Source organism: Ixodes scapularis, unplaced genomic scaffold (assembly GCF_016920785.2).
Source record: "Ixodes scapularis isolate PalLabHiFi unplaced genomic scaffold, ASM1692078v2 PGA_scaffold3__209_contigs__length_174095766, whole genome shotgun sequence".
In the NCBI taxonomy this organism is placed as follows: Eukaryota; Metazoa; Arthropoda; class Arachnida; order Ixodida; family Ixodidae; genus Ixodes; species Ixodes scapularis.
Window position 1 is genome coordinate 73,838,783 of NW_024609868.1, and position 72,089 is coordinate 73,910,871.

The 72,089-nt window shown below is 45.5% G+C and overlaps 1 protein-coding gene and 1 pseudogene across 1 annotated transcript; both read left to right on the top strand.

Moving 5' to 3' along the window:
- Window positions 1-378: 378 nt before the first annotated feature.
- Window positions 379-6,172, top strand: LOC115318921 (annotated as a pseudogene).
- Window positions 6,173-6,681: 509 nt separating this feature from the next.
- Window positions 6,682-48,645, top strand: LOC8034515 (cholesterol 7-desaturase nvd-like). Its single transcript, XM_040505121.1, has 5 exons — window positions 6,682-6,732; window positions 11,604-11,727; window positions 33,416-33,604; window positions 35,056-35,651; window positions 48,481-48,645. Exons 1-5 carry the CDS (start codon window positions 6,682-6,684, stop codon window positions 48,643-48,645), a joined length of 1,125 nt encoding a protein of 374 aa, XP_040361055.1.
- Window positions 48,646-72,089: the final 23,444 nt, after the last annotated feature.

A 72,089-nucleotide genomic window follows, 5' to 3' on the forward strand; every position in this document is an offset into this window, starting at 1 on the left:
ATAAGGTTTATCGCACGCGAGAAAGCTGAAATAGCTTTTATTACTACTAATATTCCAACTTGCTCTTACAGTCCTCTGTACTGCACAAGCAACAAGGCTGGCTTTTAATAGCGATAAATTGCAGAGACATCGTACTGCGCAAAGAGGCAGGTTCTTGTTGTCCGTCTGCTTTCTTCTTTTAGGTCCAAACGTGCTTTTTGAATCGTTCTACCGTTACTTTAAATAGTTTTAAAAGTTTCGTTCTCTCAGCGTGATTACCCAAGTTACGTGCGCAGGAGCGTAATGTCAGAGTGATATAGGAACAGTCATATTCGTGAGGTTGGACGCTGCTGCATCCGACGGGCTCAGCGTCCTTCGTGACAATGAGCTCAACACGTTATGCAACCAGGCGTTGCTCCGTTGAAGAATGCCGAAGTGACAACCGTACGGCTGGCGTCGCGCTGCACCGGTTTCCTGTCGACACTCGAAGGTGAGATTTCGTTCCTGTCAGTGAGGTGCCTGCTGTGTTGTTTTCGGTAATGCCATGGCCCCCTTGTAAAGTGTTCTCTTAACTTTTGTTAGTTTTCGCTGACTTTGCAGCGTTGTTTGCGCTCATCACGAAAGCGCAATTTACCTGAACCGGTTTGGCCCTCAGGAGTCAGGAGTATGGGGTCATAATCAACGACGCTCTAATCAAGGATGCCGCACGATACAGATACATTTAAAAGCTTCTGCCCTAAAAACTCATGCTTATCTTTTTGGGGTTCACACAGAGTTTCGCTCACTGTCTGTGAATGTCCTCACTCCGATTTGCTTTAGTGTGTGGACATATTGGCTACATTTGCTCTTTGCAAGTACGCAAGACACTTAGATAGCACTGCGCTTCATCCGCAGGCGTGAAGCATGGGTTCGGTTCTGCAACAACTGGGGCCTACGGAGGAAGACACCATGACAGTTACGAAACATGGTTGTTTGCTCTTTACATTTCAAGGAGCCAGCTTTCATGCGGCCTGGATACCTACGCCACAATGCATTGCCGACTGTGCTTGCCCCTGAAGGTTGCCAGACCACTAGACCTTCCGACGCGATTTGAGAATAACCATGGCAAGGCCCATTAATTAGGGAAATAGTTAGCACATGGGGCCGAAAAATTGCTTTTGCGGACTTATAACATGTTTATACGATTTCACAGAAACGACACGTGGCGAAGTTTTAAGCAAGAGCCCTACAGTTTCTGCAGTGGCAAATGGTGAGCTCTTTCGCTGTACTTATCATAAAGAGGCAACAAATGCCATCACCACTGTGTTAGTTCATGTTTTTCATCACTGGAGCATTTTGCTATAGAATAAAGTGTGCTTGGACAAATGTGGGGAATCAGGTAGGAGCCATTGATTGAGTTTCATTCCCGGCCCCATTTACTACATTTTTAACTTCAGGAGAAGTAAGTGACTCGAATATGGGCCCACAGACCTGCATTGTCCACGTTCACAAGCAGCTTTCGGAAATGAAGCTGTCCTTGAAAGAAGGTTATTTTCCTTTTCCGATGTTAAAATATAAGCGAATCGGGGAGAAATTCAACCACTACTGTTTCACTAATTTCACATTAAATTTGCAGGAAGAGGTTCTCCAGCTTCACCGACCTACCGATACCCGGGCCGTTCGGACTCTTGGAGTTTCTGTGGCAATCCTGACGACCAGCCTTCCGAAATGGAACTGTCCTTAAGATAAGGTGATTTTTATTTTCAAATGTCAAAATAGGAGAATCATCCAAGAATTTAACCGCTAGTCTTTCAATAACTTTGTGCTAAATATGCAGGGAGGAGTTCTCCAACTTCATCGACCTGCACATACTCCAGCCGCCCAGACTCGCGGAGTTCCTGTGGCATTTCTGACGTGCGGTCTTCCGAAATCGAGCTTTCACTGGAAGAAGGTGATTTTTTTTTTTAAATAGGAGAATCAACTAGGAATTTAACCGCTATGCCTTCAATAACTTGATGTTAAATCTGCAGGGAGGAGTTCTCCAACTTCTTCATCGACCTGGACATACTCCAACTGCCCAGACTCGCGGAGTTCCTGTGGCAGTTCTGACTCCCAGTCTTCCGAAATCGGGCTGTCGCTGAAAGGTGATTTTTTTTTATTTTGAGATGTTAAAAAAGTAGAATAAATCAGAAATTCAACCACTAATGAACTTTTTTCACATTACCTTTGCAGAGGGATGTTCGTCAGCTTGATGGGACCACACATATTCCTGTCTCCCACTAGAGAACAGTCCACTGGAGGCGCATAGTAAGTGATGGGAGAGCAGGGCGTTTCTGCGCGCCTTGTTGCACTGACTTTTTATACTTATTGCTCTTACTACAGTTATTGTAACAGCACTTTCAATTTTTCTACTTATTTTGAAGTTGATCAAAGCTACACCCTTCCTCAAAATGCTGTTCCTGCTCACGAGTCCAGCGGAGACATCGCTGACATGGCGCCGTCGATTTATGGACCGTCACCTGAGGACTCTGTCTCTCTCTAGCAGTGCTGGTGTACTTTCTCACACAGGTAAGTGCTCTTTCGTGATGAAAAAAATTTACCTCTTGCGCGTTTTTCGTTTTGTTTTGTTAAAGTGTACAAATTAGCAGTCTTAGGTAGTAACGCGTTACTAGTAACGCGTTACTGTAACTTTGTTACTTTTTTGGTAACTTGTAACTGTAACGAGTTACTTTTTACAAATGTAACTTGTAACTACAGTTCTATTACTTTTTCTGAGGTAACGATGAAAGTAACGAAGTTACTTTTGTCGTTACTTTTCAGTTTTTTTATGCATAATATATCATTGAACGAGTACAATCTAGCTATTCCTTACACCTTCCAAATTGTCTGTTCCGACATTTCGAGTGTCCAGTTGGCCTTGCACAAACGTTTGAATACGTTCTTTCTCGCGAGACACGACCCGAATATAGCCACATATAGATTTGATGAAGAAAAACAAAATCGAATTATCTTTACGTACTCGCTTCTTATTTGTGCTGCGGTTTTTCTTTTTTTTTTTTTTGCGCAGACGCTTTTTGATCGGGTGAATCAACCATGAAACAACCATACACGCGGAGGGCACTGCGCATGTTTTTGTATTTTCATTTGCGCCACTACTCCGGCGTGGTGTCAACAGTCAAGACAAAATTTACAGATGTTTGCGCGGGGTTTGTTTCTGGCTTGCCGGGTACGAGCTGAAATATGTCCAGGGACTCTATGAACCCAGCGCAACCGTCAACGACCCAGCAATGTGCTTGTGCTACCAAGAATAGGGATGTTGATGAGAACAAAAAAGGGCATGCGTTTTAATTTCATGCAGTAAAACTTTGTGAAAGACGTTTTCTAGTTTTTCCTAAATTTCTATGTGTTAAAGAAAAGTAACTGAAAAGTAACGTCGTTACTTTTTAAAAATATCTTTAACTGTAACGAGTTACTTTTTTGTTGCGGTAACTGTAACGGTAACTTCACTACTTTTTTTCTGAAAGTAACTGTAACTGTAACAAATTACTTTTTAAAAGTAACTTACCCAAGACTGCAAATTAGTCACCGAACATGAACAACCAAGGCTAGTTATAGGTATCAGGTGACTTAAAGATACTAAAATTTATTCTGAGAGTTGGCGGTACATATAGCACTATGTCACATAACACAAGGCCGGATGGCTGCCAGCTACAAACTGGAGTCAGTTGAAACTCCATCATTTATTTGTGCTTCACATTATTATATTTAAAGCAATGTATACAAAGGGTTCATAAAGTTTCACAGACGAACCACCAAAACAGCTGGATGGGTTTCACTGAATAGTAACGCAATAATCTTTTCGCAAAGCCTCATGTAAGGCAGCATTTTTTATAGCTAGCTAGAAACTGCCTGGGCCATACGTGCATGATGATCACCTTATTTAAACTTGAATTGCATGTATGTAGTACGTTATCAAACTTTTTACTGTACATGGTTTAAAAAGATTTTGCAACTTGACAAGGAATGCAAGTTCTTATTGGCCTCCATTTACATATATATGAACATTCTTAGAGTTTACTGATCTGGGTGATTTGTTACCTTGCAGCATCAAGCAAGGCAGGCTGCATTGACAAGAGAAAGGACACTGAGGGCCAAGGTACGACAGGTCTGAGAGCAAAACAAGAGGCTCCAAAGAAGGCTGCAACGACAGCGTCAGATAACGACTGTTGCTGAAGTTGTTGAGAGTGTCCGCAGTCACGTTTTTCCAGCCGTCGCTGCACTCGTTGAGGCCCAGCTTAGGGTAAGGGTTGTGTGCCGGTTTGGTCGACGATGGTGCAGCCAGAACATGGCTTTGGGCCTCTCCTTTCATAGCCTAAAAGGCTATGAGTATTGTAGGCGACTGCTTAGGTTACTATCAGTCCGATCACTGCAGCTGTGGCTTCAGCGTGTTCCACAGAGAGTTGGATTTTACCCCGAAATTTTTGAGCTGGTAAAGAAGCGAGCGACTTCTTTTAGACGAGCGGATCGAGCCTGCAGCATAGTGTTTGATGAGATGCACATTAAAAAAGAGCTCTCATACAACCCCTCATCTGACAGGTTCGAAGGACTTGAAGGGCATAGTAGTGGTGTGCAAGGTGCGAACCTATCAAACAAAGCTCTCGTGTTTATGGCAAAAGGAATTTGAACATCATGGAAGCAGCCACTTGGCTACTTTTCCGCTCATACAAGTACCCCTACCAATGTCCTACAGGATCTTCTTTTCCAGTGCTACAGCCTCCTTGTAGATGCTGGCCTGGAGCCAGTAGCTGTGGTATGTGATCAGGGGAGCCAGAACGTCTCTCTTTTTTCAAGCCTTATAACCAGCGAGAAGCTTACATAGATGTCAATGGCAAACCTCTTTTTTTCCTTTTTGATGCTCCGCACCTGCTGAAGTGCCTCGGAAACATGCTATTTAAATATGACTTCAAGGTTTGCGATCAAGTAGTAAAAGGCTCGTACATAAAGGAAGCCTATGAAACGGACCGGAAGCTTGAGATCCGTTCTATGCCCAAGCTGAACGCAAAGCATTTTAATTTGACGTTCTGCTCAAAGATGTCGGTGAAACTAGCGGCCCAAGTATTTAGCAACTATTGTGCTACTGCAATGTATGCCTTCGTAGCGTTCCAGCAATAGCCTGCTGCAGCTATTCACACAGCAAGATTCGTTGAAAGAATCGACCGTCTCTTTGACAGCCTAAATAGCTCCCACAAATTTGCCAAAACGCCCTTTTTCTCTGCGATGCATAATGGCTCTGTCCATGAAGAGTTTTTCAAAGAGTGCATTGAAGTTCTTGAAACCCTGCAAGTCCTCGGATGTAGAAGGCAGCCAAGCTGCATTCGTGGCTTTTGCTTGACAATGAGGTCTCTGATGATGCTCTGCAATCACCTCACAGTTAATTTTGGTTTTACCTGCATTTTAACCCCTCACTTGAACCAGGATACGCTTGAAAACACCTTTGTTATTATACGTTCGAAAAGTGGAGCAAACGCAAACTCTACTTCTCGTCAGTTTCAGGCAGCGTTCAGACATTTTTTGGTAAGGAACTTATTCAAGCTGACTGAAAAATCAAACTGTGTTGAGGACATGATTCCTCTCTTCCGGTAGGCCTATCGGCACCCTCTGCTTCTCTATTCTTGGGAAGCTCAGTTTTCCTCAGCGCAGCAGACAATTCACCCTTAAACTACCCTTCGGCCACGGTAGCGAACAACATGGTTTATTTTGCTGGGTGGCTTGCGACAAGATTTTTGAAGGGTCATTCCTGTGTCTTTACATCTCAGAGATGTGAGCTGAAGAGAGAAAATGCATGTTTTCTTGAAGGAAACCAAGTGCTACTGTACTTGAGTGTAAAAGGCACTGCTGACTCGGACTTTGGAAACCTGACAGTTCCATCCCCTTCTTTCACATCATTCGTTGAGGCATGTAAGCGTGTTTTCGAGGCGAGGATCAACAACCTCATTTCAAAGGAGGGCATAGGGCGTACTCTGTGTATTTTCCATCAGGAGGTCCAAAAGTCTCTTGTTGTGTGTAACCACGATGTGTATGACGATTTTTTTGTCTGTTTGCAAGAGTCAGGCTATACTGGTTTGCAAAAAAAAAAACACAAAAAAACACTGAACTTGTTGATGCATCAGCAAGGTGTAAAGCTAAGCAGCACGTGGAAAGGCAAAGCTCGTGAGACTTCACGGCATACATTTTCAAAGTAGTATATGTGCTTTTCTAGCCTTTCGTATGGTATAAAATACTATTTTCCTGGGCTCGACATTTTCCAACGTGTCTCCAAAAAATCTGGCGGGCGCAAAATTTCGCGATCTAGAACGATAATTAATGCTTTCATATCCATGAACTGAGTCATCTTTCGCGATGTTTATCAAATTGTGAAATTATCAAAAATTAGGTCATCGCGAAAGTTAAGGTGCTTACAGTGCTTTGGGTTACCGACTGCTCATGTGGTTTTGTCACTGAACCAAACCTGTGGTTTTAAGGTCCGACGAAACACTGGCCTGCAGCGTACTGAAGGGCACCGAAATAATTTACGCGCACAAGGAAGGTTACGGAGTAGGCAGCATCACGATACTCAAGATAAAAAGTTTTCTGGATTATGGTACATTGCCCAAGAGCGGCAAAATCAGCTGTTATTTTTGTTGATCACAACTTTTTTTGAAACACTGAAATTTTTTTATATTGATGACTCTCTATAAACTGACAATGCTCACACAGCAGGCAACCGATCGTACAGTGAGTTACGTGTTATTCTGTCATAATGTGCCTTGTGTATTGATCTAGTTTTCTTCCACCTTAAAACTATATACTGATTGTATGCTTTTGATGAGCGTTCTGCTTGAGTGATTGTAAGCAGTTTTAAGTGAATAAAATGTTAGTGCAACATTGGACTTGCATAAGAGTTACTGTTGTGTATCTTTAACGCTAACACACTCGAGCAACGTTATTGTTATTCACCTTGTTTGTGAGGTCAATCACCTTAAAGCCACTCCCAAATTTCTGAAAAGCTGATGAAAAAAGTAAAAGTAGTTCTGTGGGATGAAAAAAAATTATTTTGGTAGCGAGCTGCCTAAAAAAGGCGGCCGCAAACAAAAATTAAACGATTTTCGCGCAGAATTAAGAGTTCAAACGGGGTGATGTAAATTCAACATAAAAAGAAAAACTGAGACTGCAGGCAAGAAGGACAACACACTAAAAAAAGTCAGACATAGCTTGGCACAGCTTTGTTTGAAATTTTTTAGCACTAGAAAGCTTTATTTGAGACTTTTTAGAAATCGGATTTGCAGGCAAAAAGGACGACCGTCCTTTTTGCCTGCAGTCTCGGTTTCTTGTTATATTTAAGTTTCGCGCCAAACAACACATTAAAATGACGTCACGTTTTTTTCCGGAAGTGACGTCACTTTCTCTTTATTTCTCTTCCGCCGGAAATGCTATCACGACACATAGATGGCGCTAGCGAAGCCCCATGAGCCGCCATTTTTTCGACACGTGGACTTCTATGGAAGCTTTGTTACCATATGTACATATACGTTGTCTTCACTGTCTTTACCTTTTCACTTCGCGCACTCCTCCGGAGCAGGCTCCTAGGTCGTTCCTCCGAAGTCAACACGACTGTCATAGTTGGTAAAAAACAGTCCGTACCAGTCGTCTGCAAAGCGACGTCGATGGAAACAAATCGCCGTGGCGTTTTTCGCGGCCTTCGGAGATGCAGGAGTGAGCCGATGTTAAAGAAAAAAAAAAGACGTTTCAATTACGAAATTAACGAGTGTGTCAGCAAAAGCCACGTAAATACCTGTGCGCACTTGAAGCGGACGCGCGCGTTTGATCAAAGTTCTTCGGGACCGTTTTTTCTGCGATTACCACTCGATACTGACGTGACACTCGGCAAAGAAAGGTGGAACCGGCGTTGCGTAGCTCCTACGAACTGTTATAGCTTGGCAGTGGCGTACAGTCGTCAGAATAAAAATGCATACTAATAAAAAAGTGTACGTGTACATACCGCGTTGCGAAGGTAACCCATACGACGTTTATTTGAGCTTCTTATCACACAAAACGAGGAGATAGAATCGATGAGAGTCTCTTTTCGACGACAACGTTCGTCACCGCTGCCTCGGAAAACAAGGAGATGACAAGGGGAAGAGAATTGACCTCTTAATCTAAAATTGAGGTCAGCGATCAAACTATAATACGGGAAGGGTCCACAAGGGTCACGCGGGCGCGTATTTCATTCAGCAAGCCAGCCGGTAGTGGGCAGACGGTCTTGGCCAAGGACCGTCGAACAGCGCAGGCGCTGGTCGGAGCAACGCTGCGCAGAGTCTGAGTGCCTGCTAGGCCTAAATTCTGTCGAGCTCGCTCAGTCGGTGTCATCGTTGCCGTTGTAGCTTTTCTCGGGTGTTTGTGGATCCAGCGTTCGTGTTCGTCGTGGTCGGTTTCGAGTACTTCCTTCCTTTTTCTTGCTGCTTGAAATCGCGAAGAGCAAATAGAAAAATAAATGTCCGTTGGTCGTCGCTACCAAGTAACAGTGACGTTGTGGGTCATGTTGATTTGATCGTGGAAAGACGGCTCCGGAGCTGTTGTCGCACGTACATTTTAGCGTAAAGTAAAAATACATATATATATATTTATATATATAAACGACTATATTTTTGCTTGTTTGTACGTTTCTGGCAGGGGCGTCACGGACGTTACTGCCCCGTAGCAACCTCCGAAAAAGGCGTACCGGGACCCACTGATCTATTCGCAACTCCAGCGCGCCGCTCGCCCTCCCGCGGACGAGCGGAGAACTAGAGGAACGGGGACGGCAGCGGCGGCGGCGGCGCGGAAATGGTGGCAGGGGCTGTCGGCCTTAATGTGTGAAGTCGTTGTAACGAAAAAAGTGAGCGCGTTAAGATTGGGATTCTGGTGCTCCACCTCGCCATGCGTTGACGAAGGACCGGGATGTCTAATTTCATTAGGGACTTTTCATATATCGCATACGCTGTGGATTGCTGGTCTTGTGCATGACCGCCAGCTCGACCTGTGCTCAACGTGACAACAAGCGCTCCCGCTAATAATGTAGAGCTCTAGCGTTTGGTCTATGAAAAGTTTATTATTTGCCCTAAGTAGGAGAAAACTGGTCGTGCAAGGATATGTCGAGCAATACACGTCGGGAATGGGTTTGCGTTTTAGGGCCGTAGGAGCATGACCATTTACTCCAAGCACTTTTAAAAAATATAATACGCGTACTTGCTTTCAGGCAATTATAAAATCAATAAATGAATGCCCGAAGCATTTTAAGCACGTCTGCGTTAGTCAGCCGTTCATGACGAGAGCTTAGAACGGGCAGTTTTGGCGAGAGAGGACACAACTTTGCAAATAACACGGTACAAAAAAGAAAAGAAAGTACGGTATATTAAAAATGCATCTCTGGTAGAACAATAAATCAAACTCCTAAACATGCCGATTATGGTAATAGGCAGTTTTAACATAGCGTTACCGCAGGACCGCAGGCTACCGTTGGCTACTATGAGCACGGCAACGCTCCTGGCACGCGCTGAGAATTGTGCTTCAAAGGCGCAGCGCAAACCTCTGGTTGTAATGCTACACCGCACAGTAGCCTGCGGTAACAAACTTCCCATCAATAACCATAGATCAGTTTGATCACGTGTTGCAATACACGAAAACTGAGACGGTGAGCATCGAGTTGCGAGCCTGTGACACGAAGGCGTCAATACTGTAAACGCTGCTCTTCTGAAGCTTGACGGTCACCGTGCGCTGCTCACATTTTAGAGCTCTAATGGCCAGGCAAAGTGCCAACACGATATCTTCATCACCCTCAAAAATATTCTGCCACAAACAGTGACGTGGCCGGTGCGTAAAACGCGCTCGCCCACCACAAAGCTTCGCAAGTCGAGGTTTCTGCAACTTTTAAATATCAGCATGCTCATTTAGCTAACGGGCATCAATATCTCCGTCACCTGTAATATGATCCTGCCCTAACCACTTCGCGTTTGCAGACAAATAAATTATTTTTTAACGCACTGACCAGCGTCAGCAAAGAGGCGCACGGGAAACCCTGGAGAATTTATCCCCGTCTCTTCCGCCATCTTGGAACTGGACTTGCGAATATGACAATTGCTGGATCGCGCTTCCCCGCTTGTTCGCTGCAGTGCGAGTGAATCCACCGGACGGCCATCTTGCTTGCAGACGATTTGCCGTTGTGCTAGCGTTGCAGAAGCTGGCGGCAGCGTGCTATAAACACATTTTCTGCTCGTTTGTCGCCATTTGCCAAAGAAGCTTTTTAAGACCCTGTGAAACCGTTGAGACCTGACGTTGTAAACTCCTGAAAAAAATTTTACGGAAGTTCAGTGCCGTAGGAAAAAGGCACAACTTGTCGAAAGGAAGTTTCGCCGGTCTCGCGACGGGATCAAAGCTTCCTTGGAACGCCAAAGTGCTGCGTCTCCGTGCCTTCGCACTCTTGGATGCCGATCAAGATTCGTTTCGGCGACATGTGGATGTGTTTTGCGAGTGCAATGCGCGTGAAGCTGTATGTACCTCAAGGCAGCGTTCTACTTGTACTCTGACTATTGTATTTGTATTTTTGTAACTTGCAGCACTCACGGTCCAGAAACGAGCTTGATCGAGTGTTCAGTGGTGACAAAAGAAGGGTAGAGGGGAGGGGAAAGGGGCGGCATCAGCTGCGCTTTTGTGTTTTGTTTTGTTTGCTAGACGTTTATGGTAATCAAATAAGTAGTACAAAATCTTTATTTATGTTGTGTCTATTTACTGCTGCACTGCGCTTTTGTAAGAAATTCCGCTTTCTCAACGGCAAGTCTCAATCCTTATACGGGATTTTAAAACTCTTCTTGGACGAATGACGACGAACGAGTAAAAAACGAGTCTTCGTCACGCTGCCGCCAGCCTCTGTAACGCTAGCATAATCGCAAATCGTCTACGAGCAAGGTGGCCGTAGACGCGTGGCTTCACTCGCTTCCGCGAGTGGCTTCACTCACGGGAGCGGGAAGCGCGATCCAGCAATTGTCATTGAGATCAGTTTCAAGACATACGCGGAATCACGGAGAGCGCCATTTTCGACGTTATGGAAATCGCAGAAACTGCGTCTAAGACAGGCAGGTTTTGCTGCCGACTGCCTGGGTACCTTCTGTGCTGAGTTCGGTTCTGTTTCCGATGCCGAGTGCCAACCGGCATCGGAAACAGAACCGAACTATAGTGAAAAAAGCCCGATGACTCGCGCTTTTTATGCAGCAAGCTTGATTGGCCCCATTAGCTCGTAGCATCGGCTGAGCCGGGATTTAAGCAGAAACGAAGTATAGGAGCATTCATGTTTCCACATAAAATGTTCCTTGTCATCCGCCTTTGTTGGCGGCCGCTATTTGAACAGGGGGTGAACATTGTCACAGAATTGCGTTATTTGTGTGTCTATGCATGTGTATAGGGGGGGGGGGGGACCTTGAATTTGTACAATCTACTAATTTAAAACTTTACACCCACGTATTTAGCCGAAAGCTAGGAATTTGGGGCATCTGCACTGAAGGAAACTATATTTGGCGCAATGGCGCTTGAATCGACAGAGTAATTTTAGAGTAGATATTGTCTTCTCGACGTAGGACAGATGCTGGCGGCCTCCTCGCACCTTGAAGTCCATGCCTCCCGTATTTCCAAATGGATGGATACCCGTGCTGGAATCCCATCAACTGTGTACTGGTCAAGTCAAGAGCCTGGATGTTCTCGGTATTTATTTATATCAACTGATTCCTTCCCCGCGAATGTTTATATCTATTTACTCACGGTCGTGCTGTCTTCTGCGTTCCATACCACTCGAAACCTCCTCGGTGTTAGAAAAAAAAACAAAAAAAACAGACATGTACGTAGTTCAACTGCTCTACTTAAGTTATTGTAGTTCAACTACTTTTCTGAGTAGTTTAGTAACTTTCAATAACATTGTTATTTCGGTAATCAGTAGTTTACTTTAATTGCGTTTTTTGAGTAACTTCTAGGTAGATTACAAATTACTTTCCAATTTTAGTGGCAGGTTTGCCTATCAAGAGACATTTCTGCACAAAAAGACTTAAGATCTTGGAAGATGAGCTGATATTTGAAAAGAGGGGGAAGCATGTGGGCGGAGGGGGGGGGGGGGGATAGCTTGGAGGGCCCGAAACCTCCGAAAATTCTCACAAGCCCGCCCCCTCCCTCCCCCCCCCCCCCCCCTCCAACAATCCTGCTGCGTGGCGCGAGGAGCCGACAGACATGTCGCAAGTGAGGCCGAGTAACTGTGGGATTAACGCCGAAAGCTGGTGTTTCTTTGTGACCCGAAGCTGAATGAGACTTGACGCATCCGAAGAAAGGGCTTGTCTCCGCTTCTCAACAAAGTAGGAACTCTCGCTCACTACAGGAAGTGCAGATATGCATCCTCACTCAGAAGAGGCAACAAAATGCAGGTACCGCTCTGAAGCTCACCTGGTGCTTCTGTAGTTTGTGTTGTACTTTTAGAATCACGTGCTAAAGGTAGACGTAAAGGTAACCTCTTTGCGTTGCCTTTCCTCCCAAAACTCAAACGATCCTTCGAGAAATCTTAATAATTCTCACGCCCTTTTTTAAACAAACACAAATAAATAAACATGTAATGTTGCAAAGTACTACTTCAAGTAGTTTTAGAAAACTTGTACTTTACTTGAAGTATATATATTCTCTGAGCATGTACTTGTACTTTACTAAAGTATTTTTTTCTGGTACTCTTGGGGGACCGTTCAACTCTCGACTTAGGAGTACATTCCCCAAATTTAAGAAGAAGAAATAGCGTGTCATCATGTAAAAACGCGGTACCGTCTTTCGAGGCGTCATCTGCTAATTTTGCTGAGTGAAATAATGGCGGCGGCTGCAAGACAGATAGAAGTGCCTTATAAGTTGATTTTGTTAAATAGTTCGTCAGCGAGAGTAAAACAACCAATCTGTGGCGACCTGACTCATCTAATATTTGCCACCATTTCCCTCAAAAAACGGATTCACCTCCGATTACCCCAGGAGCAATGGATACCACTTAAAAACAAAACAAAAAACCTGTAGAGAAGATGAAAGGGAATCATGACAAATTGTGTTAGAATCAGTGTGTCGAACCGAAAAAAATACGGGTTCGGTTACGGTTCAGGTTCAGGTAAATTTATTTGGTTCCGGTTCAGTTCCGGTTCGACTAATTCAATCCGCGAACCGGTTCGCGAACCGGTTCGGAAATTATAAATGACAAATTGCAACATCAAAATAATTTACAAATAAAACATCTGAAATCAGCACATACGAAACGGGATACATCGTAGTGTAAGGCTCAGGGATTTCGACCAGGAACGGTTCCTTTATATGCACTCAAATGTTACCTCACCGACGTTTACGCATTCGGACTTCATCCAATTGGGTCTGATGCAGTAGCTGTAAAATCCGCGACCTCCTTACAAACCCACTTACAAGTAGAACTCGCTAACTATCCCGCCACCTCGGCGTGTAAGCAATTGAAGGAACAGTGGGGAGAAAATACAGTTTTCTTTATTTGAACTAGCCTTCGGTAACTCAAATTAGACCCTTTAAGAAGTTTTCATTAAACAAGATACGGAATATGAAAAACACTTCACCGAACGCAACGCCAGAAGGACGTAATAGGATAAATATTAAAATAGAAGAGTTCGCTGTCTCACAAATATGTTAGCTTCTAAGTGCCTATACGAAACCGGATGCATTATTATCAAACTCCACAGCCTTTTCTTTTCTCATTTCGATGGTAGCAAGCTTCAAGAACTCGCGCGTTCTAGAAACGTGTTATGAAGTGAGCGCACAGCAGCATTTAGGATTTACGAAATTGTAGGAAAATGAAATCCTGTGACGCGATTTTTTGTTTTTTTGCACAGCCTTCCAATTCTCTTTTTTCCGTGCAAGCCGCGACCAGCGCAATACTCGTTCCTATGTCAAGATTCATGGATGCAGCGTTTGTCAAGATTCATGGATGCAGCGTTTATATTCCTAAGACTGAGTGGAGAAGAAAAATATGTAAGCGAGGTGTGTGTCAGTTGACGGCACTTAAAAAACAAATGGCATTGATAGCATATTCATTGTCAACAGCGCGTGGCCGAACCGTTTTGACATGAGCCGGTAACCGTTATTTTTTTTCCGGTTCAGTTCCGGTTCGGGTTCATCGCGATAACAATATAACGGTTCGGGTTCGGGTTCAGTTCCGGAAAAAATACCGGTTCGGTTCCGGTCTTCGGTTCGGTTCGGTTCCGGTTCGACACCCTGGTTAGAATGTAGTTTTAGTTTACACTGAAAGCACATTTTATTTATAAAACTTTACTTCAAGGACATTGAATTAAGTGTACTTACTACTTTGCTTTACTTTGTACTTAACATCAACTACTTGTTAGATGTACTTATCACTACCCCTCGTCTAGTTCACTGCCACCCAAGTCAGGACCAGGGACGTCATAAAGGAGGTTATTATTATTTTTTTTGTAATCTTAATTTTCCTATAACTTTTAAAATAAAGCGAAATTCGAGAAAAGAAATTGCTCGCTAAGTTACTACGTTCAGTGCGCTCAAGTTCGGTGCCAATTCAAAAACCAGCGAATTCAGCCTTTCCACTCTGGTGAAGAAGGAAGACCAGCGACGCTGTACTATGGTGGCTTCTGTTCCCGGCGGCGTTCCAGGCGAGGCATCTGCTCTTTCGCAAGGGATTCGTAACCACTCGACGCAGTGGAAATCGAGGCGATAGCGGCTTCGCGGCATTTGCGCAGCTATTCGCGCTGGTGCGCACGTCGCCGCTCCTTCCGCTCCCGCTCTTCCTCCGAACGAACAGCACGCGGCCGACCCATTGTGAGTGCAAAGGACAACTGATACGTGGACGCTGGGGAAGAAGGGTTGGGCAGGAGACGCCAAGGAACAGAATGGGCGACTGTCCTCGCGAGTGAGGGTCATGGTAAACTGGCTCGAGTGCTCATAGATGGCGGTAGCTGTCTGGAGTTTTGTGTCGACACGCCGCTTGTCCGCGGACACAATAGTGGGAGAACTAGCCGTTAACAGCTTCGCTGTAGAAGTCGTTGCAGGGCACCTTTAACTGATTTTCTACGCGACTCACTGTAAACGACGAGAATTGGCATGAACACCCCACTACACAGACGAATAAATGCATATAAGTACATAGAAATAACTACGAATACGAATAAATACATACGAATCAATAGGTAATAGATACAGTAGGCGTCCGTTGTTTTATAAGGACGGCAGAGGAGTAGATGGAGACCGGTGAGGCAGCGTGGTAGTGGCGCTTCTTGAGCATGTGAAGAGCACAGCATTTTCACGCCGCCCCACAACCACAAGTTTGCGACACAATTTGAAGAACAAAGAAGCGGAGCTGATAAACCCTTCTCCGGTCTCGACAGGAACTTCGTCTAGATGCTCGGCTCGACCAAGCGCGGAAATGTTAAACAGTCGTCAACGGAAGAACAGGATAATTCTCACATTATCATGCCGAAAGTACACCGCGCACAAACACGAATACCGACATAAATTTGCGACGAGAAAGACGTGACCCGGCGCGGACAAATTACCGCGTAAAGCCGACAGCAGTGCACACGGCCAACTCCATGCTCGGCGACACCGGGGAATCGGTGGCCGAGTGATCAAACAGACCCCTTAATTGTTTCATCTTTCACAGGAGGAAGATGTCTAAACCAGTGGCTCGATGGCGTGCTCGAGGAACACGCAGTGTACTCCCGATCGCGCATTTTGAGGTTCTTTAGAGAAATAGCAGCGACTAAGGAGTTTTTTGAAGCCCACTTTTTCCAGGAGTATCTAAAGAAAGCTAAAAAAAAAAAAAAAAAAAAACTGCACTGGGATACACTTGACTTAACGCCGCCTCCAATGTGTCGTGTTTTTGCTAGGAGTGCCGTTGGCTCTGATGTATTTCAGCGTTTGGAGAAGATATGTGGTTAGAAGGGCGATCAAAAATGTTTTTGTTCCCTTTCACCTTGAAGTGCTCCCTGTTATGCCATGTCGCTTTAACACGGGGTTTTACGAGCCATGGTGGACAAACGGTGTGCTATGTCTGACACCCTGAAACGCGACAGCACGTTTTTTTTTTATAATGCACAAATGCTGAACCTCTCTGGAAAAGTGCGAAGTTTTGAAGATTGGGAAGCATTCTGACAGCAGATCATGGGAGGTGTTGGTCCTTCTCGGCCTTTATGCTATATGGCGATCCAGGACCGAGCACGTCGAAGTGTTTGAAGGATCGAAACCTGCATGGTAGCACTTTGTTGACGGGTTCATCTTCGTGAGCTCGCTTATCGAGGCGACGGAGCAGCAAGGGTTGGAATATTGGGCAACTCTGGGAACGCGGTTGCAAAGGCTGCATTCCGGCGAAGGTGAATTATCAGGTCACGGTAAAATTGGGCTTTTTTCAGAGCAGAAATTCTGAGAGCCTCGCTAACCAGTCGCAGCTGGGCCTCATTAGTGAAACCGGTTGTGTTGTGTTTGTTGGTCCTACGCTTTCCTGGGCAGTGTTTAAAAACTTCATGTTCTATAAAACCAATATTTTTTTTAACCCTCGTTCATAAAAATAATTCTAAATAAAAAAAAAATTGCTGTAAAACAAAGGAAAAAAAAAAAAAAAAGATTGGTGGCGGAGTGAGCCAGTGGACACCAGCTCGGGGCACGTGGAGCGAAAGCTCGCACTCCAGAACCCAGGATCCTGGGTTCAATCCCCACCCCTGCCCGTTTCGATCTGGATGAGCATCGTACCGGCGTGCGGGCGTTTATACTGCGCGATGCCCGTTAAGACCCCAGGCTAGCGGTTGTACTGAACTGGCTAAATTTCTCATCTATACTCCATTTCACCTTATGATGTACCGCAGGGAAGGCTACAAGCGCAAGCTCCCTGCTCTTGGGCACGTCTTAGCGGCACAAGCTCTCGCGCACTGAGGGCTGCTGTCAACGCTATGAGTTCGCGCCTCTAGCCTTGGCTGCGGTTCGAGATAAGGCGAAACGGAGTATGAGAGTGACTCATGTCAACTTTGAAATGGCTGACCAACTACACGCTGTCTAAATATCAAGACAACCCCAATTATTATTATTATTCGACGACACCGACGTTGCCGCGGCGTCGGAGACAGCGTTCGTTCGTCAAGGAGGCAAAGAGCACGTGACCAACACCGGGAAGGAAGCGCTCTCAATGATTTGCCACTTCCTCAATACAGGCGCCTACTTCGCAATACGGGCAAGCTGAAAGGCAGAAATATTTTAACCTCAAATACTTTTTGCTTTTTAATCAGCCAATAAGAGCTAGGTGTTCTGACATCATCGCAACCCCTGTGCAAGAAGCAGGCGAACTTTCTCTCAGCATAACCTCCATAGATCTGAGCTTCCCGAGCGGCGTGCTTAACCTTAAAAGCTCCTTTAGCGAGAGGATCCTTTATGCGGCATATGATGCGAGGCAGGTCTCCGGTTTATTAGAAAAACCTTCACTAAAGCTGCCATTAGACCGTCGTATGAGAAAGGTTTTTGTAAGACGATATATCGACTACAATCTACAAATGAACTCCTCTCTTCGTTGCAAATGTTCAAGTCCAGGAAATTCCGAACAAACAATGCGACGTCTTGCAACTTCGTTTCCTTAACGACGACAAAATATATTACGGCCATGGTTTTAGTAATAGAGAAAAGTTGGTGTATATCTTAAAAACTTAAGAGGAAAGTAGGTGTATATCCTGAAATCTTATTTTCCATTAAATTCTCTCTCTAGAATAAGAATAAAGTTGTTGTTGTTTTTTTACCGGGAAAAAGTTTCTTATCTTGTGCTTTACGAGCGTGTTCATGTGCGTCATTCAAGGGCTGCACAGCTCGTAACCTTGACGTAAAACGTTCAGATCGTGCTCACATTCTTTCCCTCACTGCACTTCGAGGCAAAAACGAAATATACACCACAAGCTATAAGATGATAATCGTAAGACTAGATTTTTATGTTACTTTCATGATTTATGCTCACCATTTAAATTCACCACACACGGCAATCCAAGCACGCTCATGGGAGTAAGTACATGGTTTTACATTGTTTTCTTTTAATGTTTTATAGGTTCTTTTCACGTTAAAAAAAAATCGTCGTTAACGAGCGTCACACACGAGCGACACGCTATAAGCGTCGTAACGAAAAAAAAAACAAAAACAAAAAAGAAATAAAAGAAGAAAAAGAAATAGAAAAAAAGATTAAGTATGTGTGTGGTTTGCCCGGAACACATTTTGTGCTTCCCGGTTTTTGCCGGCGTGGTCAAGCATGTGTAATTTTCTTACGCAAAAGCTCTTGCAAAAAAAAAAAAAAAAAAAAAAAAAAACTATTGGCACGCATATGTTTTTGATTATGGTGGGAGATGAAATGGAGCCGTGGCTGCTCTGAAATTTCGTATTGGGTCTTCGCTGTGCACGGGCAATTTGGGAAGTGCATCAACGCATCACTACTGCTGACCTTAGGCCGTTAAGTTTGTTGTCCCACGGCGGCCAGCCGAAGATTGTAAGTGCGCAGATGAGCTGGTGGTAGCTAATCATATGTCATTTAACATCTGTCGAATAGAAGTTTTTTTCTTTTCTGCACCACAGTCTCAGATGTCAAACGATATCGTGATCAAACTAAAGACCCATCTGCGAAGCAGCCATGATCAAACCGGGTTAGATAAGTCGAAATGTATTCACCTGCCTTCTTTCTATCCCTTATATTAGAGAATAAAAATAAAATTAATAATATACACCCCCATTAAACATTTTAAGGTATTCAATATTTCCTAATGTTATATTGGAGAGCAATTAATTGTCTGGAAACATCGTTTCAATCTTCTACAGTGCTCTCTTCCATGAGACGGGATCGCGATAGCTCAGCCGGCAGTCATACATAAAAGCAGAAAAAAATGTGTGCAAATTTCATGTTCATTATTTTATCTGTTTTAAGACCGATGATCTCGGCAACTAATTCGTTTTGTTCTGATCTGTCCTTCTTCTGGCCATCACCCCCTGTGTCACTTTTTTCCTAGTGCGGCTGCTTAAACCAGCAGAAAACTTGTGTGTAAGTGTGTGCATGTGTGTGTGTGTCTGTGTGTTTGTGTGTGTGTGTGTGTGTGCGTGTTTTAATGCGTGAGCATTAAAACGCTCGCTTTGACGAAAACCCGGCGGTGTCTTTCGTTTGTCAGCGCCGGAAAGAGAGGGAGGGGATGACGCGTACGACGCCCCCATAGGTCCCAAGCGCTGATGACAGCACGCGTCAACCCCTCCCTCTCTCCCCGGTGCTAACAAACTGATAGACACCTCGGCATTTTCATCCAAACGAGCCCTTTTGTTTTCGTCAAGGTCACGCTCACAGCTGACGCGGAGCCAGAGAGGGGGACGCAACGCGGCGCGGTGGAGTGCGGGCTTGCTCAGTTGCCGCCCTGATGTCGCCGGTTGTTCTTCACTCCGAGTTTCCGTGGTAGTGGTCCATGTGTGTGTGTAGTTAAAAGGATGGATGCGGTTCCCTCCATGAGTGAAATGGATGCGGTTCCTTCCACGAGTGGTATGGATGTGGTTCTTTTCACGAGTGATATGGATGACCGTATCCAAGGGCGTCGACGTACTCTGACAGGCAGGGTACGGAAAAGCGGTGAAAAAAAAAACAGGAATATCCAATGGTGGATTCCTGGGAAATGCGTTAGCATGACTCTTTGGAAACGCCGCACGCGTCTTCTTTTGGGAAACGCCAACACTGGCTCCTTAACGAGGCCAAAAAAGGCAGCCAAAAAATAAAGAAAGCACAAGAGAAAGCTAAAAGATGAAAGTGAAGGTGTCAGCGTTAGCAATTCCCAAAGGGGAACGTGTGGTGTCTCCCAAGGGTGATGACGCATCCGCTAAGAATCCAGCAATGGATCTTCGTGTATTTTTTTTTTTTGCGATGAATTCTAGCGTTATTTGCAGTGTTTATTGTTCTTTCTTGGTTCATTTAACGCATGTGAAGATTCTAGTTAGTGATTATATTTTAAGCTGCTGTACACACTCACTCCCTCTGCAACAATACCTCTGGAGCTGCGGGTTAACCCGAAAAAAATTATATAAATACATTGTTCGTGAGCATGTGAAAACCAAGTATCAAGGTCGTGAAGAGGTTCAAAAGCACAGTAAAAGCCAATGAAACAATTGAGAACTTCACGCACGTTTCTTATGTTAACCTTAATCAAATAAACTATTTCTGAACTTCGGCCACTAAACTGTGAAAACTTTTGGTCTTCGGAGAGTGAAGGGAAACTCCAAGAATAGACATGTAATGTTGCAAAGTATTACATCAAGTAGTTTTAGAAAACTTGTATTTTACTTAAAGTATATTCTCTGAGCATGTACTTGTACCTTACTACAGTATTTTTTTCTGGAACTTTCCGGGGACCGTGCAACTCTCGACTTAGGAGTACATTCCCCAAATTTAAAAACAAGAAATGCCGTATCATCGTATGAAAACGCGCTATCGTCTTTTGAGGCGTCATCTGGTCATTTTGCTGAGTGCAATAATGGCGGCTGTAAGACAGATAGAAGTGAGTGCCTTAAAAGTTGATTCTGTTAAATAGTTCGTCAGCGAGAGTAAAACAACTAATCTGTGGCGACCTGACTCACCAATATATCCCGCGATTTCCCTCAAAAACTGATTCACCTCCGATTACCCCAGGAGCAATGCATACCACTTAAAAACAAAAGAAAAAAACCCTGTATAGGAGATGACAGGGAATCACAAAAAAATTGTGTTCGAATGTAGTTGTACTTTACACTGAAAGTACACTTAAAAAAAGAAAAAAACTTTACTTGAAGTACATTGCACCACGCGTACTTACTACTTTGCTTGACGTGCATAACCTCTCATTTACTTTGTACTTTACTTCAACTACTTGTTAGATGTACTTTACGCAACCCTGTAAACTAGCAAACGCTACCTGCAAAATGAAGCTCAGGCAGTGCTAAACCTCAACGTAGAAATTATACATCCGCAGCACATCGTTGAGCAAAAAAGAAAAAAAAAAGGAGTGCAAAACATTGAGGCACGCAGAAGTGGAATCAGCTATTAAAGCATATCTGTAAAAACACAAGCTGCTTTAAATCTGGCAAGCAGAATTTTCCTAATAGATCAAAACACATGGGCGGATTTCATTTGGATTCAGGCAACGAGTGGCAGTCGTATTTTTTATTTTGCTTCAAATTTTTATATTTTGTGGCGCACGTGTCAAGAATAATAATCCTTTTTATTTCAATGCTCTGACATGTTTTGTTTCTAAAAAAAAAAAAAAACTCAAAGAAGCGGGAAAGAACGACGAGGTTTTGACGATTGTCGTGTGTGGCGTTTTTGAATTACTCTCAATCTGAAAGTATTCGAAAGACAGCGTCTATATTTTTAGTGTAATATTTATGCAAGTAGGTAAGACCATATTATAACTACTGTTTTTTATTCGTCGTTCCAAACTTTGTTAAAATCCCCAAACAGTCCTCCGCGAACAACTGTTAAGGAAATTGCGGATTTTGTTTTGAGTCGACTATGATTAGTATCGCTTTTGAAATAATATCACGCGTAGAACCTTTCATTGCCTTCCAAATTAAGCAAAGTTTGTGTTTTAATCATCTACGAGTATTGAGAAATAAATTATGAAACAAAGAGGGTTTTCCCTTTTCGTTCAATTTCAGCACGCTGTACAAAAAAAACCTTTTTTAATTTTTTTTTTATTTTTCTCGCGTCACCTTCTCTTCACACCCTTCTTTTAGCCAGAACCCATTAGGTTAGAGGTTTTTGCCTCTGTTTTGAGTTTTCAGCCTCTAAATATGCCAAAAAAGAGCAAATGCCGATGGTGGGTTTTGACGATTTTCGTGCGTGTCGTTTTCGAACCACTCTCAATCTCAAAGTATTCAAAAGAGAGCTTCTGTTTTTTTTATTGTGATATATAGGCATGTCGGTAAAACGACATTCCGACTACTATTTATTTTTCGTCAATCCAATCTTTGTAAAAATCCACAAACATGCCTCCGCGAACAACTGTGACCTAAACTGTGGATTTTTTTGTTAGTTGACTATGTTTAGTTTTGTTTTAAAAATAATACCACATTAGAACCTTTCATTGCCTTCTACATGTTGACAAATAAATTATGAAACAGAGAAGGTTTTCACTTTTTGTTTTTTGTTCAATTTCAGCTCGCTGTAAAAAAAAATAAAAGCTTCTTTTTTTCTGTCGCGTTTTTTTTTTTCACCTTTCTTTTAGCCAGCATACATTCTGTTAGAGGTATATGCACTAGTTCTGAGTTTTAAGCCTCTAAATATGCTGAAAAAGAGCAAAAGCTGATGGTGGGTTTATGGGTTATAGGTGTATATTTTATTATTATTTTATTTATCTTATTTTATTTAAACACGCGGAGGCATGTTTGGGGACTTTTACTAAGATTGGAGAGACGAATAATAAATAGTAGTTCTAATGTCGTCTTACCTACTTGCATATATATCACACTAAAAAAACATAGACGCTCTCTTCTGAATAGTTTGAGATTGAGAGTGATTCAAAAACGCCGCACACGACAATCGTCAAAACCTTGTCCTTCTTTCCCGCTTCTTTGAGATTTTTTTTCTCAGAAACTAAACATGCGAGGACATTAAAATAAAAAGGATTGTTATTCTTGGAATATGCGCCACGAAATATAAAAATTTGAAACAAAATAAAAAATACGACTGCCACTCGTTGCCTGAATCCAAATGAAACCGCCCATATATACTTTATTATTACCATAAAAAATATAAAAGTGACTTCGAAAGGAATTTGCTACTTTTTTACTGTAGTTAGTAGTCTACTAGAGTCTTTCCATTTCAGCAATGGACCTTCTCCACATACCGACGGCACCAGGCGGTGGCTGCACGAACTAAAAATCGAGGAAGTAACCTACCTGCGCTACCATGCAATCGATAATGCGAGCTACGCTACCAGTTTCTTCGCTCTCTGAGCAGCGGCGCCTGCCCAACGCGACTTTAAAGAGGGGCATCCGTGGCGTCCACCCAAACGTCGTGTTTTCCTTTTCGTCGACGTTCTTTTTTTGTGTAACACAATTGTATATATGCTGCAGTTACGTGTTCTACTCGCTGATATACAGCCTCCTTCCGAATTTCCTCGATTTTTCGTTCCGACTTCCGCCGCTCGGCATCGGGCGCTCGCGCGTGCGCAGAACGCTTCTCAGAAAAGGTCCATTTCTACACTACTCAATTTACTTTTGAAGCCAATACTCAGTAACTGAACTTAATTGCTTTTTTAGAACTTGTGCATGCTTGAAGAAGAAACGATAGAATTGACGAAAGGATCACATACATATAGCTTGCGCCACGCACTAACGACGTCTAGCCATCTTGGTGCTAGAAGCTCACGCTGCAGAACCCAGGAATCCTGGGTTCAGTCCCTATCCCTGCCCGTTTCGATCAGGGAAAACATCGTCCAGGCGTGAGGTCGTGTATCACTACTGCGCGACGCACGTGAAAAAAACCTCAGGCTAACAATCGTACTGCACTGGCAAATTGCTCATACTGTCAGAATAATCTCCGGTTGCTCAAATAAATAACGACTGTTTTTTTTTGTACGCCAAAAGTGTTTCAGTTAGCGCACGGTAGTTATTTCATGCGACTACATTGACATGCAGTTTCAATCACGCTGATCGGCAGAGTTGTTTAGGGTGGTTCAGGCAGTCTGGGTGAGTTTAAATCCTTTTGCAAAAATTCACGCTTGGCGTTTCTTGAAGGTGTCACCAACCATAGTCGTGGGAACGCTCAAGGCGCGCGTCACGAGCGAAAGCTCCGTCGCCATTTTGCTTTCAAGGACCACTCATTTCAGTGCATCACCGTCATTTGGTTCCAAGGTGGCACTACAGCAGAGCTAGAAAAATTACCTTCATTTTGTAATTAAAATATATTACAAATAAATTTTGCCTAAAGGGCTATAATGTAATTGAATTACATTACAAATTATTGCGGCAAAAAGTGAATAATTACAGTTACGAATTTTTTTACGAATAATGAAATTACTATTACTAATGAAATTAAATTAAATACTAAGTAGAGTTTATTTAAGTTCGCTTAGTAAAAAAAAAACGATAGTTTCCATCAATAATGTCATTTACAGCATTTACAGAGAACTACAGGCAACAGGTACAAAAAACGTTTGCCGGCTTGTCCCCGTCTCCAATATAAATGCATGCAGAACACAAAAATGGATAGCATTTTATCATACTTTTGCGACTAAAAATATCAAGATCCTTCTCTTCTAAGCTGAGACTGCGGTAAAAGCTACGTCCTCGTTGGACCAGTCGTGCGCCTCTCTTTCGCCAGGTCATCACGTTCCCGGCCATACCCACGTGCGTGGAGCTGAGTCAGGCGATAACAGAGAGACGGCTGCATGATTCGTCCGGTGGCACAGAGCTCCCACCGGAGTCTCAAATTAAAGGGCCCCTGAAAACAAAACAATTTTTTTTGTTTAATTAGTCTGGTTGCGACACGCCTGTCAAAAATTCACTTTTACGCGAAAAAAAAAAGAGCAATGTCGACGGTCCAAGACGCGATTCAGTCGGTAGTCACCTACTTTCCACTTGATTTCTCTCGCGGCATTTCGTGCGCGCGGAGGAGAGCTGGATCTGCTTGGCCATCACGTCGAGGGGGAGTGAGTGTATGACCATCTCGTTGTGGTGGAAAGAGTGTATGACCATTCCGTGAAGTCATGGACGTTTGTGCACAAGTTAAAGTAAATCTTGCGCGGTATATATTATAAAAAATATTTTTGCGTAAAATTAATTTTTTGATACGCGTTTCCCAACCATACTGTTTAAATTTATTTTTTTCAGTCAGGGGCCTAAAGTGTTTTTTAAGATGTTCGTTTTACGGTCAAAACTCAAAGTACGAGCTTTAAGCGTACTAAAATCCCGATAATACATTCGTGCGCGGCCGGTTTCCATATTAAAAAAAAATGAAACACGATTACAATTTTCTGTAATGCCGAACTAGAGCGCAGCTCTTGAGGAGGAGGAGTGGAGGGTATGGAGGTGAAAGTTATGCGTGACGTCATCTGATAATACACGTGACGCCACTCAACCCTGAAAACTTTTTCCGCCAAATTTAGCGGCAAAATATTTTCTCTAAATTCAGCGAAGAAATGTTTCCAGTAAATTTAGTGGGTAAATTTTTGCGCTAAATTTAGCGGGGAAATTTTCCCACTAAATTTAGCGGTGAAATTTTCCCGCCAAAGTTAGCGCGAAAATTTTCCACTAAATTTGGCGGGAAACTTTCCCGCCCAATTTGGCGAGAAAGTTTTCGCCATCTTGAGCAGGAAAATTTTACCCTCGTAACGTCACACGTGACCTGACGTGTGACATTATGGGAAACGTCCCACAATGCAGCGCGCGGTTACGCCGACGGCGATGGCGTCGCCGTTCAAGCCGGTAACGGGCTCGTAAGAGCTACTCTCTAAACATTTTCAGTTCTCAACACTTACCGTTGGCGCAGAACGGCAGATGGCGCTGCCGAACCTTGCTGAATATGGTCGAAAGACGGACGGCGCTTGTCAGCCACCCGCGACCGTTGGGTTCCTATGTGTACGAATGGCCGACCAGTCTCGCTTGTCCACGCGAGAACCCATCGCTCGCCACTGGCTGACTGGAGCCTTCCGTCGTTTGAACATGCTCTGCAAGGTTCTGCAGTACCATATGTCGTCCTGCGCCAATGGTATGTGTTGGGACCTTTGATAACTTTTTAGAACGCAGCCCTTAGGCGCCTGTTTCCGGCTTGAGCAGCGTCGCCGTCGCCGTCGCCGTCGGCGTTACCGCGGCGAAGTTTTGGCATGATGACGTTTCGGCACCGTGCCGAAACGTCCGCGTGACGTCCCGTGTCCCCGGTGACGTCACGTGACCCTCCTGAGGTCACAAGGGTCACGCGACGTCACGAGGGTCACGTGATCTCACGGTTACGCCGACGGCGACGGCGACGCCGTTCGGAGGGAGGAGTAGCAGGCAGGATAGGAGGTGAGGAGTAGGGAGGAGGGGTATACGCTCCCCTCAGTACCCTTTCCTCGTCCTCCGCAGGAGCTGCGCTCTAATTCGGCGTTACAAGGAGTTCTAAGCGGCTTTCATTTATTGAATACGCAAATCGGCCGCATATGAATATAAAAATGAATGAAGCTCGAACGTTCACCGAATGTGCACTAAGTAGGTCAGTGTTATTCTGTGAAATAAGAAAAAAAGAAGTTATCTTCTTGTAAAACAAAAACAAAGCAAAAAAAGTTGTTAATGTCTACGTTACGCGCGTTCGCAGACCATCGAGTTAGCGACGCTATGAACTTGTGGCACCATCCCCCGAGAAGCGCAGCGAGCAGACAACAGAATGCGTCGCCTGCTCGTTGCGCCTATCGGGATATGGCGCCACACGTCAATTGCATCGGTTAGAGAGCCTAGGTTGTAAAGTGGGTTCATCTTAAACGAGGGGGAGCGTTTGCAATTTAATAACGGACGCCTCCGGCAGACCGTGGCATCAGGCGGAGATTGGTTACAAGTGCACATGCGCAGCGTTTTCGCGTGGCCAGGAGAAAAGCATGCGGAAAGGCGGAAAAGCATGGCGAAGCTCGGTGGCGATGCGTCGCGAGGCAGCATAAGCACCCTCACCACTTCCCACGAAACACAGAAAAGGGACAAAAAAACTCCTGCTTTCTGTCGTCGAATCTAAAAGCTCGTTCACACACATGTGTTTAACTACGACCGACTGAGACAAGACCGGTTTTTAAGCCTCTTGCAACAGCTTAAGGCTCGTTCACACACTTGCAACCGAGTAGGACCTGCTGAGACGAGACCGGTTTTTAAGTCTCTTGCAACTGCTTAAGACCTGCTCCGCAGCAGCGGATCTGGTTCTACGCCGTCGTAAGAGGGTTGAAAACCGGTCTTGTCTCAGTGGAACTTCTATTGCGCGGGGTGAAAAACGAGCACGTTTCTCATTGCCCATTAACGTCAGGGATCCGTTTTAAGTGGTATTTGCTCAGAGTACAAAAATTATGGCATCGCCCCTTTAAATAATTTAGGAGTTGGTGTCCCGACCTTTCTGAAGTAAAGAACAAAAAAACCGCTTTTGCCTCTATATCCTCGTTTTTATTTTAAAAATTAACAAAGATTGAGGTTTTCGGCACTCTCAACTCCTTCACCATCTTCCGAGGTCACGTGCGCTGCGACGTCAATGGGTGTCACGCGGGGTTCCCGTGAAGCTCTCTCTCTAGGGCCATCAGTGAGCGGCGAGAACTCGACCGCTCGCGACCGCGTGACCACGTGCTGGTGAGCGCAGCGTGAACAATATGATCGAAGGAGGAAAATCTCATCCGGCTCCGGTCATACCCGTTCGGCTCTGTCCCCTTCCCCCTCCTGCTTCTGGCGGCTGTTCGCGGTAGCAGATAGAGCTGACGGTTTTGTAGACCTAGGGTAGATGGCGCCACTAAAACTCCGTATAATAAAAGTTTCGTCGATGACACCAGGTCTTTGACGCCTTTATATTTATGTTGAAACGACAAGATTTATAGAAAAGTTACCTTTTATCGAGCAGGTATTCGCACAACTTGCTATCTTTCTACAAGACCCCCATTGACGTCGCGCCGCGTGTTTCTCATGGCCGCCGCTCGCGGCTGCAGGTCGGGGAATATTCGAAATTTTCGCCTCGCGATTACGCGGCGGAATTGCAACATTTCGAAGGAAGAAAGCGTGTTTTTTGTCCTTTGTGACAAGATAAACAATGTCAAAAGTAGAAGATGCCAATTCTTTCAACGTTAAAATCGTTGCGCAACTCCTTTAAAGTTACTTAAAAAAAGTACCTAAGATACAGTTCAGTTACTTATACAAACTTGCACCTAGGTACGTACCTAGGTACTCGCTTTATGATATACCTAGAAACAGGTACAGTTACTTCAAAAATATTTTATTTATTTTCGCCAAATTTGTCAGAATATATTGAAAGTAAAGCTATTTATACTATAGATACAAACAAAAACTAGTTCTATAATTGTGCTTTATAGGTGTCAATGCGATGTCCACATCGGAGTTGAGTCCTCGCGTGCCTTATCCCAGGCTCCGATCGGTTCACCGAGGCCACAGCTTCCACTCTTTACCGTGTCACAGCGAAACCGTCGAAACTCGCTTGTTGATCTCTCTTGCCCTCCGAGCCGGTGCTGACGTCGACGTGCCCAGAAGACCTTCGGCCGCATGAAGAAACGCATGGCTCGAGTGCATATGCACCTAGGTAACCTTCGCGACGACGAGCGAACGGCTTCAAGTTTCCTCGTTTTCTTTTTTTTTTTTTTTTTCATTAGTCGGAAGAAAAATAATGTTTTTTTTTTCTTTTTGAAATTTTTTCGTATTGAGAGTTGCAAAATTTTAGTTAGATTTATTGAGTGGAAACTTAATTATATACACGATGCTACATTGCTTCACGATCGTGATTATAATTTATTTTCAATTATATTTTATATTTTATTTATGGCAGAAGAGAACCACCAGGACAAGATACAGGCAACAGGAACTGCTCACATCTTTCAAGTTATCTCCTCACTTGTATAGCTGTCAGAGGAGCTTCAAACACGCAGTGAAGACGATTTCGGTTTGAGGTGAAGGAAGCAGGTCGCTATTTTTCATAAAGGGAGTTTCAAAGCGATTTGATAAATTGGTGTCACTAGAACGACAGCGCTAATTTACCGTTCGCTCAAATGAACACCGCCATTCGCTAAAGTTTTGTTCGATTAAACATCATGGGCGGGGCTTCGTTCGCTAAAACGTCGTTCGATCAAGTCAATGCTTCTCATGTCGTGCCCACTCAACGTTAATTACGGCACACGGTAGTGTGTTAATAATTCTAGATTTATAGTTTCTGCCATTTTGACAAACTGAATTGAAAAGTACCTGTAAAAAGTAACTTCGCTTAGTTACCAGTTACTTAAAAATGTACCTAAGATAAACATACAGATAAATATAAGTACCTAGGTTTGTACCTATGGTACAAAAAAGTACCTAGATACCGATTTCCAGTTTCATGAACCTAGGTGGTTTAGAACCCTAGCTGGTGGTATGTACTACATTTGAACTTGAAAAAACGGTAAACCTTTGATCTAGTGAAATGCATCTTCAGGTTCACCGCATAGATGGCGCCAGCGTGGCAGTGTGTTTTCGTCGTAAGAAATTTTAAGAGGTTTGAAGGCACGTCAACCTGCCTTAAAGGAGCGATGAACAATTTTTGTACTTTGCGCAAATACCGCTTAAAACGAATCCCTAACGTTAATGACCTATGAAACACGCGTTCGTTTTTCACCCCACGCAATAGAAGTCCCAGAAAAAAATTTAAGAAAAACGAGCAGCGTTCACCCCCTCAACTCGCAGCCAGAACAAGCGGCCACGTGATCTGGAGCTGATTATATGCCGCCAGTGTTGATCGTAGCCACGCGCTGGGGTTGGCAAAGCGCAGGACATGCGCTGAGTTCCAGACATCGTTATGGCTCGGCTGTTGTCGTCGTTGCAGCGATTGGACACGGGTCACAACCTGAATGCTTCTCGAGCTAGCAATTGTCACGAGCACAAGTCGAGTGCCCACGCAATGCTCGGGTCCAATCTATGAACCGCATTCAAATATCGTCACTTCGGTGTACTGCGATCCCCGAGTTACGTCATCAAATTTTGCAAAGGAGAGATTGAATGAAAATGATCGCTTTTGTCCTTGAAATTACACCGCAACAAAGGAGTTTCTTGGCCAATGGCGTTGCGTGTGAGTATCCTTGACTCCCAGGTGTGCCAGTAAGCTCGTGTAGAGAGAAAAACATTCCAATTGAATATCGTTGCACAGCTCCTTTAAATTTTTTTCTGGGACTTCTATTGCATGGGGTGAAAAATGAACGCGTGTTTCATAGGTCATTAACGTTAGGGATCCGTTTTAAGCGGTATTTGTGCACAGTACAAAAATTGTTGCACCGCTCCTTTAAGGTGAAACGTAGTTTTGATGGTGCTGAATATTTGGCATTACCTTAAAGGGTCTAATAAACTCCTTTGAAAGGCGCGTGCCGATTATTAGATGGTCGGAACCACTGTACGATGGCGGGACAACCGACATCGCTGAACCTTCAAGTCATTCCATAAAATAGCGAACGCCGGAGCGCGGTCAGCGCTAGGAGCCGACGAGTCAATCAAACTGCGTCGAAATTGCAACGTCACTGTGCTCATCGCCTTTTTCTGTGGGTGTGCTTTTGCCTTCTAATCCAGCTAAAGCATGAAGTGTGCTGCGACGGTGCAATTTAGTCCACCACTGTGCAGGGATTCCCCAGCTGCCAACAGAGGGCAGTTGTCAGCGTGAATGCGAGTACCATCCGAATGCTGGTGCACCACTCGTGCCCAATTTCTTACCCGCGTTTGCCATTGTTAGGTTACGCCGACCATTCGGCATTACGGCCATGCTACCATATCTTGCTTCACCCCAAATCAGAGCATAGCCAAGGGCTGGAGGACTTTCAAACACACACGCGCAGACTAAAAGAGGGAGGTCACGGCGCGTGTACTGTTCCCGACTGGTTTAGCCCTGGATAGATCCGTTGCTTTCGGGCAGGGGGCGCGGGCGCGTCTGGAAGACTTATGCAAGACACGACCAGGTTATGCTGGCTGCATCGTCCGTGTAGCGCTGTAACGTTCGATTCTGCACGTGCCACGTTCGAATACAAGCAGCTGTCAGCATATGCAGATGCGTGGTAACAAAACGCCTAAGAAAAGTTAAAAAAAGACCAGAATTCTGCAGCTCGCGGCCGCAGCGTTCCATTAAACATTCCTTTCATCTTCGCTTTCTAGCATAGCTTCCGCGAGCACATGTATTTCACTTTACGTGACAGCGAAGCCGAAGCTACTCGCCAAAGCGCGTTCTCCTCAACGATGCTCGCACTTGACGAGCGCGCGTGCTTGGCAGGGACGCTGAAAGCTCGCAGCTCGCTCTTGTAGCCTCTGCTACGCTAGCACTTAAAACGGAACAGAGTAGAAAAAACTCTAGTGGGCAAGCGTACTGATGCATGCTCGAAACGTGAGCCAAATATTCTATTTTGCTCGCCTGGAGCTCTGCTCAAAACTTGAGAGCTACGAGCCTATAGACCTGTTGCTCTGGGGCAGGGGGCGCGAGCGCATCCCCAAGAAGCGACCATGTTATGATGGCTGAACCATCCAGGTGGCTCTGTAACGTTCGATTTCGCACGTGCCACGTACGAATGCAAGCGTCTGAAGATGCGCGATAACAAAGCCTCTAAAGAAATAGAAATAATAAAAAAAAGAATTATGCAGCTCGCGGCCGCAGCGTCCCATTAAACATTCCTTTCATATTTGCATTCTTTCATTGCTTCCGCGAGTACGTATGTTTCAGTTTACGTGATAGCGAAGCCGAAGCTACTCGCAAAAGCACGTCCTCCTGAACGATGCTCGCACAGCACGAGCGCGTGTGCTTGACAGGGACGCTGAAAGCTCGCAGCTCGCTCTTGTAGCCTCTGCTACGCTGGCACTTAGAATGGAACGGAGTAGAAAAAAAAAAAAAAAAACACTAGTGGGGAAGCGTATTGACGCATGTTCGAAACCCGAACCAAATATTCTATTTTGCTCGCCTGGAGCGCTGCTCAAAACTTGAGAGCTACGGGCCTATAGCTCGCACCAGAAGTGTACGCGTTAACCCCCCCCAATACAACTAAATATGTTACTCGTTAGTGATTCTGAAAAGGAACTCGTTACTTTACCTGAAATGTAACGAGTTACTTTGTTCGTTACTTTGGCGAAAAAATACACAACTCTTTTTGTTGCATAGTTGATTCTATTTTTTTCAGTAGTCGTTGCACTTAAGCAGTAGTTGCCGCTAGAATTTTTTATTGGTTGTTACCCCGCTTCTATAAGAATACATTTCCGGCGACGCTGAAGGGTCGTTCTACTGACGCGCTCGAAGGAACGGCACTGTTGTCCTTCAGCAAGAGCTGGTGAATCTGGGATTTCTCTCTTTCTCTCTATTGTTCTATCTGCTTCCAAAGTTCGGCGGTGACAATGGGTTCCATGCCTTCCCGCGTTGGCAACCTCCGGGTTTGCATTCGGCCTGCGCAAAGTTCTTAAAGGTTCAACCAAGGAACCTTGTTGTGTTCTTTGAGTGAAGGACATTCCCAGATGTGGAGTTCGACTGACGTGTTCCCCAATAAACATTGTTATACTTGTCATACTGTTCAGTTGTTTTTCATGTTGCCCATTTGCCTTAGTCTCCACAGACGCATACTCGGGTTCGAATTAAAACGTGGCTGTTTAAACGTTGTTGTACACATCACTCCACAAAAGTAACGAAATGCCGTTCCTCATTAGTTTGCCTTAAAAGTAACGAAGTACGTTGCACGTTCCTTTTCTAACAAGTAACTATCTGTCACTCGTTGCCGAAAAAGTAACTGGGTAGAAGTAATTCGTTACTAGTAACACGTTACGTACTTACATGTCTGGCTCACTCACTGAAAAACGCCATGACGTTTCTCCTTAAGCGCTGCTTGACTGACATAATTGATTTATAGAAGGGGCTGTTTTCGCGCTTGTGGTATAACAAAGTACCCTATTTTGTGGTGTATACAGTATAAGGCGAATGTTTTTCTGTTTTTTTTTTTCAGAAATTTCTGTGTTACGCACTTATGCGAGGTCTCTTTTTTTTATTTTCTCTATGCGGAGCACAAGTTTGTCTGCTTGTTTTGCAGGGCTTGTCGTGACGTCAGGACGCCGAGGCTCTAATGGACTGTAATTGAAGGATAGTAGGTAGACCACAAAGCAGGCTGCCTTGAGGTCTACGACTATCATACAAACAGAGCCAACCAGAGCTCGGCGTTCTGACGTCACCACAACCCCTTCACAAAAGGCAGACGAACTTGCGTTCCGCATAGGCCTGAAACTTAGCTACGAATATTCGCCACTAAGGTTATCTTTTTTCTTTGAATCATTGCGAGAATATTGAAACTGGCTCCCGCCTGCGCATATATCGGGATCATACTGCAGATTTGAGGAATTTCTAATACAGTTCCGCAGCGCTGACCTTAAATTACTCCGACTTATACAAAAATGAAATTTATCTGCCGTTTTTTTTTTTTTTTTTTTTAAAAGACTGTTTATGAAAGCGGCGAGAGGGGTGGCAGGGGTAAGGGGGAGGGGCGCCACTTATAAGTTATAAACTAGAAAATACGTTTTAAGAGGCGTTGGTAGATATTTTGTCAAAATGCCCGCAACCATGGGGTATTTTAGCAGGGGGCGGAATTTCGCAAATTACGTATTGCGCCGGGCATGAATAGTTTCACGTTTAGCTGCAGAAGACGAACTCTGTCACCGCCGACAGGCCTCCATCTAGTGGCATTCAGGTCCGAGGACGGCGAGGCCCACGTGATGGACGCCCACTGTCCCCACCTGGGGGCCCACATGGGCCACATGGGTCGTGTGGTGGGCGACTGCATCGAGTGCCCTTTCCACGGCTGGAGGTTCAGAGGAAAGGACGGAGCCTGCACCCACGTACCGTACAGCGCGAAAGGTAAATATATAAGCGCCTACATGCATCGGTGGCGCCCAATTATTTCTTCTATCAGCTGTTATTTCCTCCTTCCCTCCCCCCAACTAATGATGACCGCCTGCCCTCTGGCTATGACGTACGCGATAGATTTTTCACGTGCGCAAGACTTCTCTCTGTCTCTCGATGGTGCCGCCCTCTCATGTTTCTCATTTGTGACGTCACTCGCCGTGACGTCATCGCGGGTTGCAGTAACATGTTGTGCCGTTCAAAGTTGGTCCATTTGCGCCATGGAGTTCTGCCAAGAAGCTCTCGGGGAAGTATTATAATATTTGTCCGTTACCCCATTGATTTCGCAAGGGGCGTATCCTCGACGTGATGATAGCCACTGGCTCTTGGCCAGATAAGAACGGGACTCTATTGCCTAGGAGGTGGGAACGACATATTATTCGTGTACTCCGATAAGATGGAGCCTCTCAAGCAGCGATCGAAATTCCATCGTCACGGCTGTCATCGCATTTTGTGCCTTTGCTATGAGCGCCTAAACCTATCACTTACACTGAATACGCCACGATCCTGCGCTTTCTTTTCGTACTTGATTGCCTTAGCAAATACACCCCAAAAATAGGATAATAGCAATTTTAATTTTTATAAATCTTTTTCTTTTTTACGGGCAGGAAACGTATATACAGACGGAGTGAATCAAGCACGAAAAAAAGAATCACTAGCCTTTTGACTGCTCCATCGTCTTATGGCATATACTCACCAATTCAAAGGCACGTAGTCCCGGGTGACGCCCTCCGTAATTGTGAAGGTTACACGAGTATGTTGATTTGTTCTGGACAATATTTCACGTATAAGGCATGGCATATCTTGGTTTAAGGAATGTATCCGCAAGTTAAGAAAAAAAAAGACACCCGAATACAGGCAGTAGTGTACCGTCATTTTCGCTAAAACAATTTCTGGAAGAGCTGTTTGAAGCACTTTTTCATTGCGGCGGACACCCTTCAAAGAGTATGTTCGTATTACTTCCCTGTAGCACCCTTTTCCACGCCCTTTTTACACCCTTCAAGAAAGAAGGGCGTTCGGCGCGAGATCCAATCTATTCCACAGTTGAAAAGTGCGTATTTCTCAAAATAAGGGCGCCGAACTGGTGTGACTATGAGTGTAAGTCTCTGGAATACTACTTTTATACCCTTGAGGATCTAAGAGATTCTATTGTGTACGTTTAGACTAGGAAAAACAACGCAAAACGATAAAAAAAGGCTAAGCAGTGACATTCGCTAGGTTTCTTGTGATTGCCTTCGTATATGCAAAAAAAAATAGGCTGTGACATTTGACGGCTAACAATTTAAGCTTTAAAATGTTTCGTTTTTTTTTTTTTTGTTAAACTGACTATTGTTGTGACCGAGAAGCATTGTAATTTGTAGCTAAAAGTTTAGTGGCATCTTAATCATTTGCTTCCTTTCCACTAGTACCGGAATTCATCAGAGCCAAGACCTGGCTCTCCTGCGAACTGCTGGGGCTTCTCTTCATCTGGTACCACGCGGAAGACGAACCACCGTCGTGGCACCTTGTGGACTGCCCTGAAATCAGCAGTGGGCAGTGGAAAGTAGAACGTCGGTTCGAGCACACCGTTCACTGCCACATCCAAGACATCGCCGAAAACGGCGCCGACGTAGGACACTTTAATAAACTCCACAAGGCATCGTGCCTCATGACCAGCGACCAGTTCGCCAAGACCGGGGGCTTGTGCTGGTGGGGACAACTAGCGACTCACTCGTGGGATGCGAAGTGGACTTCCAACGGTCACGCGGCCTCCGTGAAAGTGGACACTAGCGTTTCTCTGCTGGGGTTTTCACCGGACTTCCTAAAGCAGCACGTGGACGTGCGACAGGTCGGGCCGGCCCTGGTCATCTTGCACATGAAGGGCCGTCACGGAGACACCCTCATCGTGCAGGCGCTGATTCCCGAGGGTCCGTTGCGGATTCGGGTTTTACACAGTTTTTTTCCAGAGCCAGGGCAACCGTGGCTCATGCGCTGGATATATGTCGCCGGATTTAGAAGCATGGTAAGGAGGCTCTCTTTTCAGTGGCAGGCGTTGCGCAGGTTCTACACTGGCCGACACCGTAAGCGCGAAAACAACATCGACGATATTCGTTTTGTTTTATTTTATTTTGAAAGGATATTATCAGACCCCACGTCTTATTGCTTTGGTTAGTACTCCAAGTGAGCACTCTCAACCATTTTAGTAGTTTTGAAAACAGCTATTAACTTTCAAAAGGAATATATAAGAAACCCGGCAACCTCTCGGTAGCGCTAACGATGTCGGACAGTGTACATTTGTACGGAGATCAACATTATGTTCTGAATGATAGGTGTCAAGCAGGTTCCGTAGGCTTTTACCCAATTATGTACAGCACTTAAAAAAACTGCGAATTTATTACCTATCTTTTGGTAAATACTCTCAAATATTAATTCCCGAAGTCCTCGCTCCCCGAGCTAAAGGCTAAAATATATGTGCGAAAAACAAACCAAGCAAAACACAAAAATTGCATTATCATAAAATGTTTCCCCACCGATAAAAGAAAAACGAACAAGAAAACAAGCCAGGCAATGGTGTTCGTAAAACAAAAGTTGCAGACATGGGTTCTTTTTTTTTTTTCGCCAACGAAACAGCATTTGGAGGTTTGTGTACAATACATGCTCCCCAAAAACAACGCCAAAACTAATATTAGCGTTCCGATTTCTGGTAGATTTTTGTTCGATATCGGATAGGTTTTCGTACATGTGTTTCGGCCTCTACTGTTGAAGCTAAGATATCGAAGGAAATCGTCCAGCAGCCGCCTCCTAAACTAGCGACTACGCTGGTCCGCGACGCCAACGATCTATACCAGACGGGCCGTAGGATACAACGCTGAGAGAGCATGCTGCGGGTAGGTTTCGTGAAAATGAAATAATTTCCGTCTCAGTATTGACTGATCAAGGAAACCAGGTCAGATCGACGCTACACATTGAGTATACGGCGCTTTGACGAAACACCTCTCTCTAACTTTCGGTCTGCGCAATGCTCGGAAAGTTTTCGGTCCTTCCAGGTGGTCATATGTGACGTCGTTCCACGTGGTCATGTGACGTGACGCAGTGGCGTCACATGACGTCGTTATGCGGGGTCACTTGACCCGGTGACTACACCAACCACGTGAGCACGTGACTCAAAATGAGACCACCCACGCTGTGACCCACAGTCACCGATGGCATGCGAGATCACACTACCTGACGTGAGTATCACGAGCCGCCGCAGTTGAGAACAGCTGTGGTGGCTCGTCGCACTCAATTGCAAAACAATTGAATTAACTTTAATGCAGGGTAAAAAAAAATTAAAATAAAAAAACTAAGAATTTAAATAGACCAGATTTACTTCTTTTATATCCAACTTATTAAATTGAAATCACACTAGATTTAATTCACTGTTCCCCAAAAATTAATGTCCCTGAATAAGAAAGGTAGCGACATCTTCTCCCTCCTCCCCTGACGCGCACACCATTTATCTTTGTGTTTTGCTCTTTTACACCCACGCGTCGATTGTAGCGCCGCCTGGATTGCTCCAAGATATCAGACGGCCTTCCTATACTTGAGTCAGAGCACAGTCAAAGGCTGAAAGACACGCAAAATACACACACACAGGCTCAAAAACGCACTGTCACGATCTACCAGCCTCGAAGATTGTGCTCGAAGAAACACGGTGAAAGCCGTGACGTAGCACAGTAGGCGTTATTTGATTGGCAACATGAGCTCGTAGCTTGCACTGCACTCCGACAGCATAGGCATTTCTTCTCCCTCCTTGTCCCTCATGCACACTCTTATTGTTATATTTTGCTCTTTCGCGCTCGCGCGTCGACGGTAGCGTCGCCTGGATCGCTCCAAGATAGCAGGCGGCATTCTTCAAAGGATGTCGCTACTTTTCCGTATACCAGGAGCTTTACCAAAAATACGTTTACAGCACCCTCTAACGCCGAATCAGAGTGCAACTCTTGAGGAGGAAGAGCGAGGGGTACTGCGGGGAGGGTACACTCCCTCCTCCCTCCTCCCTCCTCCTCACCTCCTCATCCTCAAAACAGAAAATATAAGGCCTAGTCTTCCTTTCTCCTCCTCCGACCCCTCCTCCACCCCTTCGTCCTCCTCCCCCTCCTTCTCCCCTCCCCCTCGCCCTCCTCTCCTCCTTCTCCCCTCCTCCTACCTCCTCCTCTTCTCCTTTTTTCTCCCCCTCCCACCTACTCCGGCCGCGCGTTGTATCATGGGAAATGTCCCATAATGCACCCCGCTAGACCCTGGTGACGTCACTTGTGACGTTACGAGGGTCCCGCGGGGTTCCCAAGTTTCAAAATAAGCTAAGTTTAGTTCAAGGTCCTTTTCTTTTTTTTAGTAATTTACTATAGGCACCAGAGGAATCTTGAACTCAAACGTATTTTGTCGTTCGTTGAAAAAGAAAGAAAGAAAAGGAAAGCCAGATCGACAATCAAGTGATTCTCATTTCCTAGAAAGAGCTGAGCGTATACGACTCGCCAGCTGCCGGGGTGCACTCTACAGTATTAGCTCCGAGAGGTTTAAAAGGGGATTCTTACGGCGAACCGGCATAATGTCACGTACGCAGGACGGGATTTCTCCACGACTTACGTCACAGCTCGCCCTTGTTAGCTGTTGGCACTTTCGCTTCTATTAGTTTTTTCTTTTTCGCGTTTTTCGTAGGAAGGGTGGATACCTATATGTGGTTTTATTAAGGCGTGGCCTGTAGCTGCATACGAAACGCCAACGAACATTTCAGGCATAGTTTACAGGACAGGCAGTGCAAAAATCACAGCTGGTGTAAGAAAAAAAAAAAAAAAGTGACCACACTTGCAAGAGTAGCACGATAGATTTACATCTCACACAACCAATGCTGCTGTTTTGAATGAATTGATAAACTATGTATATTATTTCGTTTTTTTTTTTATCTCTCCCTCTAAACGAAAACGCCGAAACAGAAAAGCTGCATGCTACTCTAGCATCATCTTGAATATGTTCTGGGCCATGAAGAGAGAATCACAGATGAGACAGTCCAAGTGCAAGGACAAGCTAAAGTAGAAAGAATCCCAGACATTTACGAGCTAATTATTTATACCTAGTTACATTGCATGCATTTTAACTTTACGGGGCTCGTATAGTATACTGACACCCGCGTCTCTGAGGAAGCGCGTCCGTGCCCGAACGGTTAGGGTACTTGGCTCCCACGCGATGGGCCACGGTTCGATTCCGTGCAGCGTAACGTACGTTTTTGTTATTTCTAGGAATGTCGCGTTTTGGTGAATTCAAGAACCCTGTTGCTTATTCGAGGTTACAATGCTTTACGCGCCGAACCTTCTATTCCGATTTTTTTAGAAACACTCGCGTGTACAAAAGGGGCTCCGCGTGACAAGACAGGGAGAGTCTCGCCCCAGCGTTCGATTCTGCTGTTTCGCCGCCTGCGGCGCTATAGGCTTTTTTTTCTATTTTGTTCTGGGCACACGTTCGCCCAATTAAACGTTTAGTTTGCTTCAGTCTTTGTCGACTCATCAATTGTCATCCGTGACAATATTAATTGGCTTCACAGGTTGTATCTTTGGACTTGTTTATAATATCCGCCAAGTAGTGCTCAACGAACCTTAGTGAAGGTGTCTGCCCTTTATTAGTCCGTTCTCGACGATTTACTTTTTACAGACTTTAAGATCAAGGTTTTAGCTAAATCAAATTGTCCTGGAGCTAAAATAGCAGAAGCTTTCTCACGCAACCTGTCGGCCTCCATTGGTTCAACATTTTTTGCTACTAGTGCAGCACCTTCAACTGGAGAGTCGTTCAAATGCTAGCTTTTCCTCCTGTTTTCCTTCGTTGACAGAAAGTCCAGCCGTAGAACGTTTGGGAGCTGAGGAAGCTTTCGGGGAAATTCAGCGGTGTCTCTTTTACTTAAAAATGACAATTCAATAAAAACGGTGTATTGTCGAAATGCATAAGGCTGGATTAAACAAAAATAATAATGTCAGGAAAAAGGACGAACATCCCAAATTACGGCACTATGCTTCTGTGCATATTTCGGGCAGTTCAAACGCAACATCTCATACAGGAGTCTGGGTTGAAATCCAGGTACGGGCTGGAAGGAGTGACAGTCTCTCGTTTTTATTTTCCTAGACACTTCAACGTCAGCCCTTGGCAGGTGAATTAGTGCGACATTCTGTAATTTTGTCTTGAGGACGTCCACCGTATTTGATGCACACTTAATAGCTGATGTGGCTGGCCCTTGGAGGTTAAAAAGAGTTGCATGCTGTTTAGCGAGGCATCCAATCCCATCGCAAGCGTTCTTGCCATTCACAGTAGCTGAAAATAGCCATTTGACCGTCAAGTACTCAGTTTTAGTGCGCTCATGGAGTTGATACCGGTTCTTAAGATAACTTCTGCGCTGTCGCTGACCTACGTCCAGGGTGTTAAAGGCTACTTCAAAAATGTACCTAAGATACAGTTATACCCCTTTCAGACGGGAAGGTAAATGCCATTTTGATGGAATTTCATTCACCACTCGGCGAATCAGCTCGTGATGCTGGTTCTGCACGTGGCGCGTGCACGCGCCATGTGGCGTATTAAACACGCGGATTGGCCGAGCCGTAATGCCATTTTGCTTAAATGTCATTTAACGAGCCCGTCTAACAGGGGTATTGCAGTTACTCGTACGAAAAGGTACCGCGGTACGCACCTAAGTTTCGCTTAAAAATGTACCTATGTGCAAGTACAGTTACTTCAAAAACACTATTTCTTTTCCCTAAATTTCTCAGAATATATTAGAAGTAAAGTTTTTTTACTAAGGATACACACAGAAAAAAAAAAGTTCGATAATTGGGCTTTATTGGTGTCAATGCGATGTCTGCGTCGGAGTTGCGTCCTACGTACCTTATCCCTACGCTCCAATTGGTTCACCAAGGTTACAACTTCCCTTTTTTTTCCATGTCACGCCGATGCCGCCGAAACTCGGTTGTTGACGCTCTTGCCCTTAGAGCCGGTGCTGACGTCGACGGGCCCAGAAGACGACGGCCGCATGAAGAAACGCATGAGACGAGTGCATATGCACCTCACCTTCGTGACGACGAGCGAAAGGCTTCAAGCTTCCTCGTTTTTTTCTTTTGTTTCTTTCATTAGTCGGAAGAAAAATAATCTTTCTTTTTTTTCTTTCGGAACTTCCTCAATTTTAAAAACTGCAAGATTTTAGTCCGATTAATTGTGTGGAAACTGTATTATATTATTTTATACGTGATGTTACATTGCGTCACGATAGTAATGATGATTTATTTCAATTATATTTTATATTGTATTTATGGCAGAAGAGAGCCACCACCAGGGCAAGATACGGGCAACAGAAACTGCGCACATCTTTCAAGTTATCTCCTTCCTTGTATAGCTGTCAGAGGAGCTTCGAAGATGCAATGAAGTCGATTTAGGTTTGAGATGAAGGAAGCGTGTCGTTATTTTTTCTAACCGGAGTTCCGAAGCGATTCGATAAAATGGTGTCGTAAAAACGGCATCGTTAATCCACAGTTGGCTGAAATGAACACCGCCATTTGCTAAATTGTCGTTCGGTGAAACATCAAGGACGGGGCTTCGTTCGCTAAAACGTTGTTCGATCAAGTCAGTTCCTCCCATGCTGTACCCAAGTCAACGTTAATCACGGCATATGGTAGTGTGTTAATACTTCAAGATGTATAATATATACCATATTGACGAAGTGAATGGAAAAGTATCTCTAAAACGTAACGTCACTTAGTTAAAGCTTACTGGAAAATGTACCTAAGATACAGATACAGATACCGAGAAATGAAAGTACCTAGGTTCCCTACCGAGAAAATCAGCTTAAACTGGATTATGGAACAGGAAGCTTTGACTGGATTTCTTGATGGAAACCTGAAATCCAGTCATATTTTCCTGTTCCATGATCCAGTTTAAACTGCTTGTTTTTTGGTAGGGTTTGCACCTCAGGTACAAAAGATGTACCTAGGTACCAATTTTCAATTGCTTATACCTAGGTACTTTACAACCTTGCCTAAAGCACGTGCGCGTACAGAGGAGCAACGTCCTTAAATCACTCGTAAATTTTCTCGATGGCGTAGCCCGCATGGCCGGAATCGTGGCTGGTGTCATCACTGATGAGGGCACAGCTACGTGTTCATTTTCTAGTTGTTACAACACATGCGAAAATCGGAAATTGGGTTTTTTGACAGTGATATGACTGAACCTATTCAGGCAGTACAGCCCTACAGTTTTCTGCGAAATCAAAATGAAGGAGGATATTACCTTTCTGTAGGAATTGTTTTGTTGCACTTATCGTTTTGCCCTGCTCGCATCGGATATATTCATGCTCAACCAGTTCTCTCAAGCCCTTTCGCAGGTGTTCCACGAACGTAACGGGACTCAGTTCTTTTCTTATCAGCTCTCCTTCCTCTCAGGCTGCGGACAACAGTTCATCATCTGCTACTTCAAGGCCAAGTGCAGTAAGAGTTTCAGCTGTTGGGCATGAGCTGCACTGGCCCAGTAAACACTTCATAGATGGAGGGTGGCATATAGCCAATTCACAAAGGTCTTCAGCACTTCTAATTTTCCAGTGGTTTTTTCCCGAGGCACAAACACTTAGCTTGATTTTAGCGCAGTACATGCACGCGGAAACTTCGTGACAAGATGTATACTAAACCTACTTTGGCCTCAATGAGTTGAACTTGGTGAGCCCAATAGCCGTGTCAGGGTGAGCCGTTTCAAACAACCCGAAAGTTTGACTAATAGACGGCACAAAACGTTTTGACACGTTTTTTTTTTTTTTTGTCTCTTTCAAATGATGGTAATTACGTCCATCTTGTTCGGGCTTTGTTGGGAGCAGTTGAGTTCATCTTAAGTATAGTAATTCAGTGCCGCGTGAACGTCCTCTTGGCTCAGCTTCATTCTTGTGTAGGGGTCAGGAATTGATCACACTCCGATTGTCTCTTGGTTCTTCCTTGCTTTTCGAATAAGGTGGCGAGTTGCTGAAGGAGTCACCTTTTGGATCTGTTGCTGGGAGGGATTCCTCAAGAGTAAGGTCAGGAGGAGGCATCGTTCTTGGTACTAATCAGAAGACTCGAACACATCCCTCAGGTTGCTGAACAACGGTGGACAGATGTTGCAGCTTTTTAACCGAGGCTCGAGGCCCCTCCGTGACTCCATATGCTGCACTGAGGCTCGATGATATTTTGTTAACGAGAACGCTCTAGATCTTCGTCTGCTTCCTCCTGGCAGAAGGCTTCCGACAATGCGATTCCAACTCAGCCCGTTATTTAATATGTGATATTTTTGTTCCCTGAAGAAATCTGTTGAGATCCTCGACGGTTGCTTCCTGGGGAACAACAATTTCGTCAGGCTCAGATGTCCCTGGAGATTCTATGACAAGTTGCTTGAAGCGGCTGAAGCAGTTTTGACACAAAATGTCGGCATCTCGGATGGAGTGAGCTGCTTAACAAAGCGATGCCGAAATCCTTCACGCTGCCAAAGTTTCTACGATATTCGATATTTTTTCTTGTGCTCGTCGAGATAGTCAGTGCAGAACACTCGCCTTAAGCTGTACGATTCAGCCATCGAAACGTGGGGAGCGCTAGGCGCATGCAGTACTCACGGACGATGCTCACGAAAAGTCTGCCGGATGGTACACGAGAAAGACAAGTGAAAGAGAACGTTATCTCTGGGGTCTCCTATCACTGTTATCACTTTCAATCAACCGGTACGCTTTTCTACAGTGTTTGCCTTCTCTTCACCGCGGCGGCGGCTCCAAGGCTGTGAGGAGGCGCGCCGGTTCTGCCACGCCATATCATGTTATTGCCAAGCAAAAGGATGATATATATAAGCATGTGTTAAGCGAAGCCGCCTTCCTATATGTGGCGTACACAATGACCACACATCCTGACTATTGAAAACAAGCTCTGCGAAGCATGCGACATTAGAGCGCCTCTCGATCACTCCGGACGCTGAGCGCAGTGAACGCAGTGTAGTGCAGAACGCGCGCCTTTCATTGGCCGGCAACCAGGAACTCGATATCTGCGACCATTCAGTATCTGTGGGCGCTGCGCTACGCCGCACCCGTCGGCGTTACGTTGGAGTATAAACATACCTTTATACAGAAGCAAAGTAAGAATTCTCACTTTAAAAATACCATCTGCCTTTCTGCCGTCAATTTGTTAGCACCCTAGAAAATTTTTAAACTTCGGAAAATAGTAAATTCGTCATCTATGGGTATCAACACGCTTCATTCACAGTACTGTGGAAGCCTTAATTTGGTCATATTTCTAGCTTTATATATTAAGTTATACAAAAATAATGCAAGGTGAATTGCAGATTCTGTTAGTGCTCGTCATTGACCTTAATGTTGGAGAATGTATATTACAAATATCGCGAATGTTTTTTTTTTTTTTTATCGAGTTAAGAAAAAACTTTTAATTATTGAAATGACCCCATTTGAGCATTCCTCATAAATTTTTAGAGCTACCGAGGACACAAATATTTAGCGCAAATATTAACAAGATAGAGGCCAACACGCTGGCAAAGTTTGAAAGTTCTGGTATTTATAGATGCGGGAAAGAAAATTAATTATTCTCGCGAAATGTGCCGTGTTTGCGATTTTTCGCTGAAAATAATACCATTGGTACTTAATGATAATTATTTGGAGTCAATCCTCTATATAGGTAGTTTGTGAGTAAATATTTCTAGACCCGTAGCCATGACAGTTTTTTCTTTGGGGGGGGGGGGGGGGGGGGGGGGGGGGGAGAGAGAGGTGCCCGAAATGCGAACTTCGCGCTATTCGCGTAAAGAGCTTCGCACTGAGAGTGTGCTCCTGATTTTTTTCCGCGAAGACAAACTTTTTTTTTTCCGCAAAACAAATTTTGGTTTTCTTCTAACGGGCCTTGAGCCTACAAACTATATTTTTTTCGGCAAAATTAAAAATGGTCACCGGGGAACTTCTGTCGTGTTTACCACCACACAGACACGTTTCCAGTAAACACGCGTGTTAAAAAAAATTAAATAATGACAATTTTGGCACGCGTGTACGAATCATACCATTAATTCACGAAGAAGCTACATTTATGCAAACTAGCCTTGTGTTCTACGAGCAGTTCAAAGGCCTTCGGCGAACCATGCGCAAGTAGGTTGGCACGCGCAGGGTCAGGGTATGGAGCCAATTTGCCGACCGCCCAAAGGCCTTTGATATAACGCAATGTCTAGAGTGCCGTCCTACGATGCCTCTACCGAGCAAATGCTGTCCTTTAGTATAGATTGTCATGCTTTTGGCACTTTGTGGCCGAAATTCGTATGCCTACAATAGCTGTACCTTTTTACAGCGAAGCTGTTTATGGCTAGGGTTCCGTGGATTTTTTGTGTCCGTCAGCAAAAAATCAGGTCCCGAATTTGGTGCAAACTCGCTTTGCTCTATGCAAAAGCTCATACGTCTCATGACTTGGATATCAATTTTCAGTAGATTAGTTATCAATAGGCAGCATTTTCAACATCAGTAGACTCTCGGATAGATAATACAGGTTTCTCAAAAGATCTACAGCTGTGCGACCCGCGTCGGTCATGTCTACGCTCGCACCGTCCTTTCTTCGTCGTCCTTCCAAGCGCTTGCGTGCCTAGTTTCCTTTCCTTCCGCTCTCCCGGGGTGGCGGTCCCGTCGCGCGTGTCTAGGTTCCTCCGGCTCATCGGGGCGGCGATAGTCGTCCACGCGAATCTTTTCAATTTTCAACTTCCCTTCTCTTCTCTCGTGTGTGCGCGTGGGTACCCTTCGTCACGATGACCACCAATCAAGGCGATATATGTGCTCGTACCTTTGTTCAAAATTCTGGGTCACGTCTCTGTCGTGTGCTACACAGCTTCGCTGGTCATCCACCTTCAAAGTGGAATGGCTGATGATTCTTGTATTAAATATGCCCATAATGCCCCTCCCCCTCCTCCCCCCCCAAAGAAAAAAATTAAAATTAAAAAGATATATATATTTTTAATTTTCATTTTTTTTTCTTTGGCCGGGGGGGGGGGGGGGGGGGAGAAGGGAGGGGGATATTGTCGTTACTTGACAACGTTGTAACCGTCACTCGATAAGAACTCAAATTTATTTTTTTAAATCACAATTTAAGTCTTAAAACTATAAATCTTGAAGTATTAACCCACTACCATGTGCCGTGATTAACATTGAGTTGGGTACGGCATTGGAGGCACTGACTTGATCGAACCACGTTTTAGCGAACGAAGCCCCGCCTATGATGTTTCATAAAACGACACACTTTAGTGAGTGTAGGTGTTCATTTGAGCGAACGGTGAATTAGCGATGTCGTTCTAGAGACACCAATTAATTTAATCGCTTCGGAACTTCGTTTAGGAAAAATAGCGACCTGCTTTCTTCATCTCAAACTGAAATCGACTTCATTGCGTGTTTGAAGTTCCTCTGACAGCTATACAAGGAAGGAGATAACTTGAACGATGTGCGCAGTTTCTATTGCCCGTACCTTGCCCTGGTGGTGGCACTGTTCTGCCATAAATACAATATAAAATATAATTACAAATAAATTATAATTACAATCGTAAAGCAATGTAACATTGCATATATAATACAGTTTCCACTCAATAAATCGCACTTAAAGTTTGCAGTTATCAAAACTAAAAAAGTTCCTAAAGAAAAAAAACAAAAAAAATTTTTTTACTGACTAACGAAAGAAAAAAATAAAACGAGGAAGCTTGAAGCCTTTCGCTCGTCGTCGCGAAGGTTAGGTGCATATGCACTCGACTCATGCGTTTCTTCATGCGGCCGACGTCTTCTGGGCCCTTCGGCGTCAGCACCGGCTCTGAGGGCAAGAACTTCAACAAGCGAGTTTCGGCGGTTTCTGTGTGACGTGGTAAACAGTGGAAGCTGTGGCCTCGGTGAACCAATCGGAGTCTGGGATAAGGCACGTGAGGACTCAACACCGATGTGGACATCGCATTGACTCCAATAAAGCGCATTTATCGAACTCGTTTTTTAATGTATCCTTAGTATAAAAAGCTCTACTTCCAATATATTTGTACAGATTTGGGGAAGATAAGTAAAGACAGTATCTTTAAAGTAACTGTACATGTACCTAGGTACATCTTTAAGCAAGTACCTAGGTGCGCACCTAAGTACCTTTTCGTAAAAGTAACTGTAGCTGTATCTTGGGTACATTTTTTAAGTAACTTTTACAACCCTGCACACAATATTATTATTATCAAAAGTAAAAAAAAAAATCGTTTAGAAAGGGTACGGAAACACGCCGGTGTCGATATTACCCTGCGTCTTGTACACCGGGTAAACGAAGTCCCGCTCCTTGAAGTGTTTGCGGCACACAACGGGCGACGGTGACGGTGTCCTTCTCAGGCCTAGTTTGATTGTTCATGCTCTCTTTAACCTCAACGCCTTGAAGCGGTGAGGCTGATATCGGCTTCTTTTCGGGATTTGCATTGCGGCACTGAACACTAGGCGAACATGATCGCCAATCAGGACACGGGGGCAGGGAAGCGAACCGGACGCGAGATCGCGAAACGGAGTCCTTCACCGGACGTCACGGTACACCATACACCAAACAAGGCGCGGCGACCGCAGTGACCGCAGCGACGCTGTGTTAGCTCTCGGGGCTATTCGCAAAAAAGTGAGCGTTTCAATTGCAGGTATTCACGCGACGTTAATCTTGCGTGTTTGAAGAGAGGGGGGAGGGGGGAGTCAGGATATATCGTAAACGAGGAGCTTAATTGCTCTTAATTGCGCTGAATTGCGTGAAAAACACGTGTAGAAGAATAACACACTTGACATGACCACCAGTAAGTACATTCATCATTGTGATGGCGAATAATCAAACTCCCTTATATCATTTTCGTAGTCACTTAAATGGGCGATGCAACAATTTTTGTTATTTTAAGCAATTTATTTTACTTCGTCCATTTTCTTGCGCGCTGCTTGCCTTTTTTTCGTCATGGACCGACTAACCCACAACGCCACCTTCATATACTTGCGTCCGACTAATGCCAGTAAGCTTGTATACAGAGTGTGAGAAATATTCTTACCCATTATCGTTTCACGACACATTCAAAGACTGGACTCATCGAAGGGAACGGCTGGCGAGCACCCGACAAAGTTTCCCCCGACGACACGTGCGCTTTACGCGCGGAGCAACAAACCCTGTTTTGTCGCCACGTGTAGAGAAAGCGCCTGTGGCCACAATTCCTCGCTCGTTCGCAACGTGGCTTTCATTGACGTCACATCATCAATTCCCACCCCTGCCCGTTTCGATCAGGATTGGCATCGTATTCGGGCCTGCGGACGTGTATCACGTCTGCCTTACGCACTCAAGAGTTGCCAGGGTAGCTAGCAGTGGTTCTGTACCGGCTAAACTTGTCTTCTACGGCTTCTTCTACACAAAAACTTCTTCTACACAAAAACAAAAACAAAAAAACGCGAGAAGTCAATTTATGTCAGAACAGCCGCCACTGCGGTGTATTCCCTCAGCTCATGCATGACGACGTCACGTGCTGACGGCAAGATTAATTCGAATCCCCCTCGAGTTTTATTACGAACACGCGCGCATACGATTTGCTGTTGCGTTTGAAACGTCACTGATAATGCAACCCTGATTTGCGCGCACGTGTGGAACTTTTGTTTTATTTCTTTCTACATGCTTACCCTTTTGCGCGACATTTTGGGGCGCGACGTGCTTCGTTCGAAAGAGAAAGCACGTTTATCTCTAGTACAGTGTTCGGTTTCTTGTGGTTAATTTTAAAGAGTAGCGCCATTCGCTGGATTTTGTTTTTAATGCAGCGCACGCATACACTCGCAGGTCGAGAGGGACATTGCCATCTGGAACCAGAAGACGTACCTCAAGCAGCCCTGCCTCGTGAAGGAGGAGAGGTCTATCGCGGCCTTCCGCAAGTGGTACTCCCAGTTCTACAGCACCAACAGCCCCACGTGGCAGGATGTGCGCGATCAATCTCTGGAGTGGTGAAACGGAAAACGAGTTGTCGTTCATTGCCGGCTGCATTTGCATGGCCTCAGCGCAACAAAACGCGGGACATACACGTGCCGACCGCAAAGCGGCCGTCAAGCCGCTCAGACATGAAAAAAAAAAAAAAAAAAAGACACGGCGTTTGTTGCAGACATGACAACAGATGTAATCCGCAAACACTCCTCAAGCACCGCAGAGAATTTGAACGCCAAAAACACACGGACAAGTAGGGAAGTACGACGTACGCCACAGAGTCCATAATTAAGCCGGAACGAAGCTTGTAGTTGTGAGTGACTCTTTGTATGTTAGGTATTGCCTTTTGGTTTTCGTCTTGCCTTTCGCAGCTTGTGATTTTGTCATAATCCCTTCAGTGACTGCTTTTTGTACTGTTTGTTTACTTTCATTTTAACAGAGTAGCCTGTCGAATTGCTGATTCAGATAATTACCACCAAGTTTTAATAAACGTGTACTCCATCTCTTTAGTGTTTCGTTTCTTTTAGGTTTATGGTTTTTCTTCAGTTAAATTCAGTGAACTTTTCTAGTTCAGCGAAAACTCAAGCTATTTTATATGTCTATCATTTTAGTCGAAATCTGTTTTTCTAAAAAAAAAAAGAAAAAAAAAAGAACACGGAACGAAAACAATTTTTTTTGCATGAAATGTTTCTTTGTCGATTTTCTTTCCGCTTAAAGAGACGCTGACAGGGTATTTTCCCTCGCCAACATTTTTATTTGTAAATGACATATAAGAGCCCGACTACCCAGAAAACAATTCGCGGCTCGAAATCCGCTTTCTTTCTCCCCGTGAACCGCCGATCGAGAACTGGCCGCTTTAAGTCGCGCTCACTCTCTTCTCGGTGGGCACGTGCCGTTTTCTATGGCTAAGACACAACCATCAAAAATACTTGAAGTCGTGGTTCATGGAGGACAACACACTCAATAATAAAAATAGAAGAGAACTGTGATACCCATTTCTATGCGGCGTCTAAAAAACTGTAAATACGTTGACTGAAAAAAAAAAAAAAAAAAAAAAAAAAAGCTTGCATAGTTACGTGATTTTTGCAAGTTTTCTCCTCTATATTTCTTCTCCCTCCCCAGTCCAGTTTCGGTTTCGGTTTGGTGCAGTTACGTTTCTTTTCTTTATTATAAATATACGTGACGCTGTAGCAAAATACGAATTAGGTAGTTTTCTGGCACCAATATAAACTGCCTGGCCAAAAAAAAAAAAAAAAAAAGATAGGGTGGTGAAAACGTTTTTTTTTTTTTTTAAAGCAAACCACTTGTTTTAAATTCTCTTAAAGCAGACTTGTTGCTTGATAAATAGCGGTAGTACTCATCTGTGAGAGGCCAGAGCGCTCGACAGCCAAGTCCCGCGACCGGGTCATATATCATCAACTGAGCTGTGATCGGCTGATGAAAATAAAAAAAAAATAGTGGGTCGATCTCAAGGCGTCTAGGATTCAGGTCTACCATCTATCCTTTCAATGAATGCCAATCGGAGCTCGTCGTCATTTTGACGTCGCCGGAACTCCTGTGCTAGAAGCACCACGTCTTTCTCTCCGGATACACAATAGCATCAAACAGTGGGTACAAGAGCTGACATTTCGGTCGATCAGGGGCGGGTTCTGACGTTCTATAAGATAAAGACTAACAAGGTATCGAGTAAAATAGTTTGTTGTGGGGTGAGTTGGTGAACGTCGGAATGACGGGGCACATTCACCTGCACACTGCAGAAACTGTAAGTGTGAGCCACGTTTTTCTGACACTGCAATTTTGGGCGGAAGTAAGGGACAAAAAGCACGTGAACTGTTGGAAGCCTTCTTTATCAAAAAGAAAGGTGCCCTATGCGTGAGCGCTACCTCGATAAGTTTGTATAATGCTGAAAAACGCTTCCTTGATAAGTTTCTGTGACGATGCGTGTGATAGTGACACGACGCATGCGTGGACGCTTTGAAGTTGACGATATATCTGTATGTTTTCTAAAGGTTTCCTCAATACAGTTGTAAGTTGCGCTCGTGTTTGTTTCTCTCTCTTGTGTCCGTGTTTTTTGCCCAAAATCAAGCATCCAAAGGTATCGCTTCGGGCTGTGGCACCCGGAATAATAAACAAACTCTTACCCGAACCAAATCACCACTGTGAAGCCCGTTAAGATTACGAGTCAATTCTTTTCGCGGCGGATTCAGGTGACGGGCGTGAACGCCGCGTTTCTCCGTTGATTTATCTGCTGTAACGCTAGGACTACCGCGCCGTGGACGCCCCACCAGCGACAGAAGCCCTCTTGTTTCGAAAGTCACTGACGTCACGTCAGCATCGCGTTGCGATTTTTTACCGCTTTGCGGTTCCTGAATGCGGTTGGGAGAAATCCGTGCCGAAGCGATTGGCAAAAAACGCGCTCCAACCGCTCGATCCCAGTCGCTTCCCGGTTGAGAAAGCAAGGATCCGCTTCGCGTTTGCGGATCCACTTTCATGGCGCGTTCACACTGGAAGCGGATCCGCGTTCGCGAAGCGGATCCGCGCGTTCTCAACCGCAAAGCGGCTAGGATCGAGCGGTTGGAGCGCGTTTTTGCCAACCGCTTCGGGACCGATTTCTCCCAACCGCTTTGACGAACCGCAAAGCGGCAACCAATCACAACGCGACGCTGACGTGACGTCAGTGACTTTCCAAACAAGATGGCACCTGTCGCTGGTGAGGCGTCGAAGGCGCTGTAGTCCTAGCGCTGTAGTCTTAGCTTTCGACAAATCAACGGAGAAACTTCATGTTCACGTCCGTCACTTGAATCCGCCGCGAAAAGAATTGACTCGGTAATTTTAACGGGCTTCGCACCGGTGATTTGGTTCGGGAAAGAGTTTGTTGATTATTCCGGGTGCTACAGCCCAAGCTTGCTGCCCTGTTAATCTCTGCCTGTAGAACGTCGGAGCCCGCCCCTGATCGACCGAATTGTCAGCTTTTCTACCAACTAGGATAGTCGCGTGAACTATTGAAAGCTTTCGCCACCGTGCATGACCACCACGAAGGCCGACAGAGACGTCGTGAGCTTGATTGCGTAGCCAACGCACTACCGCGGAGGGGGCAGGGTACCGCTAGCTCGACCTGTAACGTTTACTACTAATAAAATAAATAAAGGGAAGCCACTCAAGGAATAAAGTGTACGTACCAGACAATGCAGAGGTAATCCATACGGCGTTTATTTGAGCTTAATGTCAAACAAACAGTAGACTCGATCGACGAGCGAGTGACGAGAGGAGAGTCCGCCATCAACGAAGCCACGACCGACTAGCACCGAACACATTCCCCCGCACCACGGTCCACCCCACCGCTCACTACTTTGAAAATGATAAGAGCGAACAACAACGAGGGGGAAAAACTGGCCCTCTATCCCGAAAAAAAGGTCAGCTATTCATGCGGGAAGGGTCCACTTCGAAGAAAAGGTCGGGGGCATCCTGTTCTGAGTCAGCAAGGCGCGCCTTGCTGACTCAGAACTGGGCTTTGCTTGTGGGCGAAGTCGAGGGAATCACAGGCGAGTTTGGCGGGTCCATGCTTCTTTTTTCGCTCCTTGAACTCGTGATGCGCGCCAAAATAGGAAAAAAACTTTGGCTTTGGATCTTGAATTAAAGTGGATTTTGGATTGTAAAACAGGGTTGCCAAACGCAAGTCTCAAAAGATCACGCGTGACCGCCGAGAAACCGCCAACCGCCTCTCGGTGTGTCTGAACGGGGTCGCTCGCGAACCGCATTCGCGACCGCTTCATGAACGCGGATCCGTGAATGCGCCATCAGTGTGAACGCGCCATAAGGCGGTTCTGCGAAACGCCTTTTCCCTTCAAGATAGCCGCCTTCCAGCATGTTGGTGAAGAGCCTTTGCCACTTTCACCACTTGTTTAAAGGGGTACTCCACCGATTTTTTGAGCTACCTCAACTAACTATATTTTCTGACTCCCCGGCCTTTACTCTCTCCGGTATGCTATTCAGAATCGCGAAATTCATAATAGTTATTGCGAAATCGGCAAATGAAAATGATGCAAAAACCAGCATTCAAATATACGCGCGCTTTTCAGGGCCCTGACGTCAGTGGCAGGCAGGCTTGCCAGTCGAGCAAGCAGCCAAAAAATAGAATATGCCGATCATTTGCTCCGTGCTGGAGCGCGGGTACTGCAGCGAGCTTCCCAAGCATTCATTTGACACCATGAAACTGCTTCGAATCAGTTTAAAACAAAATCTACAGCCCAAAGAGTGAGCCCCTGCCTTCCACTGACGTCACTTTTTCACTGTTGCCAGTAGAGACTTCGAGCTTGAAAAACACGGTGAGGACCAAAACTGTAAATTCAATAACTTCGCGAAAAAACAATATTTTGACCTAATATTTGGGATACTATTTTCGCGATGTTTGCTGGTTAGTTTAGCAAAATTTCAAGCAAATCGGAGACAATGAAAAAATCGGTGGAGTAGCCCTTTAAGCGCAGGCGCTTAGCTATTCGCTTCGTTTTGGGTGCGTGTTGATGAAGCGCTGAAGCATGGAGAGTGGTTCTGTCCTGGACGGAACTTCGTAGGTACAATTGGGAACGTATATTTCAGCTACATGATTGCACACGTATTTCGAATTTTTCTTTTTTCGAAGTCTCCCCGGTGGCGTCTACTGTGCCTTTACTACCGCCGACCGCTCGACTTCTCGATCGTTGGTTTGTCTTGAGTCCCAACCAAGATGTATAAAAATCGACTAGATGATCATGCTCCTTTCTGTGGCCGGCTACTCCGGCTAATGCAATGAACCAAAACAAAACAAAAAAAAAATATTGAGACCGAGTTTTAAGAGAAGCTGCCTCTGTCCGGGAGAAAGACGTACGGAAAAAGTTCATCAACATGGCGTCTGGTGAGATTTCGGCCCGGCAGTACGTCGCGCGAAACCACCAGATAAGCCATCGCACCTGTTCAAACCAGCAACTGGGCAACTGGAAGCTGCGAGTTAAATATAACTTGGTAATTCACAACAGCACTGCGGAACGTGAGATAAGGCACTCAGGTAGCAAGCGTCGCTGTGCGTGAAGCAAGCTTCTGTTGCGCGAGTTAAGTGCAACAGTGCATTACATGTTTGTTTTTATGTTCAGTCGGCTACGTAGACTGGTATTGCTTTGAATAAGGAGTAGCTAGGTTAGACTACCCGAAGCTTAAGCCGTCAGACATTTTCCACGAACGACCAAATGGATGTTCTACACCGGACGCCGAAGCCGTGTACGGCGCTGCTTGCGGTTGCAGTCTAGACTACGGTACTTCACTAACGGTAAGTTATTTTGCTTGTAGTTGATGTTATTGGCGTCACTTTTAGTACATCCTGTATACATTTTTCGTTTCCTTTTGTTATCAATCATCTGTGTGCCATATCTGGTATGCCGGACGAAAAGATAAAAAGTCATTTGAACCTGGAATAAGCGTGAAAATATACGAGGCAAAAAAAGAATGTGTGACAATCACGCATATTTCGTGAACACCTTCCAGCGGCGTTGAGAGCTCAAAACGATGTTTTAACGCCTACAAGAAGTGACAACATTCAAGATGGCTGCGTCCTTGTGGAAAACGTCTATAGACCGACACGATGTTTAGAAACAAGCCCGCATTTGCCCACACCAGGTGTGGGCATTGCGCAAGCGCAGAAACCAGATTCGCACGAGGTGAAGCTTCTGCGCATGCGCCGTGGCGACAACAACGCCACCGCAGAGGCGTGACGTCAGAGCCGCGTGTTGGTATTTAAGCAGTAAAAGGGGGTCGGTGGCCGAGCGTTTTACGCAGCGTAGCTCGAAGTACGTGGAGCAAAAACTCGCGCTGCAAAACCCAGGGATCAATCCCCACCCCTGCCCGTTTCGACCTGAAAGAACATCGTACATGCTTGCGGTTGTATACACCTTTGCAAGTGGGATCCCGGCTTAACCTCGAACCACGCGCCATGGTGAGGCGGACCTACTCTCCAGCCAGGACGTTCGCTGGTTGTCGTACAATGTTGCCAAGCGTCTCTCGCCAAAGCGTACACCAGAGAGCGCAGAAAGAAATTTTAAAAAATAATTATAAAACGTACAGGTGTCGTCTTCGACAGCGAAATAGCAAGGACAATTAAATAAAATGCCTAAAGCGGTAACAAATCGAAAATTTTCAAAAAGATCTAAAGTCTCAAGGCGCTCTCTTCAGAATGCGCCAAAAGTCGCATGGCCTTTTCATCAACGATGGCTGCGCTCGCGGCAGCTCTGGCTTCCACAACATGCAGGAACAGAGGCTGCGATCGTTATAAAGTCAGCTCCAACCCTGAAAGATGCCCCGTCCTACAATATGTGACGCTACGATTCTGTGTGGATACCTCCTCCTGCGTTCCGAGACAGTAAGTGTGTCGCTAACGTAAGCCATCGGCGATGCAGCAAACGGCACCATCTTGTCATCGCGCACCCCAATGACGTGCCCCTGGCGCACCCCAGCATGGCGGAAATGGTACGGGGCGCCAGCATCACTCAAAATGGCAGCGCACAGGGGCCTTTCTTGCAAACGTGTATATCACTAATGCGATGGAGCGGTGTTTTTTTTTTTTTTTTTTTTTTTGCTCGCAATAACACGACGCGCAACGAACGCTCTCGCGAGCGCGTTATAAGCAGTATTAACTGGGCGCCATATTTGTGGGTACTGTTTAGAGCGCATGCTTAGAACGAGCCCACATTAATAGGCTGCTAAGACCGGCAATCTCGAGGGTGCGGAATGCACGTTACAAAAGAACTGTGGAAGCTCACCATCAGCACGCGCTCAGCAGTCGCGCACACAGCTATGGCCACCAGTGAATACTTCCTACAGGACCAAGAGACACCCGCCTGGAGCAATGGGCAGTTCCCGACGGAGGATGCTGGGTTCAATCGCCACCCCTGCCCGTTTCGATCTAGATGAGCATTGTACCGGCGTGCGGTCGCACAACTGCGTGATGCAGCTTAAGGACGCCAGGCTAGCGGTTGTACTGCACTAGCTAAATTGCTCATCTACAGCTGGGAGACTCGTCGCCCGTCGAGGCAGACCAAGTTCTTGGCTGTGTAAACATACACACAACTAATTTTTTTTGACAGTTCCCACTGTCGTCGCGTTCTCAATGTTGCTAGACTACGGAAACTGCCGCACATACAGATACTATTAACGCAGATATAACGAATTAATCGTTATCATAGTAAATATATGATTAAAATAAACTTGCATGTCCATAGAAGACTGGTCCTCTAAACTCATCAAACACAAAGATGGGGAGAAGTTGAGGGAGCGCACCGATTGGCCTATCACGACGATGACTTTGCGCTTTTTTCGCCGACGTCCAATCAGAGCGCTCCGTGAACTTTCGGCTCCAACTTTGTGTTTGACGAGTTTAGGGCCCCTGGGCCCGTTTGCTCGAAGCGCTAACCGCGGCTAAAGTAAGCCGCAGTACTTAGGAGAGGGATTTTACGTGACTGGCTCGGTAAGGATGCGGGCAAACATGGCGGTGCCCCGGTGAGTAAGTGCTTTGGAACTAATATGTCGTTGTAGCTGCAGTATCGGGCGCGTTAGTCAGCAACGAATGGTGCAGGAGGTTTTCGCTTTGCCTTACCTCACTGAAATCGCAAAGCATGAGCAATGACCTCGCCGCATTTTTTAGATAGCCTTTCGATTCTGGCTATTCCTAAGCCTAAATGAACGTGATAATTGTCGGCATGGCAACGTCTTTGAAAAGCGGATTGCCTTGACTCAATCGGCCGGGTATTGATAGCACACAAAAGCAGACAGCGTCCCAATAGACTTTTTTTTTAATTACTCAAGCATCGAGGAGAACGTTGTAGGTGTAATTCTACGGTCTGCGCGCGCTGGCCTTCCTCTTATAAAAGATTTGAAGTAAATAATCATAATAAGGCTTTCACGAACGCGCGTGCAAGGCAAAATTTGTTTTAGACTTTTTGCTTTAGAACAATTACTACTGCAGACGCCAGCACGTGCAACGTGCACGTGTAGCTACACTCGTAGCATGCACCTCGGTGCTTAGTAAATTCAGAAAAAGGTCAATTGGGACGTTGTCTGCTTTTGCGTGCTATCAATACCCGGCCAATTCAGTCAAGGCAATCCACTTTTCAAAGCCACGTCATCAGTTGATCAGTGGTGTGTTTTGTGCGCTGGTGTTCAATCGTGGACTCGTACCAACGAGGTAGAGGGTCTCAGAGCAATGAATTGGCAGCTGAACGTGACCCCCAAATAGACAACGCCTTGTTGCACATTTTTGACCTCTAGACACGTGACCTTATAATTTTACGTCTAGAATTTAACGAAGTACCGCGCACAAATAATTGCTTGTTGGTCTTTAATAAGAGTACTGCCGAGATAAGCTATGTTTCGTTTGTTTTAAGTCAAACATTTGCTCTTACGTCTGGAACTCCGGCAGCTTCGCAATACTTCCGCTAGATGCCGTCAGCCGCGGTGCTGTATTTGGGGTTTTCATCGGAGCTAGACTCTGATCTGTGGCTAGTGGTCAAAATTGTACAACATGGCGGCAGCCAAGTAGGGGTTACTTTTGCCTGGTAAATGGGATACCAGTTTATCGCTCTAAGCCCCCCTACCTCGTTGACTCGTACGCTGGTTTCAACGCTGGCTGTGGCTCGTTCACACTTTTGTCTCGGTAGTTCACTGTGGTCTGAAACTGACCGCAGCCTCTGTTATGAAGCGGAGAAAAAAGTTGCACTTGCTTAGAAGCAGATGCTTGTGCTAAAGAAGTCGCAAATGCAAGATCGGCCAACCTGGGTCTGTGCCATTTGGCCAAACACAGAAAGAACGCAAGCGGGATGTCACCTACGCATCACACGCGACTCGGCTGAAAGCTGAACTGGTGGACCATACTTGTACAATGGGTCATTCTCTTGACTTCGCGGCCACAATGACCTTGACGAGGGAGGAGGGTGGGGTCACCGAAAACTGATAGAATCGTCGTTCATCCGAGGGGACACGTCATCGTGCCACAAGAACCGCGGCTCTCTACTAGAAGTGTAGACGGAACTTTCCGATACATAGAACTGTGTTGAGATAGACCCTTTTATTGCTGCTGTACTTACTGAAGATGCCTCCCACAAGGGAGGAAAACCGTTTAATGAAACTGCTTTTCTGTTACGTCAAGTCGGTGTTTTTATTTTCATTATGCGTCCTTCTGCTTTTAATGTATTTTTGAAGGCAAAACAACAAAAAAAAAGAGAGAGAAAAAGTGAATACTACACTGAACGCGGTCTTGCCCACCATGATGCCTAATAACGTGTTCGAAAAAGCACAGCCGTAATGACCGTGCACAGCGCGAAAAGCGGAAGCGTTAAAAGTACGTGACTGTTTGTACGGCTTTAATTGGTTATAGCAGACGCCTACTTCCAACGTCGGCGTTAGGCGCGCTTTTTTCTGGCCCGGAGAGAAACGGGCGCGTCGACGAAACCGAGCACGCGCGAGTTCAAAATAACGCCGCGTTAACGTCGACGCGCGCGAATCGCGCACCAAAACGCTTCATGTGGGTCACACTTTAAAAATAATGAAATGATCTTTAGAGCGCAGCTCTTAGGCACCCGTTTCCGGTTTGAGCGGCGTCAAAGTCGCCATCGGCGTAACCGCGCGTCGTATTATGGGACGTTTCTCATAATGACTTATCAAAGCTGAATGCTGGGCTAATTGGAGCATTTATTAAGAAGAACATGAACTCTCAAACGATCAGAAATGAGTGAGCCGAACATTTGTCGCTGAAAGGAAAATTCGCTGGGGAATCAACAGTCCTTGGAGTTGTTTACTTATGAACAGGGACAGGTGCTAAAGAGGAAAACAGAAAAATTATCGATTTCGTATGAAGAGACATTAGTGAGTTAGGGGAAAACTCTGAAATAATTATTATGGGAGGCATGACTGCCCATATCGAGGGTCTGGATGGGTATACGGACTCTACTGGAAGCATATTACTAGAACTGGTCGAAAAGCATGACTTAGTTCGATGTAATACCAGTCAGAAGTGTGACGGGCACATAACGTGGGAAAGTGGCAATCTACACTGTTAGCAAGTACCGTGTATTTAGCGAATATTTGGGGTGAAAAATACGCTATTTACACAAATTACCATACATTTACACGTTCAGTAACGGATAATTCGTTCAAAAAGCATGCAAGATTGTAAAAAAAGTGTTTTGGTTCGGTCATACACGCATAGCCGTGTAACCGACTTTGAAAACACGCATCACCCCCGACGACGACCGCAGCACCGCCGGTGATCGAAGCACTGAAATGCTTGGGGACACACCTAGAAAGGACCGTCGAGACAAATGCCGCGGAAAGAAACATGTCTCGGAGACAGATATGCGCCAAAAGCGAGTACGCCATGTCGCGGGACGTGGCGAACCTCGCGCTTGCCGCGCTCGCTGCCATTCCTGCCAATAACTCTGGTCGATGGCAGTGCGGCTTCCCTCATGTCGCCCATGTTTGTATTTATTTTAGGGGTCTTAATAATAGTTTCTCACACACCACAAATAAGGTTATGGACCTAATTACTCGTTCTAAACAGTTAAAATGGATATAAAAAGCGTGCCCTCGATCTGAACACGTGATATTGCAGTTGGTTTCGTTTTGGCTTCAACCCTTGAACTGCAAGCGAGGGTGCCGCCGCTTCTTATGCACCCTCCTCAGACTTTACGGCGCTCCGAGGTGGCCGCCGCATTAAAAATGTATACCAGTTGCTGCATATGTAGGTCATCTTTAAGTTAGAGGTGACAGAGAAAATCTGGCCACGGCGCAGCGCCGATGTACGCTGGAAGCTAGAGCCGGTTTGCTTTCGTTACTTTTGTTTGGTCGGTAAAAATCTGGCAACAACGCACGTTTAACATGGCTCCGATATTGTTTTGGTTTGTCGGGACGCTAGAAGCTCGTAGGTTTGCAAGCACATGTTGCGAAGACGTGACCGGAGAGGTGCCCCTGTGATGTTCCCAGAAGACGGAAAGTATTAATCGTAATAGTCGTACGTGCTTTGAAAGCGAAGGGAGCCACAGGGTCCACGAGCGCGCAACCACAAGCCAAGGTTCACGACAGCGCAGCGTTGACTTCGGCGATCACGTTCTGTTTGGTGCAACACGGCGATGCGAAAAAGAGCTGGAACGTTCGTCGTGTGTGGTGCGGGTCCATATCACATGTGCGAATGACATTTTCGCGAACAGCGACATTTGAGCGAATCGACGTTTTAGCGAATAACAGGGGCGCGCGTTAACCCATCCGCCGCGCTGCGCTTTACGCCGCTTCGCGGCGACAGTCTGCGGCGGCTCATTACAAAAATGTGAACCCATTTGGCCCACCCGAAAACGCCGCTTCGCGGCGTCCGACTATTCGCTAAAGTGTCATTCGGTCAAACGTGGGCGTTCGCTGAAACGTCATTCGATCAAGTGAGTGCCTCCCGTGTGGGGTGGTGCCCCTTGGAGGTAGAAACCCACTCTAACACGGAGCGCGAATTGGTTGTTGCGGGGTTGAGGTCCAACGAGTTCAGTCTCGTCGTCGTCAGCTGATCCGGTCCAGCTGGTCCAGGAGGACGCAGCGAGCGTTTTTAAAAGTAAATATTCCTTCGTTCCGTTTCAAACTGTGGAAGTATCCCGACACATACCCTGAGTAAGAAGCAGCGGGCGTTCTAAACAAAATTACGTCGTTTAATTCAATAATAAACTCCGGATTGTTGTCCTAAATCTGCCGTTTTTATGCTTCGTGTTGGACTGCGTTTGCACAGCGACGCACACCGCTCGAGTAGATGATTCGGTCCTGCAACGAGTTTGTTGCGCCAATCATGCGGCGTGAATAAATTAGGGCAAGGTTTCCTACCTGCCCACAGATGCATGTACTGAGACCATTTTTTACGTAGTGAACGTAGTGCTTTTTCTTTATTTTAAGGAGAGGCGTTGGTGCATTTATTATGGTACAATCACTTGAGAGTTGAGGAATTGGAGAGCGAGCAATCTTTCCCAACTTCGTCCCTTTCTCTCTGGCACTGCCCTGTTTCAGTTTCAGTAGGCATATCTACTAGCAGGTACCAACTGCTCTAAAGCAGGTAAAAAACGGGAAGCTTAGGACGGTGCGGACTCCGTGTTTCGCGCTTTTCGCAAGGTGACGGGGTAAATGCTTTTGTGAGGTATGCGGAATAGGCAAGCGATTTTGTTATGCCCGTCGTTTGCGTTTCTCCAGCAAAACGAATAAGATGATCTACAAAGGCGCAATCACAAGCCAAGATTTGCGATAGCAGTGCGTTTGCTTCGGTGATCCGTGTAGTTGTATTTTACCCTGCTCTCTGCAACACCATGTCATGACGAAGAGCTAGAACGGTCACGGTTTGTGCTGGCCTCCCGGTTGACAGAAACACGCGTCACCCGCATCGGCACCGTGTGCGCTTAGGCTGTTGATGCTCAAGCCTTTCATCCGCGGTTTGTCGCCAGCTGATCCTGCTGCTCAACGGTGAAGAAGCGGCGAGAGTAACCTCTGAAATGAATGTAAATCCTCGTTCATTCAGTTATCCGGTGTCAAAGTGGGAAAGATGTCCAACGTGTACTGAGAGCGGGAACTACGAGCGTTTTGCCTTGCTTTTATAACCGAAACCAGACCAACGAGATAACTGCCTTGCGTACTCCAAAATGACGGAAGCAATAAGTTTCAACAGGTCGAGTACGTCACCGGGGATGTAGGCGAGACGGTGCACACTGTTTTAACGCTTGCAGTATCCACGAGTGGTACCAGGAAAGCGACGTCAACAAAGAAGGAGCTCGCGATTCAGCATAATGCAGTGCTACGGGCCCGCGTATCTTCAAAGTTCGGGGTGGTGGCAGTATAAAAAAAAAGAAGACGCATCAGCGCCCGACACCAGTGTTCACGAATAACACCGGTCACAAACTCCCAAGCCCCACCGCTCCACTCGACACCGACACGACATACGACAACAAACTGCATCGAAACGCCCCAAAAGTGAAGGCGTCTGCTCCCGTACTGCAACTAGCAGAAGTGAACTGTTCGGCGGATGTCCTTCACAAAAATATATAAAAAATGTTTTGCGAAAGGATCATTTTCGTTTATTATTGTATACGTAATGACAAAATCCCAATAATTTGTTTCCCTATCTGATTCAAGCTAGTCGGACTGCTGATAACACTGGTCAAGCAAGAAAATAACACAAAGTCGAACTTTTTCATGACTGGTTCAAGATTTATTGTTAATATATCGTTATTTGTTGCAACGGACTAACATTATAGATTTTGCCAATCATACTTTTTAAATGCAAACAGTTCTAACACACGGCTGTCCATTGCGCCGTGTTTCGTGTATTCTTCTATGAATCTGTAATGGTCAGCGACCAAAGAGCTCACCCGCAGATGTCAAGCTTATATGCGCCGCGGGGAGAAATGGATATCGAGTAGGTAGTGTCCGGCGTAGTGTCGGTTGTTGTGTTTGTGTACATGTCGGGGCTGTGTAGTACGTGGTGCTGGTGTTGCCTGCGTTGTATGTAGGGTTGCTGTCTAATCGTGGTCGTTCGCAGTGTGTTAAGAGACTCGTCCTTTTTTTTAAATATAGGCTGCTAGAAATCTCGATAGGTGGCGCAAGTTACCGCCCGATCCTAAATAGTTTGCTCAAGTTATTTATCCATGTAAGTTCGGCAATCGTTTCTTTTCTTTTTTGTTTTTGTCTAGTTGCTTCGTTGAAGCTACCGACGCCGCCGACCGCCGACGACGCACATACGTAAATTGCACGTAGCTACGTCCGCCGCTTGGAGACTTTACTGTGTATAAAAGACATCGAACGAGAACTAACGCGTCCTGTGTGCTGTCAATTCTGCTGAAAGGCGCGCGGCTCGCTGGGCTTGTCTCTCGCCTGTTCTCGGCCGCTGACCACCATGTTTCGTAAGGAACACGCTCGAAACGAGTTTTCTGGAAGGCAGACACGGGGGGGGGGGGGGGGGGGGGGGGGGGGGGTAGCGTGTTAAGTTTACACGGCACCTCGTGTGTAGACGAATAACACACATGGCTGCGAGTAAAACGAACACGTTTCGACGTGTCCAATATGGAACAACGGTTTACACGTCTGGGCATGTCATTTTTGCTAACAGTGTACATTCAACTATAGGTTACGTACTCATGTCAAACTAAATATATGGTAAGTTACAAGTAATGAAAATAGATGAAGGTTCCAGAAGTCTTGGTAGTGATCACAAATATATCAAAGGGTAGGAGCCAGAACGTTTTTATCTTCTTTGGCAATCATACTTAAGCGTCTACCTTCTTTGCGGTTTCCACGTCTCTGGGGGTTCGGGCAAGCCAGCGGGCACGGAGAGATTAACTAAATATCAGTGCTGTCATATTTTGAACCGGACGACGCGGAAACCTCCTCCACCGACGAGGGCGACCCGCGGTACCGAAAGCGCGCAAAATGTGACGTGTTTGGTCCTGGGCTTACTACTGGTCAGAGCAGCTAAAAGCTTCGTTTTAGTCGAAATACAAAATATAAGTGGCGCGTACCGTTTCAGTCATTTATAAAAGTAGTTTTTGTTCAGTATTCTAGATCAGAAAAGAAACAAATGCAGTTTATAAAGTACGGAAACAAGAAATGACCCGTCGACATACCCGCCACCAAGCGGTGGAAAAGGCGGCGCATACTAGAAAGGAGTATTGGGATCAGGCGCCGACACGGAAAGGTACCGGATGTACGCGGCGGCGCTGCGGTCGTATGGGCAGTAGGATCCGACCGGCTCTGAGCGTTCTGAAGGCCTTCGGTGAGAAGCTTTGTCTTGCGGTTTGGCCGTTTCGCGGTATGGCAGCGCGATGTGGCTCCCATTCTGATCTGATCTTTATCCCGTTTTTGCTGTCGTTTGTGGCCAATGAAGTGTCATGCCGAATTAGTGTTTAATCGCGCAGCAAATGCATTGAGAGCCGCTCTGGCTGCCCGCCGCATACAGCATATCCAGAACATGTTTTAGTGGCGCCCTCTCGCGCCGTCAACAAAGAGAGCGGCAGCCGTGAGCGCTGGCTGAGCTCACTACCCCTCCTCTAGTTCAAGGCCACTCAAGTAACCAAGGACGTCACGAGGAAAGTTTTTCTAAGTTACTACGTTCAGGGCGCTCAGGTTCAGTGCAAATTAAAAACCAGTAAAAAAAGTCCTTGCAGGGCCCCTCTAAGCTGAATTTTGCAAGAGAAGTAAATGCTGAAACTAGACAACATAATTCAAAGCAAACTTTCTGCAGCGACAAAGAGTTGGAAATAGTTGCTGAAAGAATAGAGGAAGCAGTTTCAGGGAAACGGTATACAGATTGGACCTATGAAAAACTAACTAGACTTTTTGCTCTGGAACTAGACAAAGTTCAGAGTAAACGAAAGGGGAAGCAAGGACATAGACCAGAAAGCTGGTGGGACAAAGAAGCGAAGCAAGCGATCCAAAAACGTCAGGAAGCCTTTAGAGAACACAGGTATTCCGAGCGCAGTGGGGAGTCAGAAACAGAAGTAAAAAGAAAATGGGACACTTTTATACATGTCGCCGAGAGGCATCCAGTTTGATCAATGCGAAAATTCAGAGAAAGGGTGAGGAATGGATGAGTAATGTAAGCAAGAAAGATTGAAAAGCAGCCAAGAAGTTTTGAGAGCACTTGAACTCACTCGGTGAAACGAGGCAAGCTAGACAGAGGTTCATACTCTTGCATTAGGGAGATCAACTAGAGGGAGATGATGCGATACGACATATAGCAGCGGTGATGGAGGAGAAATTTCGGGAACGGGTACATGTGGGAGATAGGAGAACCGAAGGAAGTAGCAGTCCAGCTTGTGACATCGCGGATTTTGGACAAAGAGAATGGGAAAAGGGGAAACGAAGAGTCGCTATAGTGGCACGTCGACAGGCAAAGATGGTATCCCAATCAAGCTGGTGAAGAGTTTGCGTCCTAAGTCTAAGGCAAAACTAAGGGAGGTAGTGAGCACTATAATAACAAAAGGAAATATTCCAGATGAATGGAGGCTTAGATAGGATGAGTATGATATATAAGGGAAAGGGAGATAAATCTGATATTAGGAATTATCATCCCATAACCGCGACACCAGTTATTTACAGGTTGGTAATGCAGATTATAAAGAACAGACTGGAGGAATGGGTAGATTGCGAGGGCAAACTGGCCGATTTACAGAACGGGTTTCGAAAACAAAGAAGGTTGGAGGACAATTTATTTTCTCTAACACAATGTATAGAAATAGCGCGAAAAGAAAACACAGCTCTGGCTGGCATTTCTGGATATCAAGGGTGCCTATGACAATGTGAACCAAAGGAACCTGTGGGACATAGTGGAGAGCTTAAACCTAGATGACGGGCTAACAGCTATATTAAAGAACATTTACCAAGATAATAAGGTGATTATAACACGGGAAGGAAAGGCAACGAGAAAAAATAGAGATAAGACGAGGCCTTAGGCAGGGGTTCCGTTATCGCGTTTGCTGTTTATGTTGTATCTGAGAGGATTGGAGGATAGACTAGAGAAGAGTGGGCTTGGATTCGACTTTTCGTACAGTAAGCTAGGCCAAAATATTCATCAATCTTTACCGGGATTGATGTATGTGGATGATATCGTACTAATGGCTAACAACAGGAAAAAGTTGCAGGAATTAATGAGCATCTGCGGTAGCGAAGGAGAGGAATTAGGTTTAAAATTCAGTAGTGAAAAATCAGCAGTCACGATTTTTAACGATGATGAAGTTGAGAAGCTGAAGATACAAAATATTAGAGTCGAGAGAGCTAGTAAATACAAGTATCTAGGAGTATGGACATGTGATGGTGCAGAATATCTCAGTGAGCATGAAAAGTATATAATAGGTAAGGGCAACAGAAACGCAGCTGTAATAAAAAATAGAGCACTTTGAAATTACAACAGGTATGAGGTGGCGAGAGAGATTTGGAAAGGGGTCATGGTGCCTGGCTTGACTTTTGGAAACGGAGTGCTATGCATGAAATCCCAAGTGCATGCAAGACTAGAAATAAAACAGCGCGGGGTAGGTAGGCTGGCTTTGGTGGCAGATTGCAAAACGCCAAACCAGGGAGTACAAAGAGACATGGGATCGGCGTCATTTGAGAGCAGGGAAGTTGCGAGCAAGATAGAATTTGAGGATCGGTTGAGGCAAATGGATGGGGAGCAATAGGCACGGAAGGTTGTTAGCTATTTATACATGAGGACTATAGACAAAAAGTGGAGACAGCGTACAAGGAAATTAAGAGGAAAGTTTTTAGGCTATAGTGGAGTTAGGGAAGAGCAGGTCTCCGTTAAGAAGAAAGTTAGTCACAGAAAGAGATCGGTGGCTAGAGGGAATGCAGAAAAAGACGGCTCTGGAAAGCTATAGATTAAACAAAACAGTTATTGCCAAAGAAAGCATTTATGACAATTCCAGGGGAAGCTCATCGTTGTTTGAGGCGAGAACGGGTGTTCTGCGAACCAGAACATACAGAGCGAAGTACCAGGAAATGGATACAGTGGGCTCTGCTTGTGGAGAGGAAGACGAGACGGCTGAGCACTTGATACTCTACTGTAAAGGGCTTCAGCCTAGGCCTATTGAAGACAACATAGATTTAAGAAAGTCATTGGGTCTTAGAGACAGCGAAGGAAGTGTGGATTTGAAGACAGTAGAGATCACCAAGCAAAGATTAAGTGAATGGTGGCAGAAAGCGAGAAAAAACTAGGTATTTTCTTGCTGACTGATGGCAAGGGGGCTTTATAGCCTCACATTATTTTCAGTGCGAAGTGAATATAGTTTTCACATTTAAATATTCTAAGCTTAAATGGTAAAACAAGATGGCTAGGTGGCGTAAGCTACCGCCCGATCCAAAGGGCTCAGCCGGATTCATCCATCCATCCATCGGTTCTCCGACGCTTCACCTGCCACCGCTTCGTTCTCAGCGTTCCTGTCGTACAATGTTGCCAAGCGTCTCTTGCTGAAGCATACACCACTAAATGCAAAAAGAAATAGAAAAATAATTATAAAGCATATTCAGGTGTTGTCTTCAACCGCGAAAGAGCACAAACAATTAAATAAAGTATATCAACCAGCAACAGATCGGAAAACTAGAACAAAATATTTAAAGTTCCAAAACGCTCATCAGCATGCGCCAGAAGCCGCATGGACATTGCATCAACGATGAATGCGCTCGCAGCAGCTCTGTCGTTTACGAGATGCTGGAACAGAGGCAGCGATCGTTACAAAGTGAGCATCAACCGTTAAAGATTCCCAGTCACAATATTTGAGGCTATGATTATGTGTGGATACCATCCTCCTCTGTTCCAAAACAAGTAAGAGTGTCGCAAACGCTGGCCATCGGTGATATACAAGACGTCGCCACCTTGTCATCGCGCACCCCAATCACGTGCCCTAGTGCACCCCAGCATGAATTAAACGTTACGCGGTACCAGCATCACTCAAAATGGTAGCGTACAGGAGCCTTTCGTGCAAACGCGTATATATTTAACATTTCGTAGCGAAAAGCAGGCGTTTAGCTCTCTACCCTCGAGTACTAGTTCTTGCAGTCCACTAAACGAAATGCGATGAGTAAAGTCCTAATATAATATTACATATTCCAGCCCCGAATAAATTTCATGGCCCCTTTAAGGACAAGCAGGCTAGCAGATGTACTTAACTGACTAAATTGCACATCTACAGCTGAGGCACCGGGAGCCCATTGGGGCTGACTAACTTCCCGCTGGCTAAACATACATACAACACAATATTAATTCCAGTATATTAATAAAAAAAAGTCGTAAATCGCAAGCTAGTTAACCATACTTGGGTTTGAAACAACGTTGGTTAACCATCAGTGTACCGTACAAGTAGCTACAGACCTTCAGGGTGTAGCCTCGGTAGGCAAAGTTGCAATATGATGATTGTTAGGCAGGTTCTCAAGAAACCAGTGATTGAGAAATAAGCGGTGAATATAAACTTGGCAGATCAAAATCTGGTATTTGAACCGAAATCGGTTCTTAGGTAAAAATAAGCTGGCTCTCGAGCTGATGGTATCTGTTGAGCGAGCGACATTCTAGGTGAAGTTAAAATAGGGGTGTTTAACGACGGTAATCTAATGGTTACCGGCGATCGTTAGATCAAAACATCGTTCGCATATATGAGTAGCCCGTGAAGCTGTGACCGGACACTATCCGTCTGGTCAAGAGAGATCGGCTAATAAAATATGTAGAGACTAATTAAAATGAAGTCCCATAGGAGGTTAGTGCACCTTGCTCTGACGATGGCACTGAAAGGCTAGCAAATCTACCGAGCATGTAGTGAGATATATGAGTTTTAAAATTAACTTGTACACATACAAAGAAGAAACAATCGGATTTACGTGAAACTCGTTTTTGCATCAAAGTTATGCTCTCAGGCGAACTCTAAGAGAAGGAGTATCGTAGCTGTCAATTTCGGTAACACCTAAAAAGCAATGATTAACTTTTTAATGGCAGCAGTTAGGGTGTTTGTTCATATTATTATCGTCAAAGCCGCCGTATTTTAAGACTGTCTATTTTTTTAATATTGAAAGCAGCCCATGTTCCAAGGTTTGCTGCTCCAAATGTTCCACTCAATTCGGTTAATTACCCATTCCAAACCACAAAGATCGGCGCAAAAGCGCTTTCCATGGTGGCACAGGTCCTGGCCTATGACACTGCCATGACAAAGTGGCGGTGTTGATAACAGTTACTCTTTCGCTTTCGGCTGGCAAAGAACAACTGCTATGAGCTCCACCCCATAGTCATAGGAATGTTATAGTTTATACACAACGACCTGCGTCACGCACGAAAGAGTTCTTGCGCCGGCCTTTGTGGTTTCGATTGCGTATTTCCACGAATTGAGTGTAAAATTTAAAGCCTATCTCAGAACACAGGCTGGCGACCAGATAAAAAAAAATGGAACAGTTCCTAATTAATGTGAATAATGTAACTAGTCACATTAAAAGTCCCGCTTTAATAGAATTAAACTGCGTATTAATATTTATCTTATTAGGTAATGACCAGATACGACCATCATCGCGCTTTGTGTCCGCCTGCATGGTTGCTGAACCTATGTGTAAAAACGGATGTCGTGCTGGTCCTAGAGTTTTTTTAGAGTTCAGCTTTTATGCGCCCGTTCCGGCTTGAGCGACGTCGCCGTCGCCGTCGGCGTAACCGCGCGGTGCATTATGGGAAATGCCTCATAATGCACCACGCGGGAACCCATGACGTCACTCGTGACGTCACGTGAGACGTCACGAGGGTCCCGCGTGGTGCATTATGGGGCATTTCCCATGATGCACCGCGCGGGGAGGAGGAGGAGGGGAAGGAGGACGGAAGGGGGGGAGGAGGGGGAGGGAAAGAGGGGGAGGAGGACGGAAGGAGGAGGTGGAGGAGGGAGGAGGAGGGGAGGGGAGGGGGGTGGAGAAGGGAGGAGGAAAGGAGGGGGACTAGGAGAAGGGGAGGAGAAAAGGAGGAGAGGAGGAATTTGAAGGATGAGGGGAGGAGGAAGTGAAGGAGGAGGAGGGGAGGAGGACGACGAGGAGGAGGAGGAAGAGGAGGGAGGAGGTGCGGAGGACGGAGCAAGGGTATAGCCTCCCCTCAGTACTCTTCCCTCCTCCTCCTCAAGAGCTGTGCTCTAATTCGGCATTACAGGGTGTTGTAAACGTCTTTCATTTTTTAATGTGAAAAACCTTGTCTTTAGCGTACAAAATTATATCGGGGATTTCATCTGAATTAGAATGGCAATCTGGGCTAGTTGGTTCATGATAACTTTCAGGGCGCCGAAAATACAGAAGAACAAGATACAAGAAAGGAGACGTGAACAAGGCGCACTCGCAACTAGCGTTTATGAAAAAAACACTCTCTTATATACTCATGGAAAACAACACAGTCATACTACACAGTCATACTACACAGTCATACTACACAGTCATACTACACAGTCATACTACGTCCGGTGTAGCCCCCTTCGTAGAAAAGTGTGCTCTTTTGCCGATAGTGACACAGACGTGTCACTAATGCAGTCCTTGCCCTTTTCTTTTATTTCTAAGGCCTCGTGCAGCTCCCTCGATATCCGATCGGCGTATCTGGCCAAAAACCTCGTGTCACTAAATGACGGTGTGCAGGAGCAACGGCTGCAGTGCGTGGCGAGGTGTCCCGACGGGGTAGCCCGTGTAGCCGCAGCATGTTCGCGGGCGCGATCATTAAAGCATCTGCCCGTTTGGCCAATGTACGATGCTCCGCATGACATGGGGATTTCGTATATGACGCCCGTAGCACATTCCGTGTACCTGTTGCGGTGCTTCGTATTACAAGGATCTGCTGACTCACGGGGATTGTTGATTCTGCGACACAGTCTCGATAGTTTGTTTGGTGCGGAGAACACAATAGGCACATCGTACCTATCAGCAACCTTTTTAAGATTGTGGGTTAGTGAGTGTACATAGGGGATTACCACCGGCCTCACTGCTGCTCTTTCACGGGGCTGCCTCCGTGTGCCTTTGAACTTTTTTATTAGGGTGTCCGCTACATCCACCAGAACTCTCTGCGGGTAGCCCGCTTTTTGCAACCTCGCTGCCTGTCTCGTGAAGCTCGCTTGAGCGGTGTGTGCACATGATCTTCTTAGTGACGCCTCGAGACAACTAGATGCAATTCCTCTTTTTACAACTTTCGAATGGGCCGAGCTGAACGGAAGGATACCCTTCTTAGAGCGTGACATATGCTGGACATATGAGCCACGCTCTAAGAAGGGTATCCTTCCGTTCAGCTCGGCCCATTTGAAAGTTGTAAAAAGAGGAATTGCATCTAGTTGTCTCGAGGCGTCACTAAGAAGATCATGTGCACACACCGCTCAAGCGAGCTTCACGAGACAGGCAGCCAGGTTGCAAAAAGCGGGCTACCCGCAGAGAGTTCTGGTGGATGTAGCGGACACCCTAATAAAAAAGTTCAAAGGCACACGGAGGCAGCCCCGTGAAAGAGCAGCAGTGAGGCCGGTGGTAATCCCCTATGTACACTCACTAACCCACAGTCTTAAAAAGGTTGCTGATAGGTACGATGTGCCTATTGTGTTCTCCGCACCAAACAAACTATCGAGACTGTGTCGCAGAATCAACAATCCCCGTGAGTCAGCAGATCCTTGTAATACGAAGCACCGCAACAGGTACACGGAATGTGCTACGGGCGTCATATACGAAATCCCCATGTCATGCGGAGCATCGTACATTGGCCAAACGGACAGATGCTTTAATGATCGCGCCCGCGAACATGCTGCGGCTACACGGGCTACCCCGTCGGGACACCTCGCCACGCACTGCAGCCGTTGCTCCTGCACACCGTCATTTAGTGACACGAGGTTTTTGGCCAGATACGCCGATCGGATATCGAGGGAGCTGCACGAGGCCTTCGAAATAAAAGAAAAGGGCAAGGACTGCATTAGTGACACGTCTGTGTCACTATCGGCAAAAGAGCACACTTTTCTACGAAGGGGGCTACACCGGACGTAGTATGACTGTGTAGTATGACTGTGTAGTATGACTGTGTTGTTTTCCATGAGTATATGAGAGAGTGTTTTTTTCATAAACGCTAGTTGCGAGTGCGCCTTGTTCACGTCTCCTTTCTTGTATCTTGTCCTTGTGTATTTTCGGCGCCCTGAAAGTTTTCATCTGAAATCGTGCAGCTCTTGAGGAGGAGGAGGGAAGGGTACTGGGGGGGGTTCAACTGACCAGGGGGGGTCACGTGACCCCCAATGCCGATGATGTCACCACTGACGTCACTGATGACGTCATTAGTGACGATGACGATGCGGACACCGATGACGTCATTAGTGACGTCACTGATGAGTTCACCAGTGATGATGACGATGACGATGCGAATGTCGGTGACGTCATCAGTGACGTCACTGATGACGTCATCGGTGATGATGACGGTGACGATGCGGATGCCGGTGACGACATCAGTGACGTCACTGATGACGTCATCAGTGATGATGACGATGCGGATGTCGGTAACGTCAACAGTGATGATCACGATGACGATGCGGATGGCGCTGACGTCATCAGTGATGATGACGATGCGGATGTCGGTAACGTCATCAGTGATGATCACGATGACGATGCGGATGGCGGTGACGTCATCAGTGATGATGACGATGACGATGTGGATGCCGGTGACGTCATCAGTGACGTCACTAATGACGTCATCAGTGATGATAGCGTCATCAGTGATGATGACGATGACGATGTGGATGCCGTTGACGTCATCAGTGACGATGACGTCATCGGGGAAGTCACGCGACATCGGCGGGGGTCACGTGACTTCGGGGGTCACGTGACCTCGAGGAGGGGGTCACGTGACCTCAGGGGAGTCACGTGACCCCGGTGGGGGGCTCGCGCGGTGCATTATGGGACATTTCCCATAATGCACCGCGCGGTTACGCCGACGC

Coding starts and splice junctions, on each gene's coding strand:
- LOC8034515 (XM_040505121.1), top strand. CDS start 6,682: ATGACTCTCTATAAACTGACAATGCTCACACAGCAGGCAACCGATCGT. Junction 6,733..11,603: donor AGCAGGCAACCGATCGTACA/GTGAGTTACGTG, acceptor TTCTCGACGTAG/GACAGATGCTGGCGGCCTCC. Junction 33,605..35,055: donor CGTACCGTACAGCGCGAAAG/GTAAATATATAA, acceptor CCTTTCCACTAG/TACCGGAATTCATCAGAGCC.